The 72,089-nt window shown below is 38.7% G+C and overlaps 3 protein-coding genes across 3 annotated transcripts; 1 reads left to right on the top strand and 2 right to left on the bottom strand.

The window, feature by feature from the left end:
* Positions 1 to 7,490: 7,490 nt before the first annotated feature.
* Positions 7,491 to 14,992, bottom strand: LOC149811538 (GDSL esterase/lipase 1-like). The gene is made up of 5 exons (XM_089992672.1): positions 14,441 to 14,992; positions 12,853 to 12,971; positions 11,181 to 11,411; positions 9,588 to 9,831; positions 7,491 to 8,041 (listed from the first exon to the last, which is right to left on the bottom strand). The coding sequence occupies exons 1-5, from the start codon at positions 14,688 to 14,690 to the stop codon at positions 7,815 to 7,817; spliced, it is 1,071 nt and encodes a 356-aa protein (XP_089848798.1). The 5' UTR covers positions 14,691 to 14,992; the 3' UTR covers positions 7,491 to 7,814.
* A 12,124-nt stretch (positions 14,993 to 27,116) lies between these two features.
* LOC149811539 (V-type proton ATPase subunit e1-like) lies at positions 27,117 to 38,385 on the top strand. The gene is made up of 3 exons (XM_089993608.1): positions 27,117 to 27,278; positions 35,816 to 35,863; positions 38,016 to 38,385. Exons 1-3 carry the CDS (start codon positions 27,181 to 27,183, stop codon positions 38,080 to 38,082), a joined length of 213 nt encoding a protein of 70 aa, XP_089849734.1. The 5' UTR covers positions 27,117 to 27,180; the 3' UTR covers positions 38,083 to 38,385.
* A 17,033-nt stretch (positions 38,386 to 55,418) lies between these two features.
* Positions 55,419 to 59,893, bottom strand: LOC149811540 (uncharacterized). Its single transcript, XM_089993399.1, has 2 exons — positions 59,661 to 59,893; positions 55,419 to 57,039 (listed from the first exon to the last, which is right to left on the bottom strand). Exons 1-2 carry the CDS (start codon positions 59,891 to 59,893, stop codon positions 55,626 to 55,628), a joined length of 1,647 nt encoding a protein of 548 aa, XP_089849525.1. The 3' UTR covers positions 55,419 to 55,625.
* Between the last annotated feature and the right edge of the window lie 12,196 nt (positions 59,894 to 72,089).

The raw sequence follows: 72,089 nt of genomic DNA on the forward strand, positions 1-72,089 counted from the left end.
TTCTACCTTAAGATATAATGTGATCAATTGTTATTCTACAAAAGAAACAGAATTTGTTTGAGGGTGCACTCATCTGTCTATCGATCTTAGGTGTTAATGAGCATTGAGCTCATCTCCACTCCTGCAGCTCAATTCCGTTCACACTGGAGAGATTGCTCACCGAGTAGTTCTCTAGCAGATTGAATTGTTTGCATTTCATGATCTATGAGTATCAGATCCAGAGGTAGATCTTAGATGTAGTGAAGTGAGATGGAGGAATGATCAGATGATCCTGTACTAGTCGATAAACGACTAGCAAGGCCTAATTCCTCTTGATGAGGCCATCTCCATAGCTGGAGCCAAAACAAAAATTTTATTGATCTCAAATCTCAACTTACAAGCTGATTCAATTACAAAATGACTGAATATCTAATTACAAAAGACTCAGCTATTTATAAGCTGAACATGTGAATGATGCCAATTGGAGACAGGTGGCCCAAGTTTCAAACCCTGCTGACGTCAACCTTTAAATCTTTGTTGAAACCACTTAATCCCTGCATTAAGCACATGCTGATTCTTTAACCCAGTTGTTTATGCTGCTACACTTACTTACCCAGCAGAACTGAACTGCCTTGAACTAAGTCTTGCTAAACTTGTCCAACCATTCTTGACCCGTTTGGCTTGATTCAGTTGTTTCTTCATTTGCATTTGCATTGAGGCCCATATTAATCCCTCCGTCTTGAAACTGTTTTAGTCCTTTAGGATGAAAATTAGGATACTTGTTCTTTATGTTATAATCCAATTTCTAAGTGACAGATGCTTCACCTTCATTGTCCCATTCAACTAATTTTTTTTTAATTATCCTTATTTCTCTTTGCACCAATTTGGATTTCAAAATCCTTATGGGTTGTCTTGTGACAGTCTCTTGTATTTCTTCACTTGTGTGGTCCATGATAAGGTTTGAGTCGAGAAATATAAAATTCCGGATGAATGAATACACTTGGAGATAATTTCAACTTATAAGCTACCTCTTCAATTTTTGCCACAACTTGATAATGACCAAAGCATTTAGGTGAAAGCTTAGTTATGGGATTCTTGCTTAATAAAAATTATCCATGGTGAATAAGCTTAAGCCATACCCAATCACCAATTTGAAACTTTATATCTTTTTTTTGCTTATTATGAACTTGTTTCATTCTATTTTGAGCAATCTCATTATTTCTCTTTAGAATTCTATGAATCTCATCTCTTGCCCGCAATTGCTTGTAAACTAGAGGAATGTTTGTTGTTCTCTCTTCGTATAAGAGAGTTTGAGGTGGCGGTTTCTCATACACCGCTTCATAAGGGGTCATACCCGTAGTGGTATAAAATGAAGTGTTGTAAGACCATTCAGCCTAAGGTAGATATTCTACCCAATCCTCTTGTTTCTCACTTGTGAAACACCATAAGTAAGTTTCAAGAGTTTTATTGACCACCTCGGTTTGCCCATTCGTTTAAAAATGACTTGTCGTGCTAAAACACATTTTAGTTCCCATCATTATAAAGTACTCATTCCAAAATCTACTAAGAAAGGTCGGGTCTCTATCATATGTGATAGTCTTAGGCATTTCATATAGCCCAACCATATTTTGCAAAAAGGTTTTTGCCACTATTTGCACTGTATAAGTACTTGATAAAGGTATAAAGTGAGCACTCTTGGAAAATTGATCCACTACCATAATAAGTACCTCTTTTTTTTGTGAAGATGGTAACTTTTCAATAAAATTCATACTTAGGTTGGTCCATATTTGTGAAGGAATAGGGAGGGGTTGAAGAAGACCGGTAGGTCTAATTCTTTCATATTTGCTTGCTTGACATATTTGACATTCCTTCATATATTTTTTTATGTATTTCTTCGTACTGACCCAATATAGTTCATTTCTTACCCTTTTTCAAGTCTTATGAACTCCTTTGTGTCCTCCCACTCTTGAGTCATGAAAATATTCCAATACCTCTTTGTCAGCATTTTAGCAATTATTTTCATTCAAATTTGTCATTTAGATTTTGTTCACATTGTCTTTCATTGTTTAGCATTTCGTTAGTATACTTTGTTTAGTATAGTTTCCATATCTCTCTCTTGTGCTGCTCGTGTTTGTTTGATTAGTGCAGGATCGCACATGAGTGGAGCAAAAGTGATCGAGTAATACGAAAGCACAAGAGTAGAAGAATTTTGCTTTTATTTTTAGAATTAGGAATTTAATCCTGGGTTTGTAAATAATGTCTTTTACGCCCTCTGCGTAGGGTATTCATTCAGTGTAATAGCGAAGTAGTTTACTTTTCTTCGTACTTTTCATTTTCGGCAATAAAGAATAGTTTAGTTGTTTGTTTGAATACAAAATATTTTCGTTCCCTGAGTTCGACTCGGTCTCATCCACTAGTGAGAACCGGTTTTTATCATTTGATGTCTGGTTTTTACATGTTCTTTATTTAAAAATCTTTTCAAAACTACAACAAATTTCAAAATATACATCAGCCTTCACATACAATTTATAATGTGTGATCAATTACATATGTAGGCCTGCATAAAACACCTAACATTAATATGTATAGTTGTGATTATCCTACGCGAGTAATTTTCCTTACCAACTTTCTATTCTCCAAGCACATGAATTGCCCTTGTGAGTGTGAATGCAACAACTTTTAAGGCGGAAAAGGTGGGATATTGATGACTTTGTTATGAAGTCTAAGCTCTTAGAGAACATGGTAGGCCCATGTCAGTCACATTTAGGTGTGCCCCGCAAATTGCTTTTATTGTAAAGATGTTTCTTCATGAGATATATGCGACCTGGTGAGGTACTTGAGATGTTTCAAAGTTTCAGTTTAATAGGAAGAAAGTTCACTCTTATTTTTATGCGAACTTTGTCAAGTATTTGCGATATATAATTTTATGCAAATTTTGTGAAGGCCGCAAAAAAAAGAAACATACATGTCTCATTTTAAGTGGGTGTATGTGGCACCCGAAGAGATGAACAACATATTGAGCAAACTTCATCATTTTAGTGCATGCAAAGGATAAAAAGGACATTATAATGTTGGTTATTTGTGCTTTTTGACATGAAAAGAATATTGCAAATTATAGGGGTTTAAAGAAAACACCTTATTTTTACCGTATAGTCATTTTCTGTTTTCATTTCAATGTCTTTTTTAATTCTCAAAATATAATATTTTTTTAAAATGCCAAATCACGCACAACAGTGAGAATATGAAATTTTATCTACATGATTAGGACGTTAGAGAGAGAAACTTATAAAAGTTAGTAAACCAAAAAGAACTACCTTACAATGTCGGATAAGGGTGAGAATCACTTTCCAACTTGTTTGATGATGGTATTAAGCAAGAAGAATTTTGGGTCAGGCATTGAAGAAGAAGAGGGCTCTCTCTTGTTATATATATATATGAAAGGCTTCATGCTGCGCGTCAAAAAAAATTAGGTTTTGGGGCTTTTGTATCGGTTCATGACTGTCGCTAAAGACCAAAGTTCTGCCCAGATCTTTAGCAGCAGTCAAGACCACTGCTAAAGACCAAAAAACTTGCGCATGCAATCAGCGGCGCAAGTTCATCCCATTAGCATCAAATTCTTTAGGTGTATGACGATACACCCTACTCTCTCTCTCTCTCTCTCTCTCTCTCTCTCTTTTTATATATATATATATATATATTCTTTTAGCAAAATATATAATATCTCTTGAATGAGCTATTAAGTGCAGGATATCACTTATGATGACTGAACAAAAATTCTTTATAGGTGGAATAAGGGAAGATTGTAGGTATTATTTTTTTCTTGAATTTTGTATCCCTTGAATTACATTTTGCGTCAGCTCACAATTTTAATTTGAATTGAGCATTTTTTTATTGCCCCTGAGGACGAGCCATTGATTTAGTGTTGTGTTAAACTTTTGTCACCTGACGCTAAGACATGACTTGAGATAACATCAGCGGGTCAAATTTTATCAGATAACCGAATCTGGCTCCGTTTAGTTGGATTTTTTTTTTTTAAAGGCAAGCTGGGGTTAGTCTGATCCCTACCAGTTTTGAACCTGCAACCACCCAAGGTGACATGCACTAGCTGCTCCCATAGTGACAAATATCGTGAGATTTATGAAAATCTCGCGATAATATCGTGCAATTTATGAAAAATCTCGTGAGAAATTACCTGAAAGTTTAAAACGGCAATTTCTTGTGAGATTTTCAAAATATTGTGGGATTTATAAAAAAACATAAATACCGTGATTTAAATGTGATATTTACGTTTTAAACGGTTATTTATTGTGAAAAAACGTGTATTTTTATTTTTAAATCATTTTTATTAATATTTTCTTATAAAAAATATTTTAAAATTTATTTTTTACTGCCGAGATTTTGCCAAAAAATGCAAGATTTATGAAAATTTTTCAGATTCTCGAGATTTTGAAAAATGTGCCGTTTTTAACGTTTGTCACAATGGCTGTTCCTACCAGACAATGGAGCCCCGTTGGTACTGTTTAGTTGGATTTAGTAAGCTAAAACCATATCCGATTATAATCGGATGCAGATATGGTTTTCACTTTTGCTACAAACTCGATGGATACACAAATTAGATCCGTATCTGAATGTAAATCTGTTCAGCCAACATCCGACATCCGATTTGCCAGATCCGCTATTGGCTGCACCTGACCCAAAATTGAGCCATTTACATTTCGAAACAGTTCAGGTTTGGGTTGGATGTCTGACTGAATACAGGTCTATTTAGTGGGGTTTGGTAAGCAAAACTGGATCCAAATGCTAATCTGACTCAATTCGAATGCAGCATTCTCACATCCCAGTAGCTGACCCTAAAGTCTGACAAGATTCTTCCATATTATGTGCATACTTTAATCGGATCCAGGTATGATACAGGTTTTATACATCCAAGTCCAAATCCGACTGTGAAGAGTTATCTTACTTCCAACCATATTCAACCCGAGTTCGATCCCTTGCATCCTTCCAGGAGTGCAAAAGGATCTGGATATGGGTTGTGACATGTCAAATTTGAATCTGAATATAAGACGCAAGCAATCGATTCAATGTGAGTCTGGATCCAGATGATGTTCCGTTTGGTAGAGTCGGATCCAAAATATATGGCAACGTATGATCTCATAAACAGGCTCTTTTACATGTAAAAAATTTATTATCTGAACAATAATTTGATCAATATGTACGTTGGGATCTTATTTCATGGATTTGTATCAGGAAAGAATGGCTTAGATTTTTTATTCTTGATATTTAACATGATGAAAACTATTTTTCCAATAATTTTTTATCTAAATATTTTATGTACAGCAATATATCTTACCAGAGTTTCGATTAAGACCCACAATTTTTCAATGTAAAAATGATAACAAAATATAATTTTACCAGGTATGGTCCAGGATTGGTTCTTGTAGTTCTTATCGGGTTCGGGTATGGTTTTTCTTATAGAGGATCCAATTAGACTCGAGTCTAGTCCCTATACCATACTCAAAAATTTGATCCAAGTTTGGTTCCACCTACGTCCAAACCAAACCCCGGTTGACACCCCTAGGGTTAGGGGCATGCCTAACATAAAATTCCATTTCTGCTGAGCATCTCTCAACATTTCGTGATATGAACACCCTATAGTTGTATTGGTACTTGATACACCCTAGTGTATGTATTGCATATCAGTAGGGGCAAATGTGTGTGTGTGTGTGTGGTGGGGGGGGCTCTTAAATTAAGTTTCGAAAATTTTTATTTCCTAAAACCAGCTTAAGTTTTGAAATTTTTGCAGCTATAAAGTTGCATTCCTTAAAACCAGTTTAGGTTGCATTCTTATCTGCATCCCTATAATCCAGCAATTAGGTTGCATTAATTCCCTAAAACCAGTTTAAGTTTTGAAATATTTTATTATTTTATTATAAAAATTTATATTATCTTCCTTTATATTTTAGTTTTATATTTTGTTTTATTATAAAAAAAATTTACCTTCCTTTAAGCAAAATCTTTTTATTATTTTATTATAAAATTTTATATTGACCCTTTTTATATTTTATTTTATTTAAATTTTTTTTTTTGCCCCCATTTGAGCAAAATCCTGGATCTGACTTTATCAATACCTGACATCGATGCAAAACTAGTCCAAAAAAAGACAAAAACCATAATCAAAACTATTAAGAAATGCATCCAAGTACCTGACAACATGTGCCATTTTACGTAGAAACATTACAAAAGGAGTATCAAGCTCGTTTCTATTGGCATCTCACAGACTTCATTTTATAAAGGCACTATTATAATTTATAAAAAATTATTATATAATAATTAATTACATATTCATGTTAACTATTTTAATTTGTAAGTATCTTTATGAAAATATATATATTTTATGCAATCTTTTTAGGAACTCGAACCAATATTAATTTCTCCAAGTCATATCAATATGTGTTTCAAATAAGAAAACATTTATGAAAACCTTTTAAATATTCACGTACCAGTATCAATACCTTATACCCGTACCACGATCCATCTATAAAACACCCAACCCATCTTGAGAAATGCCTAGATGGATGGCTGTCAGATAGGCAGCACACCTAAATTACTTTGTTACCCTAAAGACATGGGCACTTGCGTATGTCTATGAAAACAATTAAAGCTCTAGTTGGGAGCCTTGAACAGGAGGTGTTGCTCGGCTACGGGAAAGATCCAATGACATTTGGATTCAGGACCAGGTTCAAAGACTCATTGCTAATAAGGTTACTCTTTAGAACCATACATGAAATTTTCACCTCATAAGGCTCCTCATTCAAATTTTTTTTGAAGGAATTGAATTATTTTCCTCGAATCTCCTCCCTTCTTCCACTCGGCCCCGAAGAGTAACTAAGACCAATTCAATCATGTTTTTATGTTTCAATTAAACACTTTTCATTTTTTATTATGACCATGAAATATGTTTATTCTTTTTACCAAACCTATGCAGATCAAATCACAATCTTATAATCTTATTTTATAATAATAAGAAGAAGAAGAGATCTTTCTCGATCAATCCCCTTGTCCTTCGTTCTTCAAGAATTAGAAAGGACCTTTTCAAGTTTGAATTTGTCCATTTAGAATCTGTTTTTTTTTTCTTTCCTTCTCTTCTTCTTTTATTCCCTTCCATCATTCCTTAAGTTTCATGGGTTTGATCCACCCAAGGATAAGAATGAGAGGCCGCTTCTCGATAGAGTTGCGCTTTGGGGAAGAACCTTAGGACCTATTAAACGAATGTAACTGGTTTTAAATAGTGCTTACCTCAGACACAAAGAATTTTAAGTGAGAGAGATTCTACCTTGGACGTAGGCGATTCTTCACCGAACCACGTTAAACTTAGTGTTTACACATTCTCTAACATGCTTCTCGCTCGCTCTTTTAGCAATGGTGCTGCCAAAACACTGCATTGGGAATGAAGTTGGCAGCCCCAAAATCATATTTCAACACCATTCACAAAAATATGTTTTGGCAACTCCTTTCAAAACCCCTCTTTCAATATTTTGGCAACACATGGAATTGGTGTTTCCATCTCAATGCAGGGCTCTTTTAACATAGCCTGAATCAGATTGGTAAGAATACATGTAAACTCATACACTAACTAATTGAAACCCCCATAATATTTTTTTATTACTAAAAAAAAAAAAAAACTGCACCAAAAACCACATCACTTAATGGGATTGCTCCAATATGAGATAAAACTCTCGGTTGAGGACTCGACCACCCATCCTTACGTGCCCCAACAGTGATAAAGCAATGGCAGACCCTATGCACCAGCAGGATTTGATCTTGATTCAGCCTTGTTAGGAGAAGAGTACTTTGACTGGTTTGGGTCGAACCGTTGGGTCCTTCCCTTCCCACAGAGTCTGTGCTACTTGCTTGTGAACGGCTTCGGGGCCATGGTATGCATCGAAAAATAAATGGGTCCATGGATCCCAACACAAGCTGTACTTGTTGCTTCCCTTGCCACACGTAGCCAACCCTCTAAGTGGTCCACTTCCACAACAAGCATCAATTGGATGTAGGAAGCCTTCAAGGAAAAGAACATGAAATTTAGCTTAGTGATAAAACCCACCTCCCAAACAAGGAGCCAGCCAGTCATCCCTTATTTCATTTCCTACAATCATGTCATCCCTGGGATCTCATTTTTTTATATATATTTACACGGATAAATCACCCCAGGATCAAAGACCTAACCGTGTTGGCTTTGCCTGCCGTATTTATGGTCGCTTTCGTTAAAACTTTGTGGGCTTACCTTTGCCCTTAGAGAGTCACTAGACTTTACCAAATAATATTAAAAAAATTAAGTATTTTTTGCATTTATTAAAAAATAGCTGATTCAAGGGTGCAAAAGTGTATCACTTTTCTGCCGATACTGACAACATTGGGTTCCAGATCCATCCCAACCATTTTCTGACTAATGGGTGGCCGGAATATGGCCAGAAGATAGCCAATTTCGAAGCCTTTTTTTTTTTTTTTCATGTACCAACCATTTCCTGGCAACCCACTGGCTGGAATGCTTCTGCCCTTGCAAGGGGGATCCCTACCATTTTTGGGCTGATGGGTAGCCAGAAGAGGGCCAGCTTACAAAGTTTTTTATTTTCTTCAATATCCGGCCATTTTGCGGCTACCCAGTTCCTCCATGCAAAGGCAAAAACATTCAGACTGTTTAACAGCCAGTAGGTGGTCAGAAAATTGTTGGGTTTTCTTTTGACTTTTGTAAACCAAAAACTTGAAAAACTAGATTTTTAGTTAACCAAACACCTCAAAATCCTGTTTTTTTTTTTTGGCAAAACCAGGTTTGTCAAAAACCTGGTTTTTCTCCTTGTCGTCCAAACAAGCAAGTAGGGATGGCAGTGAACCGGGGCGAAGGTGGAGGACAAGGTCTCCACCCTCACCTCGTCTCAAAATTCCGCCCCCCATGCCCGCCTTCATCCATGCATGGGTTTTGATTTTAACTTCCATCCCAAGTACAAATGAGGCGAGGCATGGCGGGGCTCCATTTCTCCTCAGTCCACTACCATCCTTAAAGGTATTTTAGTTATTTTACTAACGGGAATCGGGAATGGATAAGAGTGGGGCAGGGTGGGGGCTAGAGAAATTGTAAGTCCATCCCCGCCTCCATCCCCGCATGGGTTTTGATTTTAACCTTCATCCCCACCTCCATCCCCGTTTATGTCCTCCATCCCCAGTCAAAACTAGGAGAGGCGGGGCTCCATTTCTCCTCAGTCCACTACCATCCTTAAAGGTATTTTAGTTATTTTACTAACGGGAATCGATCGGGAATGGATAAGAGTGGGGCAGGGTGGGGGCTAGAGAAATTGTAAGTCCATCCCCGCCTCCATCCCCGCATGGGTTTTGATTTTAACCTTCATCCCCACCTCCATCCCCGTTTATGTCCTCCATCCCCAGTCAAAACTAGGAGAGGCGGGGTTCCCCCGGTCCCCTACCATCCCTACAAGCAAGCCCTTGGAGATGATAGAATCCTAATTGCTAATTCCACAGGAAACACAATCCTCACACCCACACCCACCCACCAACACACACACACACGTTCACAAAGTTAGTCTTAGTACCGTATTTTTCAGGGTTGTTCATCCTCATCGCGAGAAACCCTGCTAAATCAAACCACACATAATTGATTTCACTGATGCTAGTGAGATTGATGATGGCTTTCTCTAGGGCCAAGTTGAACCCACGACTAAAATTGGTCCCAATCTCTAGGCACGTGCCATTGGCTAGGATCCTGGTTGCTGGCAAACATCCTAAATCTGCCAATGATGTAATAATGAATTTTCTTGCACCTTGTTTGTACAACACCTGCCACAAACCAAAACAATAAATTAGCAAATTTTGGACATAAAAATAAGCTATGGCCCCTCAATTTCCAAGAAAATCAAAGAACCACCTCCATAGATTGTAACCCTAAATACCCTAAGCTTGTTTATCTTTTGAGAATGTAAGGAACTCTAACACCATTTCACACTCTTTTATGTTCCACTCAAACAAGTGAAAATGTGACTCCCACAAGAAATTTCACTATTGAGGTTTCCCTTGTTAGGATATCCAAATACACCCTTGGGGCATATTGTTTGCAAAAAAATGTAACATGATTTCTCACCTAAGAGATCAGACGATTTTTTTCTCAGGTGAGAAAGTTGTCATAGCCTTGCAAACATGTGATTCATTTTCCCAGGACTAAACGACCAAAAGAGACACTAAAGGTACGTTTGGTTGAAAAGTGAAAATAGTGTTCAAGTTCAAAAAAGATTCACTTTCAAAATCTCATGAAACCTCATAGAAAGTGAATCTCACACAAATGATACACTTTCTAAACCTCACTTTTGTGTTTTGTGCTAAAAAAGATTTATGTTTGATTGCTTTTGGGGTACTGTTCAAATGAGATTTACTTTCTAAAGTGTATTAGTAAGTGAATCTCATAGCACAGAACTTCAAAGCAAAAAAGGGAGTTGACACAACACAAAAATGAGATTTGAGATTTCATAAGATTTTGAAAGTGAATCTCTTTTGAACAATACTTTTTCACTTTTCAAAAACATAGCCAAACGGTTCCCTACTTTTTCACAGGTAAGAGTCTAATTGTGAAAATTTTCTCCAACCTTCATCTTGAGGAAATGTAAAACAGCCAATCTGTTTAGAGGGCATTTGATTGCCTCAGATCTCAAATCCAAGGGTATGATCTGTTGGGTTTGTGCCAGGTTCGCAGTTTTGCAAATGGATGATATCAGATCCTTGAATATGAGATCCGAAAAACCTCCCTAAATACACTCTAGCCTGACTTCTAGGGAGAGGGTCATGCCAAAGATCAGTGTATCTGAGATCCGAAGCAATCAAACACCCTTGAAAGTTTGTATCAAAAAGCGACTCCAATATTTTGTTATAAGGAGTATACCTAACTGAACATGGTTAATCAAAATTTAGGGCCTTTTGAAGTAGGACTTAGGGATGCAAATGGGTTCTATCCAAGATGAAGGTTTTACAATTTTTAGCTGTTCCGGATCCAATTCGGATCCGACTCTTCTCATGTATTTAGCTGTTCCGGATCTGACCCGTTTGTGTCCCTAGTAGGACTGCCCCATGCATCACTATCATGACATCCTTTTTCTTGAAGATCAACTGGCAATGCTTGGGACTAATTAAAGGCTTACTTGTATTGCTGCAGTGAGCTCTCCAACCAAAAGTTGCTGGAACTCTTCAATGGTATACCTCTTTTGGGTCACATTGTCAGACAGGTACCCTGCAAGAAAGTCATTACTCCCAATGCTTATATCATACACAGAGTTTTGGAGCCATCTTTGGGTCTCAAGGAATCCCAATTGTTTGGTCATGTTCTCTTTGAGGCTTGTGAATTGATTCAATTGGCTTTTCAAATCTACCACCTGCATGTCAAGCAAAAAAAATTTTTTTGTATTATAGTTTTGTTTTTGATAGGCAAATTGGGATTAGGCAGACCCCTACCAGTTATACAACTATACCATTGGGTTTTGAACCTGCAACATCCCAACACAAGGTGACGTGCACTAGCTGCTCCTACCAGACAAGCGGAGCCCCGTTGGTATTTTGTATTATAGTTAATGATGTAAATTGTATGGCAGGAAACAAATATAATAAAAGGGTGCATTCTGATCAGTCTAGGGGTGGAAATCAGGTATCCGGCCGACGGGCTGTTAGGTACCCAGCCCAATAATAATCAAGCCCAGCCCGACTAACAATCAAGCCCAACCCGACTAATAATCGGGCCTGACCCAAGTACAATTTCAATGGATCCAGCCTATTTGCATCTCTACTTGGATCTTAGATATGAGGGTTTGATCTCCCATGGGACCTATGCTAGATCCCAATTTTGCAATCACAAAATCTCATATCCTTGATTTTGATATCTTTAGGACCCTCTAAGATACATGGATCATCTGGCCAAAGGACCGTGTATTAGAGATTCTAGGATCTCAAATCTAATATCACATCGGATCTGAGATCTGAGGCCATCAAAGCACCCTCCAAATGGGTCCATTCCTGGGCCTAAACAACAACGGCAAGGGAGCATAATAGGCAGATCCTTTTAGCTCCTTCCACTCTCTTTTGGGAGGGAGGAACAGGTGCAATGTGATTGTACACTTTTAGTATGCTGCTGCACCTTATCACCCACCATATTTGGGATACAACCTGTCAAAGTGTGCAATCAGGTTGCACCTGATCTCAATTCCTATTTTCCTGTAATTTTTCAGTCACACCTTGGCCCATGTGAAACATTCTCGTCCCTTCTCCCAGCTGGTGGCTGTATGTAGGGGTGCACAACGAGCTCGGCTAACTCGAGCTCGGCTCCAGCTTGGCTTGTTTAAGCTTGGCTAAAGCTTGTCTGTGAAGATAAATGAGCCGAGTTTGAACATCAGATCAGGCTCAGCCTGGAGTAATGAGCCAAGCTTGATCGAGGCACTAAGCTCGATTAGGCTCGGTCGGTCTGGTATTATATATTTATTTGTTTGATATAGGATAAAAAAAAAATTGACTTAGTGGGCAGAGGTTATTGCTTTTGATCAAAAAGCGAATGCAGTTTTGCACTTAATATGTATACCATTTTTTTTGTAAAATACAATCAAGCTTGGCTTGGCTCGAGCTTGGACAGCTTGACTCTGAGCTCGAGCCAAGTTCAAGCATATGTATTTATGGCTGAGCCGAGCTTGAACAGCCCAAGCTCGGCTCAAGCTCCGCTCGTGTGCACCCGTAGCTGTATGGGGGCCCAATCATGGGAAAGGTGCATTTTCCTATTCCTACCTGATGGAAATGAAACAAACGGATTGGCAATAAGTGGAAAGAGTTTACCAGGCCTTTGTTGGTACTTTCCAGTATCCCTGCACCTCCAGAAGCAAAGTTTGCTCCAAATGTAAAATCAGCATGAGGTTGTAAGAATGGAGGAATCAGTGGTAGTTTCGCATATTTAGCTGAGAAAATGCATTGATGAGGTTAATTAGGAACTTGGGTTGCATTTTGCATCATAAATGTGATCAAGTTCATGAACTCCAACTTCTCTACCTCTTGTATTACTAATATTGTACAGTAGTCCAGAAAAGCAAAGACCAATTAGAATAACACAAACTCACTCTATGAAAAAGATTTGGAATAAGAATGATTTGAAATCATTCTGATTTTAAATCCCATGGAAACTGATAAGATTTGAAATCCCAGGCAAGCTGCCTGAAATCTCATGTTTGGAAGAACATGAGATTTCAGGCTTTTAGAATCGCTTTCTCAAATTTCCCTGAGAAAGTGATTCCATGGGATCGAACCGTCCCCTTAAGTGTGGAATCACATTGCACCTGATCTCAATTCATACAACCACTGGTTAAAAACTTTTTCATGATTTTTTTATAATAAAAATTTATTTTTGATATTTTAATATTAGAAATTATTTTTATTGAAAAATAATTAAAATATTAAAACAATAGCTGCATGTGTCAGTGTATCAACATGCTGCACGTGTTTGGTCATGTCAAAGTAACCAAAATGGCATGTCTCTCTGAAATATAGATATTGGCATACTAATGATCAGATGTATATAAACATAAAAAAACATAGTTAATATAAAAGATAAAGGTTCTTTTTATTGAGTATTCATTTTTTAAAACGATATGGATATGGATTTGGATCAGGTCTTTGTTTCACAAGAACTGTCATGATAAACCGTGCACATTCAGTTTAGCGTTCTGCCATTGAGATTCACAAGGACCCTCATGGATCTGATTGGATCCAATGCAGGAAATTCTGGATCCACATAACAAATGTGGCCAAGATCTTTAATTTTACCTCAAGCAATTTACAGGCTGAAAGTGCTGATAATATCACAAGCCATTCAAAATCTCAGCTAGTTCTAAGATATTATGAATTTCAATAACTCTTACATTTTCTTTTAGATATTATCTACCAAGAATTTTTCAATATTTTTCAAGAAAACAAAGAATATACATTTATTAAATGAGAAAATATTTGCTACTAACGAAGGTAAGGAACTAATGAGTTAGAAATCATAGGTGCAAGTTATACTGACTCAATCTAACCAGGTAGATGTGTTCAACATGGTTTGTTTGCTAAGGATCAAGCCTTGGATTGTGCTTTTCTAATATAAAAATATGATCCTTTTTGAGTTATGAAATTTTAGCACATTGTGGGCTGTTGATTTTTGAACCCCTTTAAAAACCTAATTACTTGACATAACTAACATTTGATCTACATAAAATTAAAAATCTTTGAAGGAAAAAGTGATTTTTACTCATTAGTTTCTTACCTTCTTTAGTAACCAATATTTACCCTTAAAAATATACGACTTACTAAACATGATATGTAAGACTTGAGGTTAATATACATCAAATGCCAAACGAAATTTTGTAACAATTGATCAATCTCATATACATACCAATAAAATCAGGAGCCACTCTGCCATCGGAGAATCGGCCAGTAGGCCGCTGGAAATAACCATTGTAGCCATAAGGGAAGTAATTGGCCCTATAGGCTTTGATAGTGTTGATGTAGTCGTTAGTCCCACAATCCACAGTGGAGTCACCAAATATGAAGAAGCCAGTTTTTCTATTTGCTTTCACATGGTTCCCACCAAAATTTGTCACGGAAAAAAGAGAAAGGAAAAGAGAGAACCATCTAAAAATCATGGAGAGAGAGAGAGAGAGAGAGATCTGCAGAACTATATCAGAAGGGTTGGTAGTGTTTATGGGAGGGAAAATAGAGCACACCCAGTGTTAGTTCCCTCTCTCATATTTATTATGAGAGTGAGGTTGGTAGGTGAATTTTGTGAAGGAATGGTTGGTGCCTACTCTTGGGGGGAGCCGTTAGGTTTCTGAATGGGCTTGGTGAGATTTGAATCATCTGCCCGCTGTACAATGGGAATGCAGAAAACGAGTGGTTTAACTAAAGAGAAAGTTTCTGCAGTAAGAATTAAGACTCTCTCTCTCTCTCTCTCTCTCTCTCTCTATCTATATATATATATATATATATATATATATATATATATATATATACTAGTAGACCTTATTTTGGTGGACGTCTACGTCATTCTGCGCATCAGCATCCCTGATCTTCAGTGCAATCTGCCTCCATGGCCCCTTCATGATCTAGGGTGATGCTCGTCGTCTAACTGTATCTGTATCTTGTTTTTCTTTCTTTCTTTCTTTTTTTGAACTCTTTGGCATGTCTTGGGCCTTTTTGGTTTTCCGAACATTGAACCTGTTTAGTAATGTTGATGGTTATAGTTGGTGTCTCTCTCTCTCTCAGATTTTGAATCACCTGCCTGCTCTACAATGGAAATGCAGAAAACGAGTGGTTTAACAAAAGAGAAAGTTTCTGCAGTAAGAATTAAGAGTCTCTCTCTCTCTCTCTCTCTCTCTCTCTCTCTCTCTCTCTCTCAGGTAAAAAAACACTAAAGCAGTGTTTTGAAATCATCATCGTGGCTTTCATTACCACCAGTCGTTGTGCCGACAGTGGAGACCACCAGAAAAACACTGATGTCACATAATGATGAGCGGCATCCAAGGCACCTCATCACTACGATCACCATTCATCTGTAAGACCTGATCCTGTCGGTAAGAGCTGCCTTTGATACCATTCATCCTGTGGATGGACGGCCTCCAAATCCAAAACACATTGTGTTCTTATCTTAGATGGGGTCCACAATTTTTTTCAGAGCCATTGATGTTCTAGATGAAGGGCATCTGGAGCATACAAAATGGACGGCTCAAAAAACATCCCAAAACCTTGTGTTTGGGGGGCATCAGCTGCCTCTGATCACCTGATACGCTCTCCTTTTTAATGGTTTTAAGATAATTTTAACTACATCTGAAGGAACATGCATTTTATATATTAAAATATCAAAAATACTTTTGATTAATTAAAAACTAAAAAAACCATATCCTCATTTCTTTTCTTTTTTTTTAAATAATAACAGTGAAGGGGTCTTTTGTCCGAGTCTCACAGGGATATTCTGCAGCTTCCCTATCCCACCTCACCTTAAAAAAAAGAATAAGAAAATTAAGTTAGACCCAATTCAATCAAGTTGGTTTGGTCTTGACCTAAATCTAGGGATGTCAATGGGTCGGATTTGGTTTGGACCCAGGTGGAACCAGAATTGGACCAGATTTTCGGGTATGCTATTGGGTCTGGACCCGAGTCTAGTCAGGTCCACTATAAGAAAAACTATATCCGGACCCGATAAGAACTACATGAACCAAAACCGGACCATACCAAGTAAAACCATATTTTTTTATCATTTTTACATTGAAAAATTGTGGGTCTTAATCATAAGTCGGGTTAGGTCTGCGTCTGGTATAAAATTTCACAAACTATACCCAGGTTCATGTATTAATTGAACATTCGGGTCTAGACCCAGGTCTTCTTATTTATCACCATACCCGGATCCTATAGGGTTTGGTTTAGGTAGGGTCCGGGTAAACCAGGCCCGTTGACACCCCTACCTAAATCCAACTAGAGGTAGCAACATTTTCCTCACCACCAACTTACAATTGCAAAAACACACCTAGATCAATCATATGAGTTGATCATGTTTGGGCTAGAGTTGGAACTCAATGATTTGCATTCTTAGGTGCCGCTCAGCTGGTAGGTGCACCTTGTGAATGTCACCAAGATGACAGGACGTCGCATGTTAAAAATTCATTGAAGGCATCGCTTGTCGCAAGGTCGAAGCTGGGTGTACTCCCTAATAAGGGAGAGGACCCTCAAGAGTTTTCCCAATTGGAGATCAAACAATATGCAGTTTGTGTAAGAGGGTTTTCCCTTGGCTTAGCCAAAAAAAAAAGTGTAAAGAGAATTTTTAAGTATTTAATTATTTTCATATTGAGGGATGGCAGTGGGTCGGGGAAAATGGGGCCCCGATCCGTTTAGACCCGTGATGGAGGACATGAAACGGGGATGGAGGTAGGGATGAAGGTTAAAATCAAAACCCGTGAAGAGATGGAGATGGACTTCGCTCGTGCATTATACTTGCACATTACTAGCAATATTAAAATTATTTGATATAGGAGTTGAGGATTTGAATTTGGATTTGGATTTAGAATTTGGTAAGCTATTATGGTAGTGGTTGTTTGACAGTGGTTTTGGGAAAGGTAGTTTATTCTCCTCATAAAAGAGGTAGTTTATGGAAACGAGAAAAGATGTGAGACATCTTCTCATTTGTATTTTACTCAATACTTGACTTAGCTAGTCTGCCAATTTCAGTAACTGATAACTTCCATTTTCCCAGATCCTGAAATTCTTTCCTACTCTCAGCTTCCATTAGATTCTATTACCTGCCATGTGATAAAGATAGAGAGGTATAAGCCCACTAGGGCTTTGCTCATCTTGTAGGGGAGACATGTGAATGTTACCAAGTTGATTGATAGGACGTCACAAGTTCGAAACCCCTGAATGACATCCTTTGCGGTGAGGTCGAAGCTGGGTGTACCCCAATGAACAGGGGGGATGGCATGAGTTTGAAACCCGAGTTAGTATTTCTTTTTAAAAAAATACTAGATGAACTGCCCGTCCTTATGGACGGGTGGTAGAGTGGAGTTTTGGCTTAATCACATAGCATGGATTTCAAGCCCTTCATTCTGTGAAAGAAAAAAAAATACCATAAGCCAATAAGCAAGTTAGACAAGTAGAAAAATGGTATGCCACCTTGTTGTGGAAAATTATATGAACAACTTGACAAAGAGTAATGTTAGTTGTTGACCACCGAGGTGGTATCACATGTGGTAAGCGGGACCTGTGTCAAGCGGAAGATCAAGGATCGAATTCCTCTGCCACATCACTACAAAATACTTGTGGATTAGCGACGACCTAAATCCGTCGCTAATCCGATGCTAATCCGGCGCTAATCCGATGCTAATCCGTCGCTAAACAGTTTAGCGACGGATTAGCGATGGATTAACGATGGATAACTTTCATCGCGAATTTTTCGACGCTAAGTAGTGACAGAACTTATTCGTCGCTAATTTGCGACAAATTAGTGACGGACATGATCCATCGCGAGTCCTTCGCTATTTTAAATTAGCAATGGATAATATCTGTCACTAATCCGTCGTTAAATTTAAAAAAAAAATAAAAAAAATTGCTCTCTGTCGGCGCATTCTCCGACAGGGAGCAAATATTTTTGCACAGAACCGACGCGTTCCGGCGTCGGGACGCTCTTCCGCAGCGTGCCAATCACGGCGGGTCGGGTTGGGTTATTACTTAGCTCAAAAACATACGGGAAAAGGGTAAGGAAAAGGATTTTTATAGCGTTTTCGTTAAACCCCCAAAACAAAAGAAAAAGAAGAAGAATGAAATCTCATTTTTTTTGTTTTTTTGAGGGAAATGGAGACGGGACAGAGAAGGCGAACCTCAACTTGACGTTGCAGCGACTGTACGTGGTTGATGATCTCCTTTAACACCAAAGCCGTACCGAAAATCTTCCAGAAAAAAAAACGAAAACACCCCAATATCAATTGCCCTTTCCACAGAATGATAACCAGAAATGAGAGGTAAGAAAAAATGAAAGAGCAGGGTAAAAATCGAAGGAAAAGAGAGAGAGAGAGAGAGAGAGAGAAGAAAAACCTTGATGCAGCCGGGGACCAGTTCCTGGAGGAGCTTGATGCGGGCGTTGATCTTCTTCCTCCTCGCCTGCGCAAGAAAACCAAAAGGAAGTTTAGTTTGGAGAAGGAGAGAGGGTCGTGGGCCATCAATGGGGGTGCATTATCTTTACCCTTTCAGCGAGGCTGTGGCTGTCGGTGGCCTGGCCGCGCCTCTTCCCGTACGTTTTTGAATTGAGCATCACTCGGAAGGGTGGTTTAAATCAAACGGGGGGAGGAAAAAATGGAGGGAGGGAAAATTTCGCGCCTCAGGTGGGACGGTTTAAATCGAAAATTAGCAACGGAATTAGCGAGGGATTTTTTTCCTCGCTAATTAGTATTTTTTTGTAGTGTTTTGGTGACAGAAAAAATTTGTCGCTAATCCGTCGCTACTTAGCGACGGATTTAGCGAGGGAAATATTTTCGTCGCTACTATTGCAAATATTTTGAATGTTAGCGACAAATAGTTTTCCGTCGCTAATCCGTTGCAAATTTGCGACGAAAAAAATCTGTCGCAAATATCCGTCGCTAATTAGCATTTTTCTTGTAGTGCATGGGGTGGCTGTTGTTCTTGTAGGGGACAATCTAACCCCAACTTGCCTTTCAAAAAAAATTGTTAGTTTTTGACATTTTCTATCACCCTTAAAAAGGGCAGGAATTTTGATATTTGTAACAACCACTGCATGGTTACATGAATCGTTCTATAAGGGATGTTTGGAAGCGAGAAAGCTCCGATAGGAAAAGAAAGTTGTGTCTATGAGAAGTTTTGATACGATAATTTTTTTAAATGAAAAGTTTTCTCTTGTTTGTGTAGCATGAGAAAAAAAAATCCCGATGGGTGGTTGGTGGTGGTGATTCTGAGATTGATGGTGGTGGTGAGATGGGTGGTGGGGAGTGTAAATCATCATTTTTTCTTAGTAGGAAACATTCTTCCACCTTTATTCTAGAAAAATATTTTCTATCAAAAAGCGTACTTCTTAGAAAAACTCTCTCTGCAAAAAAAGTCGCTCTTGTTTGTAAGGATCAGAAAATTCGTATGAATTTTTTCATTTTGCATCACTGTTTTTACATCTTTCTCGCTTTCTTAGGGCATGATGGTAAGAGAGAAAAAACTCTCATAGAAAAAAAAAATTGCCTATGAGAGCTTTTGATATGTGAAGTTTTTCAAAAGAAACTTTTTAGATTGTTTGTGTAGCATGAGAAAAAGATTAAAAAATGTGAAAAAATGAGAGAGAGAGAGAGAGGAGGGTGGTGGTGAGATGGATGGTGGTGGTGATGGTGAGATGGTTGATGTTGGTGGTGCTGGTGAGGTGTAGTGAGATAGGTGGAGGAATGTAAAAACAAATTTTTTCTTAGTAAGAAACATTTCTCCACCCCCCCTCCTTCAATGGAGGAATGTTTCTTATCAAAAAAATGTACTTTTTTAGAAAAACTCTCTCAACGAAAAGGTTTCTCGTTTGGCAGGGTCGGAAAATCTGAAATGCATACATTTTTCTATGTGTTTATTCATCTTATTTATCATTAAAATTAACTTAGTTTAAATTAATAAAGCCATATAAAAGGGTATTTATTTTCTTTAGTTATTTAGTTGTATATTTTAAAAATAAGTTATAATGTGTTTTAAACATATACATATTTGTTTGTTTTTTTTAGGAAAAACATATACATATTTGTATGTCTTTATTTATTTATTTGCGGTGAAAAGATTAACATAAACATGATGTGTCTAAGCCGGGCTATATGGAGTTATTGGAGGACTGTTAATTATCCAGTACTATTAAAAACATTTTAAAAAATAAAATAATATTAAAACAATGGCCCTACGTATCAATGTTGGTGTCTTGTGTCCACTGTCTGCACATGTCCAGTCGTGTCATCAGGGACATGCTGCCAAAATGGTGCATGCTGTGACAGGTTTGAGGAAATTTTAGGACCTCATTGAAGTAGTGCTGCTCAATGCATCACAAGTCATGAAATTATTTGTGATCCTTTTTCCTTGAAGATCTATCTGACAATGCAAGTGGACTAAGATCTTAATTACTTGAACTGCTGCAGTGAGCTCTCCAACCAAAAGTTGCTGCAACTCTTCAATGGTGTACTTCTGTTGGGTCTCATTGTCAGATAGGTACCCTATAAAAAAGTCATTATTCTCAACACTGAGTTTTGGAACCATGTTTGGGCCTCAAGGAGTCCCAATTGCTTGGCCATATTGTTTTTGAGGCTTATGAACTGATTCAGTTGGGTTTTCAAATCTATCACCTGCATGTCTCAAGCAAAGTTTTCATGCTAGTTGATAATGTAAATTGTATCATAATAAAAAGAGTGCACTTTGATCACACACACAGAGAGTGGGCTACAAGCATAGTGACAAATATGGCGAGATTTATGAAAAATCTCGCGATAATATTGCGAGAAATTGCCTGAAAGTTTAAAATGGCAATTTCTTGCAAGATTTATGAAAAAACATAAATGACACAATTTAAACACGATATTTATGTTTTAAACGGCTATTTATCATGAAAAAACGGTGTGTTTTTATTTTTAAATGTCTTTTTATTAATAATTTATTATAAAAATATTTTTTGTATTTTTTACTTTATTTTTTATTGCCGGGATTTTTCGCAAAAAAACACTAGATTTATGAAAAAAATTTAAATTCTCGCAAGTTTTTGAAAAGCGAGATTTTGCTGTTTTTAACGTTTGTCACTAGCTATGGCTAAAAGTGTATCGGAGCAAATGGGTTCCAGTTCCACTTGTGTCTGATTGCATTGGATCTCAGATCTGAGGGTGTGCTCTATTGTGGGACTAGGGCTGTCAATGGGTTGGGTTTATATATACCAGGTACCCGACCCGACCTGAACCCAAATTCCTGGGTTTGAGCATGAAAAGTGCGGACCTGAATAATATTTGGGTTGACCCGAACCCGATCAGAGCAATATGCGGGCCAGGTTTGGGTTATGATTTTTGCCGGACCCAACCCCAATATTTTATATGTATTTTCAGTAAAAGTAAATTTATGAAATTATGCAGTTCTGGGTTTGGGTTTCCATTTTTGTGACCCGGCAAAACTCGAACCTGGTAATTTGAGTTCGGGTAAACCCTGATGGGTCGGGTACCCGACAAGTTAACAGCCCTATGTTGGGCTCATGCCAAATCCCTGGTTTTGCAAACAAAGGATCGAAGATCCTCGGTTTTGTTATTCTTAAAAGCCCCCTAAACACACAGGTCGCTGGCCTGATGGATGGCCAGGGGCGGTGGTAACTCCAGAGATCGGTGGATTAGAGATCTTAGGATCATCTTGGATCCAGGATTTGAGGCAATCAAATGAACCCTAAATGGGTCCACACCTTGGCCTATGTGTTTAGGATCCTATCAACAGGATCATATCAGATAAGTTAATTGTCCTGATGCTCCCTTGGAAACAAAACTGTCACATGGTGAGTTTCTTTTGATGAAAGAGCCCTTCAACCCGGGTTTGACTCTCGTCGAGTGTGTGGGTGCCTTTAATTGGTGGGCTCTGTAAGGACTTGGGTGCTGGTGACCCCAACCCTCGGGATTTACTTCGCAGGGAGGCAGGCCCATTAAGTGACCCGGTTCTTGGCGAGGGTTCCTTGTCATAAAAAAAAATTGCACAAAGATGAGCAAAAGTGAAAAGAGTATAACAGGCCTTTGTTGGTACTTTTCAATATCCCTGCACCTCCGGAGGCAAAGTTTGCTCCATATGAAAAATCAACATGAGGTTGTAAGAAGGGAGGAATGGCACTTCCTGGAATTAGGCCGAAAAAATGCATTAACGGGCTTAATTAGGAATTTTGGGTCTTAGATTCAATATGCTGGAATGTGGTCAAGATTTTGAATTTATCTTGAGAAATTGAGGCTCTGTTTGGGAGTATCGAATTGGAGGAGAGTTGTGGTTTCTCGAATGCTGTCATGTTTCTGCTGGCGGCATTGGTGTTGCCAAAACACTGCATTGAGAATGGAGTTGCAGCCGCAACACTACGTTTCAACACCATTCACAAGAGAAAGTTTTTGGCAACTCCATCCTCTACACCACATTTTAGCAAAACCATATTTCGGCAACACATGGAAATGGTGTTTTCTTCTCAATGCAAAGCTCTCAAAAAGTGCAGGTAATGTTGGGGATAAAGCAGACGTACTGGGTCTCCCCACAAGTGTGAATCGATGAAACAATACAACGATGACAGTGGAAGAAATAAAATCAAACCAACAACGAAAACAAAAACAACACACAATAATTTACGTGGTTTACTCTCAACTGAGGTACGTCCACGGTGATCGATAGGTCGGCACCTTCCACTATCTTCAAACAAATATTACAAAGTGGTCAAAAGGCATAAGTCTTACAAACACACAAGGTGTGACAAAAAATGAACAAGAGGATATACCTCACTGAAGAACAAATAACAAATGATCTGAAGAACCAGCTTGACGAAGTTGTCCTGAAAGAAGTGTAGCAGCACTTTTTGCTTTGTTCTCTCTGCACTCTTTCGGTGTTCTAAAAGTATTTTTCACACTCTCTCTATAATATTCTGCTTTTTCGCTCACTCTATCTCACTTTTTCCTCTCGTCCAACAACCCTTTAAATAGGAGACGTGACCTACATTAAATGCGGAAGACTGAACGTCTTGCACAACTTATGAAGCACCTGAAGCGCCTTATCACAAATCGCTATCCAGGGAGCATTGCAAATCGCTATCCAGCGATACCCACAAATCACTTTCCAATGATGCCACAAATCGCTATCCAGCGATATCACAAATCGACTTCCAGTTGAAGCCACAAATCGCTATCTCAGCGATACTACAAATTCGACTTACGCAGCTCAAAGCAGTAACCACAAATCGTCATCGACAAATCGTTGATTCTCAAACTCTGAACAGCTAGATCGTCATTCAGTTGAGAGGCCGGACTTCTACAAATCGTTATCCAGCGAATACTCCAAATCGCTATGCAGCAAATACGAAAAACGTTCTCGAGAAGATCAAGCATCGTGCTTGAGAATTCTGCAACGATATTGAATGTGCATTGAACCAATGGATGTTGTCATAAATGATCTGCTATCAGACGATCCATTTCCAACACAGACGAGTCCTATAAGGAGGGAAACCCAACAGGTAATACTATACTATGAGACGTTTAAAATCTCAACTATTTCTAATATATGATTTTTAATAATTCTTTTTCATTATTTATTTATTTTTATTGTGTCTTTTGGAAATTATGTTAGAAAAAATGACCCAATATATTTTCAAAAATAATTAATTTTGTATATACATTTAACAAAGACATCAACTTACTAAACATGACCTGTAAAACTTAAACTTAATAGAGAGTACATGGGACAAACATAGTTCTGTAGCAATTGAATCCCATAGGCATAACAATAAAATCAGGAGCCACTCTGCCATCCGGGAATCGGCCGGGCAGTCACCGGAAAAAGCTGTTGTAGCCATAAGGGAAGTAGTTAGCCTTGTTGAGTTCGTAGTGTTGATGTAGTTGTTAGTTCCACAATCCACATTGGAGTCTCCAAATATGAACCCGTGTTTCCTATAAACTTTTTCATGGTACCCACCAAAATCTGTCTAGGAAAACAGAGAAAGGAAAAGAGAGAACCATCTAGACATGGTTGGTGAGAGAGAGAGAGAGAGAGATAATTCTGCAAAAGCTCTGTGAGCATGGGATTGAAAATATTGTGGAAAACCAGTCTGAGTTCAGATGTAACTGATGATCAGTTGGGCTTTATATTTATTATGAAAGCTAGGTTGGGAGGTAAATTTTGTATAGTTGGTGCCTAACCATGGGAAAGAGGTTAGATTTCTGCATGGAAGAGCATAAGGAAAAGAAAGTTTTGCCTATGAGAGTTTTTATATGAAAAGTTTTCTAAAAGAAAGGTTTTTGCTTGTTTGTGTGGCATGAGAAAAACAAAGTGGAAAAATGTGAAAAAATGAGAGAGCAGAAGAGGATGGTGGTGGGTGGTGGTGATAGTGAGATGGTGGGTGGTGGTGGTGAGTGTTAAGGAAACAGGTAAATCACAAGATTTACCACAGCAACATATAAGAAAGGTGAACAGTTTGGACTCCATCATATGCGGTAATGATAAGGATATATCAGGAAGGCCCACAACCCTAACAGGGGTCGGGTACTTGACCCGTTGGGGCTCACCTGAATGGCTGAACCCACCCAGATAACAACCGGTCAAGGCCCAATCTGGGTTAGAGTTATGTCGGATCAAGAAAATAAAAGCATAATCTGACCATTAAATAGTATTAAAAATATGTTTTTTTTTACGAAGAACCCTCGCCCAAGCCAGAAAACTCTGGGTGGGGCCTCACAACCACCCCACCTTACGTGGCTACCTCTAAAAGCTACGACCATACCATTTGGGGTTCGAACTTGCAACGTCCCAACACAAGGTGACGTGCACTAACTGCTCCTGCCGCACAAGCGTTGCCCCCCTTTGGTAAGACATTACTAATATGGATCCCAAGTATATGTCCTGATATCATATCCTTAAAAAAGTTTCCAAAACATGCCCCTTGCATGTGAAAAATGCAATTGCATCGGAATTTTGATTTGGATCCAAATTAAATCTGGCTTAAAATACTTTACAAAAATTGCATATCGGACCATATCCAATCCATTGCCCCTCTAATTAAGATTAGTATTTTCATTCTGGTATCTGGATATTAGGGTTCGGGTAAGCTTACATGCTAAATTTCAAACTGATCACGCTGACAGCCCTAAGTTATTTATCTCACGGGTGTCGGTGATATATTGAAAAAGTCGTTATTTTTTAAATTGCCATGTAATTTTTTTTCATGAATGTCAAGAAAACCAACCTCGGGATAAGAGAACTAGTTGTGCTGGCTAAATCTGTCATACTTTATGACCGCTTTCCCAATCATGTAAACCTGTCGCGCACGGAAGCAGATCAGGTCATGCTGAACATGAGCGTTTTTAATCATGCCGATATCGTGGCCGTCTGTTTGCATTTTGGATGAATGTCACGTGGTTTTGTTGACTTTTGAGCTTTTTAAAATGCAAATCGGATGGCCACGATGTCGGCATGAGCAAAAACACCCATGCCAAGCCGTACCTGTGTTTTATGGGGCCTAAGGCGGAGGAAAAAAATGAGCCCCTTATTAATAATAGGAGTTTGAGGGCAACACCTCCCAATTTTTTTTAAAGAATCAAAATAACAATAAAATGGGCTCTTAAAATTTTTATGGGCCCAAGGCCCTGAGGCCCAAGCCTCATTGGCTTCTTTACAGGTCCGGCTCTGCACGCATGTTCAGCATGACCTGATATGCTTCTGTCGCGCACTCCTTCTCCTAAGGAATCACCCTATTTATCCCTTACTCTTGTTAATGCAAGGGGTTTGACACTTATGAGAATGGAACCCTGACCACCCGTCTACTGGCCATCACTTCTATATTCTCATATTTCTTACAGTTTTACATGGTGTTGTCAGTGTCGATGCTAATTAGCATTGCAAACAGATCACATTGACCCGGGTCCAACATGTTATTTTTGTACATGAATTCTTTGAGTAAAATCCGAATAAGCATTCGGATTGGATTCAAAATCCAACCAGATTGATCTTTTTTATATGCAAATAGCTTGTTTTTGTTATGTTTTTTTCAGGTCCAGTATTACCACATGTACCGATCTGACCTTAGCTCCCCGGATCTGATTTAGATCTCAATCGGGATACTCTATTGTTTATATTTCAGATTTAGATTTGGTTCTGGCAAAATCCGGCCCGAATCTAACCCGTTTGCACCCTTAAAAAGCTAATCAGCCAATTCGTATTATATGATATCGGCCTAAAATCAATTCGTTGAGTGCCGATTCTAAGCTGGTTTTTTATACTTCAAAATTTTTAAATGTCTTGAATTTTTTCAATATTTTAATATTTTTTAAAATTTTAATGCTTTTTTATTTAAGAATGTACAAACGGCCTGCTCAGATCGATTTGGTGTAGAACCGAATCAGCCGATTCTCTGATTCAGATTTGAAACCAACCTTGACAACATAGGTTTAAATTAGGGCTGTAAATGGGTCGGATACCCAACCCATCACGGTATAACTGAACCCGCCCGAATAATAAATTGGTCACAAAAATGGAATCTCAAACTCAGTCCCACATAATTTTAGAAATTTATTTTTATTAAAAAGTACATATAAAATACTCAAGTAGGGTAGGGTCGGATACTGGGCAAAATGCTCGGGTCAGGTTCCGATCAGCACTTTCCATGCCCATACCCGGGAATTTTGGTTCGGGTCGGTTACCCGATACAAACCAGACCCGTTGGCAGCCGTAATTTTACCTATTTTATTCATGTTTCTTAGTATTTATGCGGCGATATTTTTGAGATTTTTTCGATAAAATAATTTTTTCTTATTTTATCGCGAGATTTTCCTCGCCGAGATCATTGTGACATTGAGAGCGAGAGAGAGAGAGAGAGAGAGAGACGTTCCTCATCTCCTGTTCTTCTTCTTCGTTGGATCAGGTGGGCAAATGGGGTTCTGGTTCACGACCCTCATGTTCGTGACGGCGGGCGCCCTCGCCTCCCTCCTCGTCCGCATCTGCTGCAACAGAGGCCCCTCCACCAACCTGTACGCTCTCCTCCTCCTTTCAATCTACGCTCTTTTGCTTTCATAATCACTGCTCCAATCCTTCACTGATGGAGACATACCCATTTGCTCGTTCATTATTTTGGGTTACTTTTTCCCCCATACTGAATTCATTGGGTTTTTGCCTGTAGCTTTTAGTGATTCGGTGCGACGAATCGTGAATAGCTCTTGTTTTGTTCCCTTGTGATTTCGATTCTTCTGTCGTATTTCTCTTTTCGATATGAAAGGATGGTTTTGATTGTTGGGTGCTTTTATTTGTTCTTAATTGCCTGTTTTTATTGTTGGTCTTGAAACTGTGATAACGATTCCATAGACATGAATTTTTATCGCCAATCGATCGTGTATTGTATTGCCCGCAATCTTTAAGTGTTGTATAGGATCTTGGTCTTCTTGTTGTGGGTTTCGGTCCGAACGTTGTGAAGGTTTCTGATATTTCAGCATCACTGTGTATCCAATCTGTTGAAATATGTATCATTTTCAATCCGTTCTGGTAGGTTTTTAGTGCTTAGTGATCTTGTATTCGCTGATGATAGGAAGTGAGTCATTGATGTTGACAATTTCAATAGATTAGATCTTGTTTTGTATGGGATGGCGTGTAGAGCATTGTTTAGATCGTTTTGTGCGGCAGTCAAAAGAAAATTAGCGTAAAATGTAACATTATTACCATCAATTTTGTTGAGAACTAATGGTTGTGAACGTCGATAGGAAAAGAATAGGTTGTGATCAGAGTTAAGAAGTGCACTTTAGTGGCAAGCTGATATCTCTAGACAATAATCTTTTGCGATGTAAGACACAGATTGAAACTTGTTGGATCAACAGGAAGTGAACTCCGGATTCCTCCTCATAGAGGGGAGAAACAAATTCTTCTTTGGATTGCTTTCATCTATACTTTACATGACCACATTTAAATAATTTTGCCATGCATCCTGAGCTGTCTCCGGGCTACATTTTCTTTTGCATCATTCATGTGTTTTGTCTCTTCATGCTTTCATGTTTCCAGCTTTCAACTATTGATCTGCATATATGCTGTCCGTGGCATGCATGTAACGTCATTAATCTCAAAGATTTCTATACTAATGTATTTGCTTTCTTCATTTCTTTGTATCTTTCGTGCATCGTTGCTGACAGTTTGATGTTGCCACATAAAAGGGCAATGTGAAGATCCTTTTTTCCTCATGCATTATTGCTGTTAACATGTTGATATTATAAATACTAGATATTTAGCAGCCCATCTATATGGCCGAGCCTAGCTAAATTCTGTTTAAATTATTACTTTTATGACAAATAAATAGATGAAGACATACAAATACATGTGTTTAAAGTACATTATACCTTATTTTTAAAATACAGTCTGTCCATGAAACGGGCTTTAATAATGAAAATTAGCTGAAACTCCCAGAGTTTTTGGCAAAAAAAAAAACCTGCACTTATGGTAGGAGGCTGGGATAAAGATTTGGTTACTCTTGTTGGGGTTGCAATTTGCAATTTAAAGTCTTTTTTATCTATTCGACCAGGCATCCTCGATTCCAGCCATCATTTACAAGCAAATTGGTTAATACATCCATAAATTGCTGAAACAGATTGGAGAGGCAAGTATGTTAAGAAAACAATCTAGAAAAGAACCATTAACATCAAAATGATCGTGATCAATGCATTCTTATTGGGCCTAACCAGGAGTTCCTACATCAAAGAAATGATGCCTTTGCACATGCCACTCACAAGAACAAGAATCCTTCTTGACTCATTTGTGGTGATGATCAGAACCTATGTCACATGGGTGCGGGTGCAGGTGCGGGTGCGGGTGCGGGTGCGGGGGTGCGGCAAAAATATAAAAAAGTATATATATTAAATTTTTAAGTTTTAACAGTTAACAACAATAACACTAATGAAATAAAAAACAATTATCGTAATATCATCAAATCAATTCATCATTATGCATGCAATAAATCAAATTAACAATCTACAATTCTATTCTACATCATAAAAACTAACACCACAATTAAATCAACCTAAATATATTATAGAAACAATCAAATAAATAAAGCAGAAAGGAAGTAAATTATACAGTATACTAACAAAAGAAGCAAAAAATGCATCCTACACAATATATATGACGATGAGGTAATAGATCCTAATAATTTTTTGCTTCATCATCAAATGCATCATAAGAAGTAAGATTGGGCTCAGATAAATCCATGTTTGTAATGTTGAAATCATGCTCTCCCTCTAAGTCACACTCTTTTGGGTTTACATCCCAAAATTTGGATGATCCTTGTCTGCGTTATTAAAATTTTAAAACAATTTGAAAATGTTAAATACAAGTATATTTAAATGAAAAAACTAAGAAATAGTCAAATAACTAAGAGAGGAAATTAATACCTGTATTCATCATTGGTTCGCGAAAGTAGTCGAAGATTTGAATGAACATATACTAATTCTTCTGCACGCTTGTTGGTGAGTTTGTTTCTCTTCATGTTGTAGATTTGAGAATATGTGCTCTAATTTCTTTCACAACAGGATAAACTAGCAGACTGAGATAGCAATCTCAATGCAAGACGTTTGAGAAGAGGTGTTTCTGATTCAAATGTTGACCACCATGTAATAGGATCTATATTATCCTCTTCTCTCGCGAGTAATGCTTGTCCATATAATCTTGAAGATGCAAATTTTTCAAACTTTTGTGTGACTTGATTTAGAATATGTGATTCTAGATAAAGTCTTGTCATACACATATTTCTATGCTTTGATAGCTCTGGGTCTAAATTTGGAGGGACATGACCAATGCCACCTTCCTGCCACTTTTTTGCTTAATATTTTAGATTAAGAGAATGTGTCATGTAATGCAAAGGAGTGATGCTCTTATCCCATCTTCTGACTAAAATTGAATGAATATGGTTAAAAAATTCTGAATCACCCAATGCAGGATTTTTTTCTTCATACTTGAAAACTACAACTTTATTTTTTCAATCATATTATCCCTCATTTCATAAACTTTGTAAAGCATGGGCTCATCCTTATCAACTTCTCTCAACATTTCTCAAATAAGTTGCGTAAATTGAAAAAATATACGACTCTGTCTCAAAATTCATCATCAACAATGAATTTCTTAATTTCTTGAGTCTTGACATCATCATCATCATGATAGAATGTCCAATTTTCATCAATCACTATACTAACCAAAACATTCTTCACTTCGTTAATCTTCTTCACCTTCATAATGATGGACGCAAAATGTGTTTCAACCATGGTTGCCAGTTGAGGAAGCGGGAATGGGAAGCGATACGGGAAGCGAGGCACTTTCAAAATTTTAGGAAGCGGGAAGCGTGGGACCACTTAGGATCGAGTCGGGAATCGTCTCGGAAGCGACCTAGGAAGCGAGGGGAAAGCGAAAAAAAATAAAAAATAAAAAATACAAAAAAATTAAAAAAAAATAGGGAAGCATGGGGGAAGCGCGGGGGAAGCATGATGGGAAGCGTGTTTCCCATTTAAAAGTGGTGCTTCCCCGCACACTTCGAAAGTGCGACGTTTCGCGCTTCAGGGAAGCGCGCTTCCCCTTTTACGTAGGCGCTTCCAGTAACTTTGGTTTCAACGACCTTCAATAATTTTATGTTAAAATGCCTATTAAATATAGCATTAGCATGATGATGTTGACAACAAAATTCGTAATGCTTTTGACATTTTTTTCTAATTCATCAATCGATGAACATAAAACATATGTTGGTGAATTTTCTTCTTCTTTGGGATTGCAGATGCTCTTACGGGACAGATTCAAGTTGTGTGCTACACAGGGAGTCCAAAAAATATGAGCATACTCACTCTCCAAACTCAATGCTACACTTTTACAAACTAGAGCGTTGTCTGTGATGATTTATACTATTTTCTGATCACCCACTTCTTTTATTACTCCTATAAATAACCCCTTCAAATACTCAACATTTTTATATTCCCTAGATGCATCAACTGCTTTCAAGAATATTGGGTCACTGAGCGAAGAAGCAATGAAATTCATTAGTAGACGCCTTTGAATATCTATCCACCCATCAGAAACAATGGAAACTCCATTTTGCTCCCATGAATATTTTTTAATCTCTAGCAATCGCTCAACATTTGCTCTCTCTTCTGCAAGATGTGTGGTTCGTAGTTTTTCTGAGCTTGAAGGTACATAGTCACTCAAATTACAATTTGCCAAAGAAGTAACTAAATCCTTCCAATAAGGATTTCTAGCTGCATTAAATGGGAGTGAACTAGAATAAAAATACCTCCTTACTTTTCTATCAATCTCCTCCCTTTCATATGTATTGAATGTTGATCGTATTGTTCCTCTTCCTCTACCTCTTACATCCACTTTTCTTTTCTTTTTTAGCATCTTCGTAGTGGCTTAAAAATTGCACACTAATTGCATAAGAATCACTCATTGTCTTCCTCTTTTTCATATTCTTCTTATATTTTCTTGTATTGTTTTTGTATTGCCTCATCAACTCTTCTGCATCCTGAAATGTCATGTTGTGGTATCTTCAACAAATGAGCCTTAACTCTTATGTAAGACCTAACAAAATCTCTTTCACAGAGCTTGTATCGAAATCTCTTATTTTCACCACCTCTTCCAGTTTTTTCAAGCTTCTCTATTTGTACCCATAGTGGCCCTCCATCATCACTCTCACTACAACTATCAGTAACACTAGCAGCAGAACTCACACGTGTTGATGAGGATAACGCAAGTCCTTTTCCTTTATCCGTCATTTTTGTCTTGAAAATACAAAAAAAAATTATATTAAAATCAATTATGCACACAATCAAGATTTATAATATTGAGTGCAAGGTCAATAACATATACAATAAGTTCTAAAAAATATAGTAGTAGTACGTAAAAATAAATACCGAAAGGTACGAGAAAAATATATAACAATAACATTAATTATTAATGCAAAGTGAACACTCCTAAGCATGGGATTATAAAATATATATACAAGTGTAGAGTTTGCACTTTGCAGACACATTTTTCACTTAACATGCATTAAATTAGGTATCTTTAGTTTTATGTTTAAATGGGTTTCTAAAGAGATCCAATTAAAATTAAGAGTCTATTGTAGCAAAACTTTGTCATAAAAAATCAAATGTTTTGGTTGAATTAATTCAATATCAAAGCATATTTTCTAGCAACAAGCCATGATAAATGCATTTACAATACATGCATGTTCGGATTTAGCCTAAATCCGATACTATGCAACAATCTCTCTCTCTCTCTCTCTCTCTCTCTCTCTCTCTCTCTCTCTCTCTCTCTCTCTCTCTCTTTGTTTGTTTCCTAAATCATTTAGGAAAAACACCAACAACTATGCTTTCTTTTTAAAGGAATCCGAATATATATATATATAAGAACTGCACATATTAGGCCAGATAGAAATTTGAAAATTAACTAAACACTAACCAGACAATAAAAATTGTTTCTGTTAACCAAGATCTATTAAGTTCACCACATAATGCATTGTAACTCTTATTCAAGAAGTAAAACCAGAAAATCTGAATTTTAAATAAATGTGTTTGTTACATTTAAAAAGAACTAATTTGATCAAAACCATAAAAAATCTCAAATCTGAACAAGAAACTGTGAAAGCTCTATCTCAATCTGACCAAAGCTGACAGATTGTGAAGTGAGAGTGAGAGACAGAGCGAGCGAGAGATGGAGAGAGAGGGATTGAAGGAGAAAGTTCAGGAGAGAGCGAGAGTAAGTGAGAGATGGAGAGAGTGAGAGTAAGTAAGAGATGGAGAGAGCGAGTGAGAGAGAGAGATAGAAAAAGCAAGAGAAGAGAGAGAGATAATGAGAGACAGAGAGAAGAGAGACAAAGCGATTGAGAGAGAGGATGTAGTGATACGTACCTGAGGATACCCTTCGCGGCTTCGTCGTCTTCAGGAGGAGAGGTTGTCGCCGGAGTCGGGGTCGGGAGGAGAGGTCGGCGGTGGCGGCGGACTCAGGAGGATTGGTCGGGAGGAGAGGAAGGCAGGATTAGGGCAAAAAAAAATTGCCCTAATCCTCCTCTCCTCAGCTCATTTCATCTGGCATTTTTTTAAGGTCAAAAAGTTGGACATAAATGATCCTGGGTGCATTGACCGCACCCAGGGTTGGGTTGACCGCACTGGGTGCCGTACCCGCGTGCGCACACACATCACGTCGCGTCGACGCGGGTGCAGCACCTGGTTGGCCGAATCCATCAGAACATAGTGCAGGCCACAATATTTATATGTTGTGGGATCCTTCAAGTCAAGACATATGAACTCAATAGGATGCCCAAGACTGGATTACTATCTGCAAACACAATTAATCAAAGTTAAGCAAGCCATAATTAGGATGTTCTTTTGTAGCAAGGATTGTGAGTGTGACTAATATCTTAGGCATAATGCAAGGCTCAGATATGATAAGTGTTAAGCAAGCCATAACTAGGATGCTCTTTGAATGCAGTGCCTTGACACAGGAAAAAAAATTCATTGGAACAAACACTGGTATTACGGTATTACCTCGTTCACAAGCAACAATCCATCCCTTAACTTTGATGGGTGGGACTTCACTGATTAGCTCCATTAGGGATTTTCTACTAGTGTCCTGCATGAGTTACACCATTTAGATATTGTTATGTGAAGGATACACGATAGCAAGAAAATCCAGTTGCTAATCACAGTTTAACTGAATATACACATCCACAAAGTTATGGTTCTTCTCAAGAATGAAAGTTTACAAGAATATATAACAGAAACATGAAAGATTTACAAACAAGAATACAAGACAAAACCTATGTAAATCGTAACATGGCAAGTTTCCATGTGAGAACTTGCACTATCTTTGACAGTGTGTATCATTTGAGGACCTTTCCAAAATATATTCATCATCACCTTTGATATCCTTCCGTTGAGAGAGAGACGTAGAGGGCGGACAGCTATGTCACAGGGATTCGGCTAGCAGGGTGCCGCACCCGCGTTGATGTGACACGACGCGGGTGCGGCACCGGATGCGGTCAACCCGACCCTGGGTGCGGTCAACGCACTCAGGGTCATTTTGGTTCAATTTTTCGGACTTAAAAAAAATTTGCCAAGAAATTTTTTTTTGCCCTATATGTCACAGGGATTCTCCAACTAGGTGCCGCACCCGATGCGGTCAACCTGACCCTGGGTGCAGTCAACGCACCCAGGGTCATTTATGTCCAACTTTTGGACTTTATATATATATATATATATATATATATATATATATATATATATATATATATATATATATAATTTTTTATATTTTTTCCGCACCCCAGCACCCGGGTTTTTTGGAAGTGCCGCATCCCCGCACTCGCACCCGCACCCATGTGACATAGGCGGACAGGGAGAGAGAGATGTGGAGAAGGTTAACTTTATTGTATATACCTACTTAAATGGCACTTCTATTGTTTGGAAAATTACACAAGTGCCCTGTAACACTTGGTTTTTTGTGGGAAAAATACAAATGTCTTGACGAATTTCATAATTACATGTCGAAAGAACATGGCATCAGAGTCATTTAAAAAAATTGTAAAGGATCAAAATTTTGGCATTTAATGCCCCTGCTTCTACTTTTATATATTGTATGAAACATGGGATAAAGCATGAATAAGGGAAAGCTTGGCGATGAATAGCAGTCAAAGTCAGAAAAAGGAAAAAAGAAAAAGATGTGAATCGTATGGCATCTAATATAGCAAAACATAACAGTACAGTATATAGCAAAGATGCTTATTTGTCATTATTTATGACATCTAAAGATTCCAACTGCATGCTGAGGTTGGTAGGTTAGACTGGGACTAAACTTATGGATTTTTGGAATTCAGCTGAACTTTGATAGTATTTTGTTTTCGGTGCAGATTTATGAAATTCTTTGTAGTTAGCATTGAAAGTTACCATCTTTTCTGCTAAGAATTCGACACATGCTCTGTTCAGATTCCTTTCATAAACTATATTTTATATGTGACTGTCATTCCATGATTCTTTGTTGTGAAATGCTTCTAAGCCACCATCTTCACTTGTAGGTCTTATATATTGTTTGCAAATTGGTGTAACATCTTAATGTGGTTTTATGTGAAGTGCACAAGTAGTCATTGTGGGTTTTTGTAAATTTGAAGATTTCATTTGTATGTGTGTGTGTGCACACTCACATGCGCTTGCTTCCATGTATGTGTGTGTGTGTGTGTGCACGCGTGCATGTGCATTGTCTAGATTCAACAATCATGAGTGTCACTGTTAGTTTCCCCTGATTTCTCTGTTGGTGAATGATTTTGTGGTCTCTATCTGTGGCTATTATAATTTATTTGTTCATGTTCTGAGTACCATCTGGAAACAGATTGCCATTTTTCATATGTAAAATCCATCTTCATCAATATTAGGGGTTGTCTTTCCTGGCATCTGTATGAGCTGTTTGTCCTTGCTACATCTCCTCGAACTTCTCATGTGACCCAGAAATAACTTTCTTTAATATTATAAATTGATTTTACATGATTGATTGATGCTTGCAGGTTACACTTTACGATGGTGATTACGACAACAGTTTGTTGTTGGATGATGTGAGTTGCCTTTTTTTTATATGATTGTCAAACACACACACACACACTTATGTACTATGTACATTATATACAAATAAAAACTTTATGCTCATCCTATGTTACCTGTATCTGCTTCAAATGCTTAAGCTTTTTTTCTTTCCCTTTTTCATTTCCATCATAAATTTTTAATTTGTTCTTGAACATTTTGACTATTGGCCATTAATGTAGCATTTTATAGTAGACAGCATACAAGTTTGAAACAATTTATAAACTAAAGAAGTTCCATCCTATCAAAGGTCACTGTGGCTCTACTTAATAACTCTTTTGATCAATTCTATTAACATTGTAGAAGCATGCACACGTTGCGAACCTTGGTTCACAGTATTTGTATTATTTATCTGCAGTCTCCAATATCATGCATGTTAACTTTATAAATCTCAAAAGTTGGTATACTGTTGTACTTGCATCCTTCATCCCTTTGAATCTTCCATGCATTGTCATTGACCAGTTGATGTTGCCAGATAAAAGAAGCAAGTGTGAAGATCTTTTTTGCTTCCTCATGCATTGTTGTCGTTAACAAGTTGGTATTGCCAATAAACTTGGGGTGCAATGCCTGAAAGAAAAAGAAAGCTAGATTCCTATAGCAAATTTCCTTTCTATTATAGGTGTACTGAGTTGCATAATTTTGCAGAATACTCAAGGGGTGTTAAGCTTCTTGAAGGCTATACATTTAATTGTCTTCCTTCTATACCTCTTCCTGGCTTTTGTATTTCCAAGCGAACTATGCTAGGCATAATTTTCTTCTAAAATTAACCAACTGGATGTGGGCTTTTCGCCATGTTTTCTTTTTGCGAAGCCAAATATTAGGGAAAATCTAGATTTAACAAACAATGTTCATAAGCATTGAAACTTCTAAATTGAAAAGAAAGTCTGATCCTATAAACTGGTACATAGGGGTGGCAATCGGGTCGGGTTGGCGGGTCGGGTCGGCGGGTCATCATACCTCAACACGAACCCGACCCGTTTATTAAACGGGTCAGCTGTGGCAAACACGAACCCAACCCATTTATTAAACGGGTAACCCAACACGACACAGTTAACCTGTTTAATAAACGGGTCGGGTCGGGTAAACAGGTTGGTGGGCGGGTTGGCGGGTCGGGTTCAGGTAAACAGGTTGGCGGGTCGGTCGGGTAAATGGGTTGGCTGGCGGGTCGGGTAAACGGGTTGACCCACCCGCCTAACCCGTTTATTAAACGGGTCAGCCGGGTTGGCATACCCCTAACACGAACCCGACCCGTTTAATAAACGGGTTAGGCGGGTCGACCCGTTTGATAAACGGATTAGGCGGGTCGACCCGTTTACGACATGAACCTGTTTAAGCCAAACCCGAACCCGGCTAAGAAGTGGGTTGGCGGGTCGTGTCAGATTTTGCCACCACTACCGGTACATGCCAATACTGGCTGTAGGTCTTTCGATCATACAGGATGATCTTAAATCGCAAGATACTTAAATTAAATATCCAATCCATGTTGAAAATATTTCAAGAAGCAGGTGACCCTTTTCTTTCAATCATATATTAGGATGGTCTTAGAACACAAAAGCAACATACTTGGATCTCTCTATGCATAAGGAGCCTGAGTCTTCTGACAAAGTCATGCTTCAGTAAAGGATACCTCATTTCAGAAGTCTTCTCATGTTTGTACATACATGTCAATGATCCCAACTTGTGAAGTATGAAATTTATAATGTAATAACCCTCTCTTTTATGAATAAATCCCGTGATGGTGTCTCTGAGTGGAGTTGTTCTATGACCTTATTGAGCATTTTTTTCTGGATAATGGTCATGAGAAGCATGCTCCATTATGCTGACAATTGTTCCTTCTAGTAACTTAAATTCTTGGCAACATAACTGAGGCCAAAAACATGATTTCCCATTCTTACAGGTTCTGCATACAATACGTCTAGAGTTTTAGACAAATGAGGCTTGAATGCTTTTGTCCTAACATTTTTATCTATGTCGCATTGTTACGGCTGCCGACACGGGGATATGACCATTTTGCTGAAGCTCTCAATATGACTTGTATACAAGGGGGACGTGGAACAGGACTCAAAAGTGGAGTATCCATGTGATATAGAATTTTTCCCTAACATTTTCATCTTCTCTCTTTGGCAGGTGGGCCATAGTATATCTAGCACAGTTTAAACCGTTAATTGTTCCCATCCTCAATGAAGGAGAGTGAGGTGAGGACATGAGCCCCCACTGTACAATTTCCATTTTATGGAGATGTATTTCTATGCAAGTTCTCACTGCCTGGTATGACTGGGATGTATCATTCTTCTTTTGACAATCTTGCTTCACCATGAACATCATTGCCTGTTGGCAGCACCTTATACGGTTGTGTCCTCACCCTTCCATTTTGATCGATTAGTTAAGCAAATGTTTTTTTATTAGCAAGGTTTGTAACAGAAATAAATCTTAGATAATTTGTGTTGTCTGTTTCTGTGAACCATCACATTCAGAGTATTAGAGCTTTCTTTGCTGATTTCTTGCATTGCACACAAGAAAGCCTAAAATAGGCAGCTGCGGTATTATTTAGTGCAGTCTTGCTGGCATGTCACCTTGTGTTGGGACGTTGCAAGTTCAAATCCCAATGGTATCGTTATATAACTGGTAAGGGTCTGCCTAGCCCCAGCTTGCCTTAAAAAAAAAAATGGTTTTCTTAGACATTTTCCTGTGAAGATCTAAGGTGCCTGTAACAAAAATTCAAGCATTTGCTGAACTCAGGTTGCCCAAGGTTTCATTTGTTTCATTCTCATGTAAAGGAAAGGGGTCCTGTGTCAAGCTGAAGGCCCAGGATCGAATCTCTCTGCTACATGGGGCTGCTGTTGTTTTGGTAGGGTCTGCCTAACCCCAGCTTACCTTTCAAAAAAAAAACAGGCTTTACATGAGAATGGGCACGGATTCGTAGAAAATCCTCTGCCTTCTCGTATGAAAGCTTTCATAAGGGGAGGTATGAAAGGATTTACACATAAAAAGTATCAGCTGATGGGAAAAACTTGAGCCCACTTGTGCCAGCGGGGCACTTTCCCACCATGATGATTTGGTGTTTGTTTCATTCATGGTGGGAAACGATTATATCAGCTCAGCACTTTTTTATGTAAGTTGCATGAAACAAACGAGGCCTAAGTGGATAGGGCAGTACTTGGCAAGACAGTGAAATCTTGTCTTGCCCAGGATCAATTCCTATTGCAATCATATTGGTGGCTTGCCAAGTGGGTGTGGGTTAGGGTACTCTCCAGATTAACTATTTAGGAGGGGGGAGCGATTAAGTAACCCATGTTCCTAAGCTCAGGTTTCTTGTCATTACAAAAAATGATAATAACTCAAGCATTTGGTACCTTCTTGAAGGCCGGATTGAGTACTTAAGATGAAAATAAAGTATTGTTCAACGCTGATATTTCTAAAATCAGGGAAAACGAAATGTGTTCCCGTATTCTGCAAATTGGGACATGCACTAATTAATTGGTTATCAGGCTACTGGTCTCCTTGAATGTGACTATTAGTCAATTTGGTTTTAATTGATTAGTTGGCACACTACTAGTCTCCATGTATGTTAGGGGTGTCAATAGGTCGGGTGGGTTTCACCTTGACTCGACCCGTACCAAAGCCTATAGGGTCCGGGTTTGGTGATAAACAAGGTCTGACTAGAAGCCAGGTTTGGTTTGTCAAATTTCAAACTAGACCCAGGCCCAACCCGAGTTCCAACGAAGATTAGCAATTTTTCAATGTAAATTGATAAATGAATATTATTTTACTGGGTCTGGTTTATGCAATCTGTATAGGATCTGAATTTGGGTTTTTTTATGGTGGGTTCAATTGGATCCGGGTCTGAACCCAGTACTAGCATCTCAAATCAAATCTGGGTTTGGTCCCACTTGAATCAGACCCATTGGCACTCCTAATGTATGGGACCACGAGGCTGGGGCAATTGTCCCTTTGAAAGTGTTGCTGTTTTTCTTTATGACGAGGAACCATTCTAGGGACAAGGGTCACTTAATAAGCCCGCCCTCTTAGAAGTAAACCTTGGATTTATTGAACCCCATGTGGCCATGCCTTCTAGACTAGGAATGGCAGTGAACCGGGGTGGGGGCAGGGAATAAGGTCTCTCCCTGCCCCCCGGCCCGTCTCAAAATCCTGCCCTCCATTCCCGCACGGGTCTTGATTTTAACCTCCATCATGTCCTTCATCCTCGGTCCAAATGGGGTGGGGCTCCGTTTTCCGTCGGACTGCCATCCCTAAAGAAGGATTGGGGACGATGCAGGGTGGGGCAAGGCGGGGATTGGATGCGGGGCGGGGAAAAGCATAAGTTCATCCCCACCTCCATCCCTGCATGGGTTTTGATTTTAACCTCTATCCCTATTTCATATCCTCCATCCCGGTCTAAATGGGGCGAGGCAGGGCGGGGCTCCATTTTCTGCCGGTCCACTGTCATCTCTAAGAGGGACTGACCAAAGAAAGTGGTGGGATACATCATGAAAGCAATGTGATTTGATCTTATCTTGAACATCTTTGCACACCTCCTACTAGCCAGGTGTGCTCAACCCATGGGGGCTGAAAGTGGTCGACTCAAATGGGGGTATGGTGAAATGAATATATATATATATATATATATATTGCCAAATTTGACTTCGCTTAATTGAACCTGATAATTCAATAATCAGATGAAGATATAAATTTGGTGTTTTGCTATTGAATCTTACATATATTCTGATTTGATGGATATTTAAACACAATTATATGCAAAAGATCAGATTTGGTATCACTTTTTACCATTCAAATCTGAATATTAATCCAAATCGGTTCAGCTAACATCTGATTAGCTACATCCCAACCAAGTCCCAACAGTTTACATCCCTCATCTCCTCCATGTCAAGGAGAATATACAAACAAAGCAGCACAATCTCATCATCATTTTCATTAAGCAATTGGGTGCTTGCTTGGGGGAAGGATGGTGGAAAATAGGGATGGCAGTCGACCGGGGGAAAGCGGGGCCCCGCCCTGCCTCGCCCCGTTTGGACCAAGGATGAAGGGTATGACACGGGGATGGACTTACGCTTTTCCCCGCCCCGCCCCATCCCCACCATGATCCCCGCCCCGCCCCACCCCATCCCCAGTCCTTTTAAAGGATGTCAATAGACTACGGGGAAACGGGGGCCCGCCCTGCCTCATCCCCGTTTGAACCGGGAATGGAGGACATAAAACGGGGATGAAGGCGGGGGTGGATGTTAAAATCCATCCCCGTGCAGGGATGGAGGTTCTAATCTTCAGACGGGGCGGGGGTGGAGACCCTGACCCCGGTCCATTGCCATCCCTAGTGGAAAAGGTATAAAGGAGACCCACAAAGCAGTACAAGCCAAAAATGAGTGTGCATAAAGCTAGGAACTTCGGGTTACCCCTCCAAGGGTGCACTTGTAACATAGACTAAGGATAACTGATCCCCTTCAATCTATTAATCAGACCAAACCATACTCTGCAAGAAAACTCTTGGCAACCAACTAGGCCACCACCTATAAAAAACCAAACAGAGCATACACACGTTGCAAAATCAGAAGACAATATAGATTTCCATTAAACAAACTTGAGAAAAGAAGAAGAAAATTTTTGAAGGCTGGTATGGGCTCAAATCAGTCTGCTCCTACACCAAAAACCCTTGAATACCAACCAAAGTCACAGTGGGTTCAAGATGATGAAAATAACATTCTGCAAGTTGAGCTCCCAGGTATTCTAACTGATTTCCCCATCTTTAATCTTATATTCTCATTTAATATGATTGTAATTAATGACTGTGTTCCTCCTGACTGATTTAGTTTTTCTGCCACCTTTTAAATTCATTGCCATGTTAGTGTTTATCCCATCCTTCACATAAAAGCAGCAGGGAAAGTCATGATAAAAAACTACTTATCTTTACAAATGAGGGCTCCGTGTGGTTGGTAGGAGCTGTCATTGAACGTCTCCTTCTGGCGGGATGTTACATGATCAAACCCACAGTGGTACATTCTTCTCCTTGTGGTGTAGGGATGGTAGTGGACTGGGGGCGAAGACAAGGTCTCCACCCTCCGCCCCATCTCAAAATCCTGCCCTCCCTCCTCACACGGGTTTTGATTTTAACCTCCATCCCTGCCTATTTCACTTCTGTACATTGCCATCCCTAAAGAAGGACTGGGGCCGGGCCGGGCCAGGGCAAGGCGGGGATGGGGTGGGGCAGGGAAAAGCGTAAGTTCACCCCGCCTCAATCCCCACACGGGCTTTGATTTTAACCTCCATCCCTGTTTCATGTCCTTCATCCCCAGTCCAAACGGGGCGGGGCCCTGTTTGCTCCCAGTCCACGACATCCCTATTGTGGTGGGATGTTACATGTTCAAAACCCGAGTGGTACATTGAATAATAATAACTGGCGGGTCTGCCTAACCCCAGCTTGCCTTTCAAAAGAAAACTAGTTATCTTTATAATTTTTCTCATTCCTTGCCGCAAGGCCAAGGGCGTAGCTAGGGGGGGGGCAGGACTGGGCTGTAGCCCAGTCCTGCCTCCCGAAACAGTTAATTTTTTTTGTTTTAAAAGCCCAGCCCTGATTCCATATGAAATAGATTTTTATCCATTTTTGTAGCCCAGTTCAGTCCTAGCCCAGCCCTGACTGCAGCAAATAGTTTGATTTGTCCATATGAAATAGATTTTTATTAATAATTGTAGCCATTTTTTATTTTATCTCAAAAAAAAAATTAGGTGGCGCTGCCCCCGAACCCCTGACTATCGCACAAATAAATTTTTTTTCCTACACGCCTGTTTGCCCCCCCCCCCCCCCCCCTCACATGAATCCTAGCTACGCCCCTGAGCAAGGCTAAAGTTGGGGGGGATCCTTAATGGGCGCAAGGGAGACCTAGGGAAGTTGGGTGTAATCCCTAATGGGTGCAAGGGCGACCTAGGGTTTTAGCGAATAAACTCGATGAACAATATAGTATTTGATTAATAAAGGAGCAGTTAGTGGACGTCACCTTGTGTTGGGATGTTGCAAAGTAGTGAGACAAAGACAAGCTTTTTTTTTTTGTCAAGAGTTCGTGAAAAAAAATTTGATATATTGCAAAAACATTTTAAACCGAAATATCTTGCCATATTTTCAAAATATTTCAAGATTTCGTGTAAATATAAATATTGAGTTTTTTATCATGATATATTTTCAAAATATTGCAAGATTTTCATAAAAATGCAAACAATGTGTTTTTATCACGATCTTTACATTTTAATGACTTTTTTCATAAAATTGCTTTCATTTTATATTTTTTATTTTTTTATTCTTCATTTAAAAATCCGTTTTTTTATTTGCTTATTATTTCCAATATTTTACGAATAAAAATGCTAAAAATATAAAATCTCTCTCTCTCTCTCTCTCTCTCTCTCTCTCTCTCTCTCTCTCTCTCTCTCTCTCTCTCGAACGAAAGATACATCCCTACACATCTTTTCAAGATCTACAAGAACTCAATGCAAAGTATTCTTATCATTTTTAAACATCTTTTTTCTCGATTGTTGATAGGTAAATCTCGCTCCAACTTTTCTCATATTATAATTTTTAGTTCATTCTTGTTTGTATTTTTGTTTTTTGAAAATTTATTATTTTAATGAAACGCAGTTTTCTTATAACAGTAAGCCATTCAACTTGTTTCTTTAAGAAACAAAATTTTAATTTATCGTAACATGTTCCCTATGCCCTAAAAAAACACTCACTGATACTTGTTTGAGGCAAAAGCAGTTTCGAGTTTAAGCTTCTGGTACTGGTCCGGGTCCAGTCTAATTACCGGACCAAGCATAGGTAAAACCAGACTTGGATAAAATAACGTAAACCAAACTTGATGACTTTTTTTTAAACTTTTACATTAAAAACAAAGATGGTTTAAATTGAACTAAGGTTGAACCGGAATCTGGTATAAAATATCATAAACCATACCCAGGTTCATATGCATCTCGGACCTTGTGGGCCCGAATGGAATAGCTAATTGGACCTATATTTCACTATACCGGAACTCATGTCGTATGAGATCCTATTGACAGGCCTGTTGGCGTAAATGACCGGCCAGGTCTGAGGGTCCACACCAGTTTTGGAATCCGATCCGACTCTTTTCCTCATTAGGGATGTAACCAGTTCGGATTTAGGTCGGATGTGGCCAACACTAGATCCAACTAACTGGATGTTGGCTAAACGGATTCGGATTCTAATTCAGATGGTTAAAAGCTCACACCAATCCCATTTTTTACATTTAATTGGGTTCGGATATCCATTTGAGAAACCACCCCAAGAGCAGAGACCTAGCCGTGCTGGCTCTGCCAGACATACTTAAGGTCATTGTCCTAGCAGCGTAAAACTCCGTGGGCTTACCCATTGCAACTAGGGAGTCGACAAGATCTCGTACATTAGAATCCATGATTATGAAAAATCCATATATCCATCGGATTCATTAGCAAAAAATCAAAACCACATCTGCATTCAATTATAATCGGATATGGTTTTGGCTTACCAAACCAACAAGCACAGTCAGATTGGAACGGATAAATTCTGATCCATTGACATCCCTATCCCTCACTCATAATCTCATTAAGGGTGTCAACCGGTCGGTTTTACCTGGACCCGATCTAGACCAAACCCTATAGGGTCTGGGTATGGTGACAAATAAGAAGACCTGATTAAGACCCGGGTCTGGATCCAAAGGTCTGATTAATACATGGACCCGGGTATAGTTTGTGAAATTTTATACCAGATCTGGGCTTCACCGGAGTTCCGATTACAACCCGCAATGTTTCAATGTAAAAATGATATAAAATATTATTTTACTGAATATGGTCTAGGTCTGGTTCATGTAGTTCTTATTGGGTTCAGGTATGGTTTCTCTTATAGCGTACCCGATTAGATCCGGGTCTGGACCCGATACCATACCCAAAAATCTGGTCCCACCAAGGTCCTAACCAAACCCGACCCGTTGATACCCCCAAGTCTCATAGCTTCCTCTGCAGAATTCAAGAAGGGAGAACTCAAAGTGCAAGTAGACACCGTGGGCAACCTCAGGATCGCCGGCAAACGCCAGGCGGACGGCACAAAGCCGACCAGTTTCGAGCAATTGTTTCACGTGCCGGAGAGCTCCAAGCTTGTTGGGATCAAAGCCAGATTCCAGGAGGGAGTCCTCTACGTGATCATGCCCCTCAAGGATACCCCGCCGGAGGCGAAGGCGCCGGATACCCAGAAGAAGCCGACGACATTGGAAGCGAAGGCGCCGGATACCCCGCCGGAGCCCAAGCAACACAGAGATAACACACAGGGGGAGAGGGATCAGGAGTTCGGGAGCCAAATCAGTCTCGGCTTGAAGACTAGGACAAGGCAGATCATATTGGTTGCCGTTGGAGTCGCCGTGGTTGCCGTGGCGGTTGGTTTGTTCGTGGCGTATCGTCTCAGGGAATCGGCCGGAGAAGGAAATTAATCGGTTTGCGTGAATAAGGAAAAATCTTAAATAAAAAAAAAAAAAGATCCAAGCCCAAATCTGAAATTTGAGCAATAAGTCCAAATTGGAAATGGAGCCTCTAAACCGAAATTCAGATTGGAATATTTATGGCAATACTGGATCCGGAAAAATAGGTTGAAAACTTGTATGTTACATGTAACAAACATGAATCAATGGATTGCAATATGGATCCAAACAAAGGCCCAATGAAAATACCAACCCAAATCTGAGTTCTAATCCAAAATAGTTTGAACGTATATAACTCGGAATCAAATGTGAGAACACATTCGAATGTTATTATGAGATATGCAAACAATGTGACGTATTTGGAACAAAAGGTCCAACCAAATCTAATCTATTTGCATCCCTATTTATGAACACAGGTTGGGCAAAGGCTGTATAGGGGTTGCGACTCATATTGGATCAAGTTCCAGATTGAATCCAAAATGGGCCTGACCCGTTTCTGTTCTTTGAGGCCCACTTGACCAATCCTGGCAGGAAATTGGATCAGGAACAATTGATGGCTTTGCATCTCTACTCGGACTCCAAGGGACAAGTCTTGGCCTAGGGATCTGGCGGATCTAAATCTCTCAATGGATTGATATTTTTTTTTTTCTAATTCAACAAGCAACATCCTGATTAGCCAACCTGGGGATTGGTGCCTTTAGGATTGGAACCCGAGAAGGTGGTAACCCTTGGCTTAGGATAGGCTAATGGATCCCATCATCTGACATATGATGGAATCCATCCAAAGTACTCAATCCGATATATCCAACTAAGCACTAGGGTTAGGGCACATCTAGGTGAGGATGTGGACTAATCCTAGCTGTAGATGCATCAGTTGGACAGCTAGGATCAACATGAATCCTCCGAGTCTGAATCATATGCGGGAGAATAGGATCCTATATATATATGTTAAGATGGTGTTTTATCAGTTGGTGTAGCCAAAAGAAAATATTATGAGTACTATTTATTTAATGCATTTATTGTAGATGAAGGGTAGACACAAGATCCATAGGCTGAAACCATAAAAGCAACAAAATAAAAAAGAAATGACCACAAACCCACAAAAATAACCAATGCAAAATCATTACTGTTTTACCAAATAATAATAATTATTAAGCTCAAGAGCACTCCGCTTATCTGAACTATTGAACATCACCAAGCTGAAGGAAAATCACAAGCTCGAAACCCATGGGTGTGCTCCCTTGCCACCAGGCCCAAGCTGGGTTGGCTTTCTAGTGGGGCAAGAGAAGCCTAGGGTTGTTACACTAATGAGCTCGCGAGTAGGTGATGCGGTTTTCTCCATTTATTCGAAAAAAAAGGAAAAAAATAAGAGAAAAAGGAGAAGATGAGGGTGGTGGCAGTACTGGGGTCAGTCATGGCGATGACAGTGGTGCCGGCGAAGTCGCCGGAGGAAGGGGAGTTGTCCATCCGCTGGTAGTAGCTGTTCATGGCGTATGTGGCGTGCGCCTGCAGTGTGTTGGGGAGGTAGCAGAGACTGTCGGCCGAGAGCGGCGTGCAGTCGGCACCTGCATTGCAGGCATAGTCGAGTGCTGTCTGCGGGGAGCTATCGTCCGTGCTGCTCCTCGCCACGCACCAACTAGCTCTCTCCACCGCCACTACCCATCTTCCACCACCACTACCAGCAGCAGCAGCAGCCACCAAGAGCAGAAGCAGCATTTGCACCGACGGAAAGGAGGGCATGACGCTGCCGTGACTCATAGAGTAAGTGGAGGACGGAAAGAAAAAGGAGCAAAAGAGAAGAAAAAGAAAAAAGTGAAAATAAAAGAGTGAAGAAAAGCGAGCTGGTGGAAAAAGAGACTCCAACAGAGATTAACAGATAAACATGAATATGAGTGGAGATCTGGTCGCGCTGGCTCAGCCTGTCATACCTACTGTCATTAACCCCTACTCTTGGGCCTATGTTGTGCATTGGCTTGCGCAGATGAGTGATGCACATGGAAATCAAACCTTGAGCGCATGTCTAGCAGCCAAGGCCCCATCCCACTATGCCAAGGGGCTCAGGTTTTGAACGTTTCTTTTTATAAAAACCCACTCGGCACAAAGATCTGGTCGCGCTGGCTTAGCCTACTGTCATCGTGCCAGCAGCGGTCTCTCAAGCTAAACCCCTACTCTTGGGCCTATGTTGGGCATGATTGGCTTGCGCAGATGAGCTATGTGTTAGGTGTAAGATGGAAGGGAGAGAAAATTCAAAGAAGAAACTGGGTTGTTTAGATAAGGTGGTCTTGATGAAGTGGAATAGTCCCACGTTGCTTATGCTTGAGTTTTCTGTGGGCTTTATAAGCCACTTGTAAACTCATACACTTGTTCCTGAGAACAAGAGATTAGGATGACCACCACATGCGCGCCTGCCCACCGTGCCGGGTTTGGGTTCGGGTTCGGGTAATTGGCTCGAGATATAAGATCTTGGTTCTCAATTAAATTCCCAGACAAAATCACATTTTGGAGTTGGAAACGAACATTTCAGGTTATAATTTGTGTAATCTGGAAACTCAGGAACCTTCAGATTTTTAGAGATAAAAGGTTGAATGTCTGTCAGCTGCATAATGAAGGGTTCTCTTTAGTGAAAGAGCATATCCTAAGGGTAACAGGTAAAGATGGAGGGCCCATTCTCACTGGTCCCCTCTGAAGTCCAATTGGATATCATTACAGATATGTGGACTTTTTCATGAAGGATGGCGATATGGCTTCATGATTCGCACCCACACAGGTTTCTTCTTACATAGGCTGCTTTTCTGATGAGAACTCTCCCATGTCAACAAGATAATGAAAGTGTTGGCCGGCTATTTTATCTCTCACACATCCAAGATCAAAGGTAATCATTGAATTAGGCAGATCGGAACTTGTGAGTAGCATTTGTAAATTCTTAGATGAAGATCACAGGGATCAAACATTACTAGAGAAGTAATTTTCTTTTTTCATAGTTGTGATAGAATTTTTTTTTTTAGAAAACTGATAAATACTCTAATCAAACTCCTTACAGTTTAGCCAAATTAGCTAAGGGGGTCCACAAATCTTGGAAGGACCACCCCCCTGATTGGCTTCTTGTAAACATCCGATACTTATACCTAATGGAAACTGGTAGGGGTCTACCTAACCCCAGCTTGCCTTTCAAAAAAAAAAAGAGAAAACCCTATGCATGGATAAGTATCCCGTGTGGTAAATGGGGTCCTGTGCCAAGCTGAAGGCCCAGGTTTGAATCCCTCTACCACACGAGGCTTAAGTCATATCTGGTAGGGGTCTGCCTAACCCCAGCTTGACTATCAAAAAAAGAAAGAAGAGAAAACCCTAATCCTATGACGGATCCAGAATAAATCCAATATCCAAAATATTATCCAAACTTTAATCTAGTGTCAAATATTAAATTAAATCTCATAAACAAATCTAAACAACAAATGGATTTAAACAGATCTTAGAGTCAACATATCTCACTTTCACCCTACATTAGGAACACTCTATGACCTCTTGAACACCTTAAGCCAACCCATTCTTGGCATCAATGGACCCATGCTTGTCTTTTACTGTTATAAAATCAAATAAACAAATATGACTTTACACTTATTTATTATAGTAGCCTATAGTTGGTCAGCACAAAGACTAAGATATTTTTACAACCATGTTTGACAAGTGGGTTGTGTTTTACTTTAATCATTTTATAGATAGAGGCCACCTTTTCTATTATGGAATGCCACTATTTTCTCCCTATGTATGTTCTGCAATACCTTTTTCCAAGTGATTTTATGTCATTCGTTTCTCTAAACCAAGTCTTTCCTTCTTCTTCACCCACACGATAGTTTGAGTGTGGCAGCATGTAGAGTCTTGAGGATCGTCCAGTGTGCCCAAAGAGAGAGTGAGAGAGACAAAGAGCATAAGATAGAGAGGGGGTATTCGAACATGGCATGTTCAGGGGAGATTCCTTTCTTGGATGATCCTGCAGTGCAGGGGTTGGAGCTTAAATAGCCTTCCCCTGGGTTGTTGTTCCCCAAGCTTAGATTGGGATGTAAATCCATGCATTATAGTATCAATAAAAATGAAAACAGTTTTTATTTTCAAAACATTTTTACAATAATTTTGAAGATTTTTTTTATATGACATGAAATGGGCAATGCAAGGTTTTTCCTCCCACTATTGGAGTGCTCTTGCATCAAAAATCTAATATAATAATATATAGACATATCTTAATCTCGGACATTATACATGTTTTGAAAATAATTTTTCAGATATGCCTTTGGTTAAAGGATCATCAATCATATCGTAGTAGGTAAGTAATTGATTGTGATCTTATTCTTCTCAATCATGTCATGAATATAGTAATATTTCACCATTATGTATTTGCTTTCACTCTTTATAAGAGTGATAGCTGCTTGATTGTTAAAGTAAATTAGGGCAGGCCCATTAGTTATATCTTGCTTCAAATCGTTGATAAACTAACTTATCCAAACTATAAAATTGGCCGCAACATTGCATGCAACATACTCAACTTCTTGAGTATGTTGAGCTACACAACTTTGTTTCTTGCATGACAAGAAAACTGCACTTCCTCCAAGAAGAAAAATATATCCAAAAGTGGATTTACTATTATTTTTACTGCGAGCAAAATCAACGTCAGAATATACAATCAGTTCTAAATTATCTACTTGAAAACTCAATTGCAAATCTTTGGTCCCTTTCAAATATCTAAATATTATCTCCATTGCTTGCTAGTGAGACCAACCAGGATTACTCTGGTAGCAACTAATAAGGCCAACAACAAAGTTGATATCATGCCTTGTGCATAACATAGAGTACATCAAGCTTCCAATAGCTTATGCATAAAGAACATTCAATCTTCATGTTCTTAACCCAGACAATCTTTTTTACTTAATTTTACCTCTTTTGCTATGGGGTTTTTACTGACTTGCAATCACTCATTCTAAACTTCTTGAGTATATGATTGATATATCTTTCTTGACTCAAGTTCAAAAGTTTAGATTTTGTCTCGAGTGATTTTATTTTCAAGAACATGGGATGTCTCTCTCATGTCTTTCATCTTGAACTGTGAATTTAACCATGACTTGGTTTTGACAATTATTTCATTGTTATTTTTAGTCAAAAGAATATCATTCACATATAAAGAAAAGATAGAAAATTTGCTCCTACTTTTCTAAACATAAACACATTGGTCAAATCTATTTGTCATGAATCGCAGTGTAGTAATTGCCTTATAAAACTTTAAGTACAACTATCATGGTGATTGTTATCATGGTGATTGTTTATGTTCATATAGAGATTTTTTAACTTATACACTTTGTCCTCTTAGCCTTTAATAATATATCTTTCAAGTTGATCCATAAAAATCATTTCTTTAATATCACCATTTAAGAATGCAATTTTAATATTTATCTGATGTAGATCTAAATCATAATGTATTACAATATCCAAGATTATTCTTATAGAGGCAAATTTAGCAACTGGTGAATATGTATCAACATAATCTAACAATTACCTTGAAGAGAATCCTTTAGCTACTAGTCTAACTTTAAATTTGTCTATACAACTATCAAACTTGAATTTCTTTTTTAACATCTATTTGCATCTAATGACTTTTTTTTCTCAAGTAGATTAGTCAATTCTCAAACTTAGTTTTTCTCAATGACTCAATTTCTTCGCCCATGGCTTTTATTCAGTCTGTTTACTCAAGTGAGTTAATTGCATCATTATATGACAAGTTATCTTTCATGTCATCAAGGTCTATCGAGTAACATAGTTCCTCTGATAGGTAAACATAGTAATCATCCAAATATGAAAAAGGAACATTTGAGCTTTTGTGGTCAACCTATGTCTGATGCGAAGTAGAAGGATCACTAATAGTTGGTTCATCATTACCTAATTGTTCTTCATAATCATCAAAGTTATAGATGAGATCATATAGACCATCTTTATTTATTTCAAGGATGATTAGTTATATATTTTGCTCTTCCAAGAATATAGTGTCTCTACTTTCAATTAAACCCTTATTAGGATGATAAAAGTTGTTACTTTTTGGATCTTTTTGGCTATCCAATAAATGTACATTTTATAGATTTGTTATCAGATTTATCTCTAGATCGATCTATAAATTTTATGTGAGCTAATGAACCCCATCTTTATATATGGTTAAGGTCTAGTTTTCATAAAATCTTATTCAGAACATATGTAGTTGTATAAATAGCTTCATCCCAAAATTCTTTAGGTAATGATGCATAATCCATCATGGATCTTACCATGTAAAGCAAAGTCCTATTATATCTTTTAGTCACACCTTTTTGTTGAGGTGTACCAGGTATTGTGTTTTGAAGTTTGATTTTGTTTTCTTTACAATATTCAATTAATTCATTTGAGGTATATTCTCCTCATCGGTCAGACTTTAAAACCTTAATCCTCCTTTTAAGTTGGTTTTCAGCTTCTTGACGATATTCTTTAAATTTTTCTAATGCCTTTAACTTATATGTTATAAGATATATATATATATAACTATATTTTGAGTAATCGTCAATGAAGGTTGTGAAATATTGCATTCCTTTATGAGTTTGGGTCATGAAAAATTCACAAATGTTTGTATGAATAATTTTTAATAGTTCAGATGCTCTAATTACATCAGTTGAAAATGGTTTTCTTGTCATTTTAACATGTATACATGATTCATATCTATGAAAAGATGTTTCTTAAAATTAAGCATTATATTTAGTTTGACAAGTTTTTTATTTTATTTAGACTAATATGTCCTAGTTTTTGGTGTCATACATTCACATCAATATTAATAACACTATCAATATAAGCAGAAGATGATGAAACTTTATTCAAGTCAAAAATATGAAGCTTAAATAAACTATGATCTTTGTCAAAGTACCCTTCAAACTTGACCCGACCATGCTTTCCCACAATTACTTTTCCTGAGACAAACCTAACTTTGAATCCCTTATTAATCAAAGCAGAAACCGACATCAAATTTTATTGCATGAACGATACAAACAAAACATCAGTTAACAAGACATTATTCTCAAAGACTTTAATATGATATATTCCAACACCCATAACATAAGAGTAGGTGTTGTTTCTCATATACACCTCATGTTCCCCGATTTATATCTCATCATCTCTACTACCCTTCCTTGCTCTTGGAAATGTGATGAGTTTCTCCTAAGTCCACCCACCATCCATAAAGCTCTCGATCTACATACAAACACTCTGATATCACACAAATTATATCATGCTTCTCCTTTTGCTTACAATTCTTGTTGTACCTATTGTTGTTGTTTTGGCGACTCTAGCAATCTCTCTTTAAGTGCCCAAGTTTGCTACACTTGAAGTACTTTACCTGTGAAGCAGCTTTCTATGATTTTTGAAATATTAAACGATTTTTATCAAATTTGCTAAAATATTTAAATGGCTTTTTCTTAAATTGGGGGTGCATAGGAGGTCCATAACTACCACTGAAAGCATCTTTAGCAAAGTATAATTCATTCTTCTTGTTTTGTTGCTCAATTTTCAATTGAACTGACAGCTCATCAAGTATTAGGTACTTAGAGTTCAACCTAAGAGCAATTGTGATCGTCCTCCATGAAAAAGGTAGACTATGCAAGATGGTTAATATTTACATATGATTTGAGATCACATTTCCAACAATGGCTAAGTCTTTTGCCATCACTAGCGTCTTATTTACATCATCGTCACTCTCTTGCATTTTGTAAGAATTATATTGCTCTTAGAGCAACTAAATATGAGTCCCCGAGGTAGTGTCATACTTAGTGGATATTGCCTTAACACGGATTTAGTAGTGGGGTAATCCTCAAAAGGGTATTTGTAACTCCTAACGTCGGTAGAAAAGGGAGCCGACAACAAGGCCCTCATCCTCCCTGTGAAGCAACCTCACACTAGAGGCACAGCCGATATTGGAGGTTCAACGAAGGGGCTTTCCTCCTCTCTTGCTTTTTCCTTCAACGAGAAGATCTGGCAGGTTGTGGGGCCGAGCCGACCAGCAAGGATAGCCTCTGCCCCCTTCTGTAAACCCACACGCAGGCAACAAGAGGGCTGATGGACTCGGATGACCACCGAAACTTGTTCGGTGAGACGTCTCCTTCCTCCTCTTCTCATTGTTTTACTCAGACAGCGTAGCCACCGGCAATGACTGTGGTTTGTTTGGCGAGAAAAAAACTTGTGGTCTTCCCTTTGAGGGTTTTCCCGAAGGTACATAGGTTCTGATTTTTTTTATTTTTTATTTATTTATTTGTTTTTCTTTTGTATCGAGGCAAGGCCGAGTCTTTCAATGACAGAATGGTTGAATTTTCGGCGACTATCTCTAAACAGAAAAATAAACTAACTAAACTCTTTTCGCTCTTTTTTCGGTTTCTGTTTTGTTTTTCCGATGATGGTTCTTGCAATCGATGATCTGCGACGTCGAGCGATGAATGGCGACTTTGAGCAAAGGGTAGTGCACTCTGGTATAGCTATGATACCACTGTAGAGTCTTGAGGACGTAGCGGGATAGTGAGAGAGACAGATAGCGTAAGATAGAGAGGGGGGTATTTGAACACAGCCAGCTTAGGGCGGATTTGTTCCTTGGATGATCCTGCAGTGCAGGGTTGGGATTTAAATAGCCCTCTTCTTAGTAGTCGTTTCTCCAGTTTAGATTGGGATGCAAATCCATGCATCATCGTATCCATAGAAATGAAAACAGTTTTTATTTTCAAAATGTTTTTGCAATAATTTTGAAGATGTTTTTGGATATGACATGAAATGGGCAATTCACGTGTTAATGAGTGAGCCCTACTCTCTCCTTAACGAATGGATCCATGCATGTGAGGGGAGACATGGCCATGGCCACCTCAGTTGCCATATATGGCCAACACAGTAAGCCTGGAGAGAGGGTGCTGACTCCTTCATCCTAGTTTAGACTGTCACCGGATGTGCAGGGTACCTGTAACTGGTGGGCTCCGTAAGAGCTTGAGTGTCGATGACCCCACCTGTCGTTTGACCAAGTTCTGGGGTTGTTCCTCATAAAAAAAATCTTTCCTTCTTGTACCTTCCTCTTGCTCCTGTCGAAAATTAATATGATTTATATCATTCTTTAATCACAATTACCATATCTCATGCTCGGTGAAAGTGATTTGACATCTTCACCGTCCATTGTTTCATGACCTCATGGTCCTGTGTACATTGTGGGCGGTGAGGATGCAGAGTGATTTGGCAGATCACTTGATCTGCTTTCCCACAACTCTCAAATTCAAAAAGCTATGTACAGTAATTATATGACAAAACCAGATGGCATCTTCTCAGTGATAAAAGCATGTATATTGCTCATCAGGGCTTCGCTCATCTGGTAGAGGTGATTTCTGACCGTCACCAAAGTTGAGATATCGCCTGTTCAAACATGGGAGCATTCCGTGCCATATAAGGTCAAAGTTGAGAATACTCCGTGAGCAGAGGAACCCTCAAGGGCTTTATCAACCAGAGACCTGCCAATGTACCATCAGTGATGAGGGATTTTCCCTTAGGCTAAGCAATGTGCCGTCAGTGGTAAATGCACTGATTTTTTCTAACTAAAAAAGAAACATGTTTCTGAATGGAAAAAAACATAATCTAAGGATCGTTTCCGGTAAATCAAGCATGTTGAACACATCTATGAAGTTAGATTGGCCAAACCAGCTTGCATTGTGAGATTTCAACTAGAATGTACCTAGAATTGACTGTATTAAAATCTCTCTCTGAAAATTGAGTGGATGCAATCAGATATACAGATTCCAACAACCACGTGCAGTGTCATTTTCACTTTTAGCTTCATTTCTTTCTTGGTAATAATTCTCAAAGATTATTATTTAGGTGGTATCTTTCAACCCATTGATTATGATATGATTTGTTCTATAGAATTCTCAACCTCCCACTTCCACCCAATCACAGGATTTATATCTGTAGTTCTAATGCAGGAATCATAACCCTTAAGCAATCTTGAAAGTAAATCCAATTCCATAAGAAATAAAGGCACTGTCAATTTTCATCTGCCACAAGCTCATCTCATTAACATATGCATATTGTTCAAATAAATTATTCTCTAAGAAGTGAACATGGTGCACATGCAATCACAAAAATGGTGGTAAACTAATGAAAGTAAACAAATAGGCATAAACATAAACAATTGGGACATTCTCAGGATGTACAGTAAGTATACCAATACTTTGAATGCTGTGCCCTATGAAGTCATAGTTCAAAACATCCATCTTGGAGATAGCTGAACAGCACTCAGCCGTGGTTTGGTTGGCTGCTGCTCGGTACTGTTTCGCTTCTTCATGATTGAAGAAACTGTGGGGCTGAAGTAATCATGGGTCCTGTAAGAAGCTTCCTGTGAACCCATTTTCCTCCCTGTCAACAGGCTCTGCTGCTTCTCCAGGGTTGGCCTGAGGCCTGGCATAGAGTTTCTGCATGCATTGCCCCATCGGCTATAACTAACACAACTCTGGCTCCTGCCAACATGTGGCAACTTCTGTTCTCTAGGGCTGCTGTAGTTTCTGCTCTCCCTTGTCTCAGCTGTGTACATCGTCTCAGCATCACTGCTATATTCAGCTGGAAATCCACCGTCTATGTTCCGTTGCTCTGAAAGTTCTACAGGAGAACTAGATTGGACTTCACTGTGCATATCATCTGCAAAGTCAACATTTGAAACTTCTGCTTCTGCATCTGGTGTAGCCAAAATAGCCTGTGGTAATGAGTTTTCAGCTACTGTTGATCCATTTTCTGATGCAAGTTCCTCCACATTATTGTCATGTTGGCTTGTGATCAACTGTCCATAATTGTTTGCTGGGGTTGTTGTCCCTCTGATCACCAGTGGAAGGACGAGGGCTTTGGAATTTTTCGGCGGAAAGTTGATATCCAAAAGCTGGACCTGAGGATTTTCCTTTTCTCTAAGCGGGCTAGCGGTCAACATTGGGGACTCATAAATTTCTGGAGTTGGGATTCCCTGCTCATAACCCACAGCAGGAGCAGCAGCAGCAGCAGCTGATCCACCAAGTCCAAGCTGACTTACAGGCTTAGAACAGACGTGAAAAGACAAAGTATCTTCGTCTTCATCCTCTGTTGATTTAAAAACTCTGCGAAGGGTGAAAGAAGCGCTTGAAGGCTCACTTTTCTGCCCTGTGGACATCAAACGCATGAGTGGTATTATGGGTTTGCTAAGCTCATCCAAACTACCCTCCCAATGCTGTTTCAACCATTGACATATGATAAGTATAGGAATGCCAAAATGTGTATGATGGTCCTTCTTGGAGGACAAAGAGATGGTTGACGAGGATTTAGTGGTTGGAGATGACGCAAGCTTCATTGGATCACAGACCATGAAGGCTAGATTTCCCTGGACATCAAAACCTGCAGATCCAGGGCTCCATGTTACTCCATCAGTAGATACCTTTATGAGATTATCAGTTGCAATCACCACCTTTCCATCACCAACTGTTAAATCCTTTTTATCTGTCTGACCTAAGATGTAGACCACATTGCCCAAATCAAGGCATGGATTGGAGCATGTTTTCAAGGGATGAGATTGTTGGGCCTGGGGCGTGCTGTCAGACTCCATAATATCAAAACCAACCACAGTCAAATCGAGCACTGAACTGGTAATGAAAAATCTGTGTCATCACAATAAGAACATGAGGGATATTAGAGCAATGCACTCAAACATTTCAGGAAAGCATAGGCAAAGCAAGCTTCAAGATCTAGAAAGAAAAAGAACGAACGAACTTCTGCACAGGAAACATATCCATGTTTGCAAACCTTAAATTAAAAAAAAATGAAATCTAAATATGTGAAAGAGACAAGACCACTTTTGAATTATGATAAATATCATGGTCTTAAACAAAAAAATATTAATAAACTATTTATTGTGAAGCAAACAATATATCAATGTCTCAAGGAAGAATCTTGAGCTTTCATCTAGGCTGCCTAGCAGCATTGCATTATTAGCACAGCCTATGGTTCGAGATGAAAATCTCTCTCTCTCATTGCTTTTTTTTTTAAAGAAGCATTGACACTAGCACTTGGAGTTTATGGAGATAATTCCACCAGACTGGAAACAGCAAGTTAGCCATGAAAATCAGCTTAAGACATCAGAATGGAAGCCAAATAGCCGAATGCAGCTAAAGGCATGATTGTTACATATAGCTGAATGCATTATCTGAATATAAATTTTTTTTCAGTTCCACACAGTAAAATGAGATCAACTTTTGAGCACCTGAAATACAATAATGTAATAAAGATTGGAAGTATACGAATTTTAAATGCACAGAGTCAAAGGCCAGGAGCTCATATGCATGATTTTCATTGCCTTAACAAAATGCTTTACTCTAGTTTAACTGCATAATTTATACATTCTGATGTTATTCACTTCCTAGAAGATAAATTTAATTAATGTTCCTGATATTTTGTCCGTAAAAGAAGAGTACTTCTGTCCATTAATTCTGAACAGATCAACCAGGGCCTCACAGGAAATGAGAAAATCCTCAACTTTTTCCGTTTTCTCCTTACCTTTGCAGAAAACCTAGCAATTTACCCGGATTAACCAACCCCGATTAGGCTCTGTTTGGGAGCTTTGCATTGAGATGGAAACACCATTTCCATGTGTTGCCAAAATATGTTGTTCAAATGTGGTGTTGATGGTGGAGTGGCCAAAAACAGCCTCTTGTGAATGTTGTTCAAATGTGGTGTTGGGGCTGCCAACTCCATTCCCAATGCAGTGTTTTGGCAACACCACTGCTCCCAAACAGCAAAGACCATGAGAGCATACTTGGGAAAACGCAACACGCCTCCAATTCAAGGCTCCAAACAGAGTCTTGACTCAAATGCGCTAGGCGGTTGTTCTGGATACAGATTCCGATTGTCTGAGAAAGTCATATAAGGCATTCTATGCATTAAATTTTGGTATATTCGATGATGCTGTTAAAATGTAATCATTAATCTCGTTGTGTGTATATATATATATATATATATATATATATATATATATATATATATATATATATATATATATATATATATATATATATATATATATATATATATATATTGCTCATAATAACCCAAAAAGGGTATTTCTGTAATTTTTTATTTTACGCATATTCCATTTGGAATATGATTGTATTTTTCTTCTTTTATTTTTTCTTTTCTTATTTTCTTTTTTCTTTTTTTGGGTTTTTGTGGATTGTGCCACGTAGGGAAGGCTCCCCAAAAGAGTCATTGGGGAGTCCCCAACCATCACAAATGTGACCGTTGGGGGCTCCCAACGACTCCTTTGGGAGCCCCCTATGTGGCTCCTCTTGTTGTGCATAAATAGGGGTGTTTCCCCTTGTAAATCATTAAGCTTGTGAGCTCAAGCTCTTCTCACATTTTCAATATATTTTCCTTTTCATGCCTTTGTGCATGATTATTTTTCTTACGCCTTTGTGCGTACTTGTTCAAGTGTTATTTGAGTGCCTTTGTGCACATCTCTTGTGAGGTATTTGTGCTTGTATGCTTATTGTTTCTTTGTAGACACTTTCACAGATGCATGTACCCATTAGTAAACACATCCTTTCAAGGATCTAAAATTAATACATCTCTTCAATGCAGAAAAAAACAACTGCGCCACAGATTTTACAAGGATCAACTATTTAACCTTAGTGGCCCAGACAAGTAACTACACCACCGCATTCCTCAAAGTAAAGGGGAAGCAGTAGAGCATATTCTGTACAAGTGAAACGCTACTTGGTCTATAAACAGGCAATGTCACATGTTTATCCTCTTTGGGAGATGGTTACAGGATGCTCCAGAAATTATCCATATCACAAAGCTAGGTTCCTCTACAAGCAAACAAAGAAGCTTGAAATAAAAAAAGGAGTCTCAAACCTATTCATACATGAATGAAGGTAAAGTTGCGGTATTGCAATAGATTTATGACATTCTACAAAGGAAAAGGGGAAGGAAATTACAATCATTCCTATCCTATCAGATCCTGAGCAACCAAGTCACATAACTAAATCCCTAATTCAAAAATCCATTCAGTTAGACCTAAAAGTAACACAATTTACTAAAACTTATCAGTGACAGAATCCTGCTTACATGTTCAGTACCTCATCACTTCTCCTAAAACCAAAAACCCACTCGACCAACTTAATAAAATCATCAATGATGTAGCAATCACTGATACCAATGAACAAAACCAAACTGGAGAAAGAAGAAAGGAGTACCAAAAATGGAATGAGGGTTTGCAACCAACCTATGGGGCACCAACTTAGCAGCAGTCTGGCAATGCAGCTGGATCTCGACGCCTTCCGCGGCCGAGAAGGAAGGAAGATTGGCGTGGGTGGTTAGCAGCAGAGCTTTGTGGATCAAGAACCCGGTCCCCCCACACACGCTCGCCATGGCCGGGCCCTTACTGCAAAAGATGTTCCCTTTCATCCTCTCCGACTTCCCACCACCGGCACAGAAACACCATCCCTGAACACCCATCGACGAATTCTACCAAATGGGGAGAACCCCACCTCCTCTTTTCTCTACTCCTGGAGTCCAGGTATCTCTCCTAGGCCATGGGCACTCTATCTGTGGCTCATTCAAAGCATACAAAAAGTAAAAAAAACTCTGTTTTGGGTGAATACGGTTGGTATTTGGGGAAGTGCAGTTAGAAAGATCTGATGAGGAATTGAGGGAATGCCCGCAAAGAAATTATGGGAAAATTAATGGCAGAGGTGAGTAGAAGACAACCCTAGAGAGAGAGAGAGAGAGAGAGAGAGAGAGAGAGAAAGAGAGGAAAAAGACCATGCCCTGAGGAAGCAGCTTGGTGTCAATGGAAAGTGGGGGAGATGGGGAGCGGTGGGATGGATCATCAAAGGGATGTGATTGTGGGGTTGGTGTCCCCATGGGCTTAAATTGTAGGGCTCCGACCAAGCAATTTGTATTAAGAGATCCCTGACGCTCTTTTTTGATTGACCCATGTTGAGATTTTGACCGTTATGCAATTGGCAGAGGATGGAAATGGGATGCACGTTTATATGGTTGTGGTGATGGGGGAAATAACTAAGCAAGCTGACTTTAGTAGTATTGCTTCGGGTGGAAGCCGGGTGAACTTACTCTTTTTCTCGCCCCCCTATATGCTCTTCCTTCAATTCTCGTTATTAAAATTATTAATATACTATTAATATTTTAGTTTTGGGATGAAGGCGTAGTTGTTGTTGTTGTATACTATTAATATTTTATAAAATAATATTTAAATCTCTTATATATATTTATTTTATAACCCTAAGTTTCAAGACCCCTTTCTTTCTTCTCTTTTTTTTGGATTTATAACCTGAAGAAACTGCATCTAGCACTAAGACCTGGTCACGCTGGCTCAGCCAAACATACCTACAATCGATGTATCAGCAGAGTAAAACTCCGAGGCTAGGACCCCTGCCCCCTGAACCTATGCTATGTGTTGGCTTGTGCAGAGGGATGACGCCCATGAGAATCGAACCTTGACCGAGCCAAGGCCCCGCCCCACTACGCCAACCCCCTTGGGGCCTCTTTCTCTCTTCTCTCCTTCCTCTAACAAGTCTAACCCAGTGGTTAAATGAGGGATCATGCAGTTGTGGGTTGGGCTGGTTTGGCCCATTAGTTGGGTAAAGCAGGGAGCACTAAATGTTGGTTTTGTATCCTTACAAACATGTAGATAAGCTGATCTTTAGACGGGTGTCTTCAAGTATATATTTTTTGAGCCACCAGAATATGTTGGATAAAAGATTAATGCGCTGGTGCTGCTCCTTTTCTCGTTCAGCAACTTTAGGCCCATTCAAAAATCATAGCTTTTTGTATTTTTTTTTTGCATCTAACACCAAAGTTGTGATCTATAGGTTTTGTTTAGTGAGATCAGGTTTTTGGATCACCATTCCTCTGATCCAAAATCAATAGCTATGAAGGCATCAATTTTTTCTGGCTCATAAAAATACATTTTTCGTTCAAAAACATGATCCAAGAGTTGATTACCTCTAAATCGAGCATGCTAAACACATCTAACAGTTCAGATCTATCATAAAACACTTCAAACTGAGTGGCCTAATGAGGCAGAATGAAAAAAGGAGGCCGAATATGTCCGGTTCTCTTGCTTAAAATATATATATTTATCAAGTATAAATCGAGATTTTGAGGAGTTTTTTTTTTATCACATGAGGCAGAAGTGAGCTGTATGCTCAGTTTTATGGAGACCAGCTCTTGGATCGGCTGATTATGATGCTTAAGCAGGATCTTTTAAAGGTTGAAAATCAATGCTTTTAGCATTCTGATAAATATTCGAGTATCCAAAAATCATATTTTTTAGTTAAAAATACATTATCATCTTTGTTAGGGATCACATCTTTTTTTTTTAAAGGCAAGCTGGGGTTAGGCAGACCCCTACCAGCTATACAACAATACCATTAGGTTTTGAACCTGCAATGTCCCAACACAACTTGACGTGCACTAGCTGCTCTTACCAGACAAGAGGAGCCCCCCCCCATTGGTTAGGGGTCGTATCTTTGATTGTATCATTTGGACATGAAATCATGTTTTTCTAAGTCATGAAATTTTACTACATTATGAGCTGTTGGTTTTTAACTACTTAAAAAAGTTGTTCATGATTCAAAACATTGTTTCTCACTAAACAAACCACAAACCATGTAGATCATATCTGTAAAGTTAGATTTAAAAAAAAAAAGTGAAAAACTTGGTGCTTTTACTACATTATACATACCATTGACAATGGAAAATAAAATGTTTAAATTTTAATAAAAACTGAGGGGAAATGGTTGTGACACAAAATAAATGCAGAGTTTTATTTGTTTTTCTTCAACTCGTAAGAACAAAAATGAAATGAAAACTAACCTGTGAGAGATTGCGAGAAATCTGGATGAACATGATTGTGCCGACACTTTCTGGATTTTCTTTGTTATAAATGAACTCGTAAGAGTAAAAAATGAAACGAAATGCACCAAGTGCTTTCACGTTAGAAACCACCATTGACATCCGATTTACGCGGGATTTTCCTTTTTCCCTTTTTCATGTATTTGATACGATAGTTTCTTGAGTGGAGAGTAAAAGGAAAATGAGTGTGTTATTCATTGTATTTCAGGGTGTCTTAAGGACCTTCAATTATTAAAAAGAAAGAAAAAAAGTCGGCAACTCTCTCTCTCTCTCTGTGTGTATATATATATATATATATATATATATATATATATATATATATATATATATGAGTAATGTGTTCCATAGGTCTCTTTTTTCATTAGGTCTCATTAGGCCCCATCAAAAATAGTAGTTTTAAGTATTTTTTTCTCAAGTCTAACACTTTAGATGTGATCTATAGGTTTTGTTTAGTGAGAACCGATTTTTGGATTGTCAAAATCTGACCTATTTTTTTTGGTGATCCAAAATCTATGGCTATGAAGGTATCAGTTTTCTCGACTCAAAAAAACATATTTTTCGTTGAAAAAACATGATCCAAGAGTCAATTATCACTCAAATCGAGCTTGCTAAACACAGTTTAACGTTTCAGATCTATCATAAAACACTTAAAACCTATGGGGCAGAATGAGAAATGGGGCATGTTTTGTTTAGTTCTCTATATATATATAAAGAGAGACATAAGGGTACGTTTGATGCGCCGCTCCCAGCGTGATTTAGCTGAAAATCATGCTGGGAACAACGATTTTCAACAAATGTTGGATGCGGCAGACGACATTCCGCGCGTTCGCCACATCCATTTTGATGTGTAATTTTTGCTCCACCCCTCCCCCCATTACAAAAAGAACCAGAACTGAAAGAACATAAAAAAAGGCATTGCCGGGCGCATTGCGCCCCTCGATGCTTCTCTTTGTTGATTGAGCAAGGCAGAGGGGCACCAACACTCTCTCTATCTCTTTCGATCCACCTCCACAGGTCGACCACAGCGGCAAGGCCGGCAAGGTCTCTCTGCACCCCCCCCCCCCTCTTGTCGGAGCCGAAGCAGCCCCCTCTTATCGGAGCCAGAGGGAGGGTGCTGAGCACCCCCCTCTTTCCCTCTCTTTGTCCTCTCTTTCGACAAGGGAGGGGTGCATCCCCTCCCTATCTCCCTGCGCCTCCCCCTCTTGCCAGAGCCAGAGGGAGGGTGCTGAGCACCCCCTCTTTCCCTCTCTTTCAACAGGGGAGGGGTGCAACCCCTCCTTGTCTCCCTGTGCCTCTCCCTCTTGTTGGAGCCAGAGCAGCCCCTCTTGCCAGAGCCGGAGGGAGGGTGCCGAGCACCCCCCCCCCCCTTTCCCTCTCTCCATCCTCTCTTTCGACAGGGGCAGCCCCTCCCTGTCTCCCTATTGTGGCAGGGGAGGGTGATGCCCTCTCTGTCCTCTCTTTTTGACTGGGGAGGGGCACCCTGTCTCTCTGTTTCGGCAGGAGAGGGAAAGGCCCTCCCTGCTCCTCGCTCTCTCTCTCTCTCTCTGTCTTGATGGATTGCTCGAAAGGGAATCCCTGCCATCGAAGATGAAGGATTGCTCGATGAAGAGGAAGAATTGAAGGGAATCATGCATGGCTGCTACTTCCCCATCTTCATCCTCAACTTCGCCCTTCTTTTCTCTTTCAGTGTTCAAGTTGTCTCCACATCGTCATTAAACAACGGACATTTGGAACATAGCATTTGAGTATGGTCCAAACAAACGTTGGACTTGGAACAATTGTTACGGAACAAACAAAACCAATGTTCTGTTCTGTTCTTTTTGTTCATTTCATCCAACCCTGGATAAGCCATCAAACATACCCTAAAGTCACTAGAATATGAGAACTAATGTGTGAACTAGGATTTTTATGGAATTTTTGTTCTTTTCTTTTGAATCTAACCTTATGGATGTGATCTACATGCTTGGTTTTATAAGAACCTATTCTTGAATCATCTGATTTTGATGCATAAGCAAGATTTTTTTTAAGGCTTCAAAATCAATGGCTTATAATCTTCATAAATATTCAAGCATTCAAAAATCATAGTTTTTCATCAAAAATACATGATCCAATGGTTGATTCCTAGCAAATTCACCATGCCAAGCACATCCACATGGTTGGATTTGCAAAAAAAGTATTGAAAATGTCCATATTTCTAGTTTTCATATTCTATTGCTTATATATATAGGAACACTAGAATATGTTTACTGGTATGAACTAAGATTTTTATAGTTTTTTTTTCTTTTGCAAATCTAGTCATGCAAATGCATTCAGCCTGGTCCATTTGCTAGGAATCGATTGTTGGATCATCGTAATCAGATCAATAAATGTGATTTTTTATGCTTGAATTTTATAAAAATTCTAAGTCATTGATTTTCAACCCTTAAAAGACCCTTCTATATTCCAAGAGTCCATCTCTATAAAACCAAAAGTTTAGATCACATCGTTATAGTGAAATTTAAAAAAAAAAAGTAAAAAAAAAACTAGGATGCATATATATATATATATATATATATATATATATATATATATATATATATATATATATATATATATATATAAGAATGAAGGGTAACAGAAATATGTTTACTTGTATGAATCAATATTTTCATAGGTTTTTTCAAAAATTTCACTGTATGGATGTGATCTAGATGCTTGGTTTCATAGAAACAGATAGTCGATTCCTAGCAAATGGATCATGTCGAATGTATCTACAGGGTTAGATTTGTAAAAAAAAAACTATGAAAATCTTGATCCATAACAGCAAACATATTTGGTTGGTAAACATATTCTAGTTTCTCTAAGAATGAAAACATGCCCACTAAAAAAAGATGTCAAAAGTACCGACTAAAACCTGGATCATCCGATCAAATAGCCTCTCCCTCCTTTTCCTTTGTCTTTCCCTGTCTCTCCCATCCATCTCTCTCTCTCTCTCTCTCTCTCTCTCTCTCTCTCTCTCTTCCCTATGTCGTAGGGAGGGGGTAAGGGTGTTGCTCCAATGGTGGCACCAAGACTTAGGCAGTGGGTGTCAACCATAGCAAGGCGGCCAAATACCCTCTTGCATTTGGCGAGTGCATCCTCTTTCCCACTACCTCCTCGCCTTTGGTTTCCCTCAAAACTGAAACCTGCAGAAAACAAGGGTCAACCTCTTGATTCCATTATCATCATTATCACCACCATTGACGGCAGCTTTGTTTGATCTTCAAGCCTACTAGACCTTCCTCATCACGGAGATCGACCACCAACTGTAAAACGGCTAGAGCTCTACCTCAAGGTGGTAGGCTCGGGTGAGGGAGGAGCCGGCTCGTAAGGGAAGGTCGTCTGACGGCAAGGCAAAGGAATAGGCAGTGGTGGTAGTGGGAGGGGAAAGAGGCAAGAAGAAAAAGAGAAAGAGACAAGGAAAGATATAATGAGGCTAGAACGTCTGATCACTGATCGGATGGTCCAGGTTTTAGTGAGTAGGTTTGGCATATTTTTTTAGTCAATAGGTTTTCATTCATATATATATATATATATATATATATATATATATATATATATATATATATATATATATATATATATATATATATATATATATATATATATATATATATATATATATATATATATGTGAATGATTAATCTAACATTAAACTAGTTGTGTTTAATATTAGATGAATTCAACTTTATAAAAATAACCAAAATACCCTTAAAAGAGTAGCATTTTTTAAAATGCATGGTTACTTTTTAAAGTAAAAAAAGTAAATTTAATGGATTCATAAAGTTATTTTTTTGGAAAAGGTTTTGACCTTTCATTTCCCTTTAAGTTCAAAAGACTTGTAATGCTCAAAAAGTAGTCATGTGTTTCTAAAAGTATCATTTTTTAAGCGTATTTTAGTCATTTTCATAATGTTGAATCTATATGATGCTAAACACAATTATTTTAATGTTAGATGATACTATATATATATAAGTTGCCACATAGTTAGTGGGTTCACTTTACTGAGGGAGCAACATGCTTCCCCTCTTCCCCATGCCATGGAGGGAAACTCTATTTTCCGTTTGTGCCAAGTGTGCTTCCCACCTGCTTCTCAAATCACTTTTCTCTCACATCCCTTTCATTTTCACTCACTTGTTCCTCGTTTCTCTCTTGTTTTTTTTGTTTTTCATGGTAATATTTTTTTCCCCTCGCTTCCTGTTTGTTTCCTTCACATTTTCTTTTTCGCTTCTCACGTGCTTCAGCAATCGCTTCCAATATGAATTTTGTACTTTTTAATATTCCTGCTTTCCATTTCGCTTCTTGTGATTGTGTTGCCCACTCTTTTCTTCTTTAATTATTTCACTCTTATTTTTAAAGTCATGGTCCTTAAAAGACTCTGAAATGCATATATATATATATAGAGAGAGAGAGAGAGAGAGAATTTTAAAAACCCCAATGAAAATGATCCCAAACCTACCCAATGAAATGTTTTTTGGATTTTTGTTATTTTTTTCAAAATTCTAACTATAGGGATGTGTTCAGCATGATTGATTTACTAGAAACCAATACTTGAATCATGAATTTTGGATAGAAAATTAGTAGTTAGAGCCTTAAAATTTTATAAAAAGTGTATGTCGTTGATTTTTTTAACCTTATAAAAACCTATCCATGCATCATAATCAAATGCTTGAAGAATTTATTCCTATAAAAACATGCATATACATCACATCTGTATGGTCAGAATTTTGATAAAAATAACAAAATTCTAATAAAAATTTTCATTGAGTAGGTTTAGAATCATTTTCATTGGGGAGGTTTTCATTGCCATATATGTGTGTGTGTGGACTAAATGACAAAAATTAGTTATTTGACATGATAGCTTTTTTTTTATAGGCAAGTTGGGGTTAGGCAGACCCCTACCAGATATCTCTTAAGCAACATGTAGCAGAGGGATTCAAACCTGAGCCTTCAGCTTGGCACAGGACCCCGCTTACCACATGGGATACCACCTCGGTACATGTTTATACAAGGAAATCACTTTTGTTTACAAGATCGTGATCATCCACTCATTGCTCCCATTCCTTTTTTCAACGGAGAAAGTTGGGGTTAAGCAGACTCCTACCAGTTATACAACCATATATCATTGAGATTCAAACTTACAACGTCCCAACACAAGGTGGCGTTCACTTAACTGCTCCCGCCCGACAAGTGAAGTCCCTCGTTGGTGTCATGGCTCCCATTCTTGTCAAACCATACCCATGGTTGGGCTCAAGATGACCGAGATGACTACTTTCTGAAGGGATTCTGTAGCAATAAATTTGAGTCCATGATGCAAGGATTGTTGGTAAAGATGAAATAAAAGGAGAAGGGATGAACGGCCATGACATCCACAAACTTGTTTATGCCTGAGCACTGACCAATGGTAAAGATCTTCCGCCATTTTAGAGAACCATAAGCCAAGAACATGGCCACATAAAGAGGCATCAATGCAGCAAAGACATTGTAGATGTCCCCCAAGCACAGTGACAAAAAGTTAAAAACTGTAAAATATCGGCAGCCAAAAACTCACAAAAATTTGAATTTTGTTTTAGAATCTCGCATTTTTTCTACAAAATCTTGGCAATAAAAAATAAATTTTTATAAGGAAATATACATAAAATATTTAAAAATAAAAATCACATGTTTTTTTAATGAAAATTAGCTGATAAAAACATAAATATCGCATTTAAAATGCAATATTTATGTTTTTGAGTAAAGAGAAATTTAAAATAATGAGAAATTACCGTTTTTAACTTTCAAGAAATCTTGCAAGATTTGTCACTATGCCCCCAAGCAATCATGTTTGCTTCTCAGTCTGAGAGAGAGAGAGAGAGGGAGACTAAACACATCAGGTAACTTAATTTTTTTAAGAAACAAGTTTTAACCTTTTAGAAAATGAAGAAAGCACATGGACAAGGCAAGAAGAAGGTAAACCAGTAGGTAAGTTATTTTTTTAGAAAACTAATTTTAACCCTTTAAGAAATGAAAAGGTAAATGAAATAGGCAACTTAATGGTTGTTCCTATTTTTTAAAAGGAGACATGATTGTTGACGTTCTTCAAAACATAACCAAAATGTGAAACAAGAATACATACCAGTAGATACCATGGTGAAACGATGTGCGAGTGCTCAGCCTATCGACACCCACAATGAGCTCAAGCCATCGCGTCGATGGTGAGTAGGACCCTGAACCCAAAAAGAGGAAGAAAAAGACACCCCTATGGTTGTTCTCATCATGCAACCAGGCCCCTTCTTATAGGCTTCTAAGAGAGGCATGTAGTGGGAGGAGTGGGTGGATACCACTACTGGTGGTTACTCTGCATAGGCAGTTGCAATTATTGCCCTGTAACTACCACTCTACCCCATGATATACTCATGTCAAACCGAGTCACATCAGGTTGAATTTGATCCATATTTCAACATTCTTCCACTTAACCCATCTACATGAAAAAATACAACATCAAGGTTTTATTGTTATCTTGGTTCAATTTTCATGAGGGTTCACATGATATCCTTTATCACAAGAATGAATCATATGAATCATGAAGATGAACACTTCTTTATTAAATTTCATATTTCTATGTACTACAATATAATTTATTTTTTGTGCTTTAGCATGTTAAGATTATCTTTATAAATAGGTTGGTCTCTAACCCATTCTATTGGTCTTTTAATATTGTTATTTTGCTACTCTCTAACCAAATGAGAGATCTTTTATACAGAATCAACAATATATAAAGTCATAGAGAATTAATTTAGCTTCACAAATGTGATAACATATAACTATAATGTATTGTCATACATCAGAAGGAATCAAACATACCCATCCCCTTTACACGTTAGAAATATAATCATGATGTTAGCCTTTTAGTAAGAAAAACCGTAATCATTTTATTCATATTGATTGTATCAATACATACTAAACGATTCTCAAAACTTTTTTTAACAACAAAGTACTTTAACTCTAAGTGTCACAAGGTTGAGATTTTGTTGTTATTCATGAAGGACATGATAGGTTCATTATCACATAAGATTTTTAGTGACCTCCCAATAGAGTCCACTATACTAAGATCCATAATGAAACTTATAATCCATATGGCCTGAGATAAAATCTTGTATAAAATCAATAATTTCTACCCCAATGGATTTCAAAAAAAAAACCACTATCCTGCAGTGAGAGATAACACCTCAAATATTTTTAGCCACTCACGATTGCAAAAGCAATAGGCTAAGATTATTCGAATACTCTCACTTCTCATAGACATCCTTTTAAGTGCTCTCACTTCTCATAGACAACCTTCAGAACGGCTATTTTATTTTGCATATGGGTGAAAGATTAATTGCTCTATACGAGATTTATACTGAAAAGGTAAATGTGAGACTGCTTATTATTCACCTTTTTTGAGGCAAGCATAATTGGGCCATTATCGTTTCACTTTGGTGGAAATGATAATACTCATAATTGCTTCGTCTTCTCAATTCACAAGGAATTGACTTCAATTGGTGAAACTAGTAGATCATGTAACCAGAGGCAATTCAGCATTGTACCTATGGGTACAAACATGCTTCATGGGCTAGTATACACATATATTATTACACCATGTGTGAATTTGAAACACAATGACCTACATTTGGGTATAATCATTGTTTCATAAAGTCACACACAATCATAATATTGAATCTTAACACGGTCCAAAGAATCCTCAATCAACACAACTTAGATCATTTTGGTGATTGCATGAGTTAATTAATGAAGATCTTTTACCAAAAAAATATTCGTATTATAGAGCATGCCCATGCACATAAAATAATGTATATATATTTATGACGAAACATGTATTAAATCTTCAAAACATATAATTCATGCTTCAACTTATATGCATAAATAAATTTTGATGAAAACATATCACAAATGTCATGAATTTAGTGCTAATTTATGCTTAAATATCATGCATAACTTAAATATCATCAAATGTATGTAAAAGGTCATGATTCCATGCTAATAAACACTTATAAAGCATGAAAATCAACAAAAAACATGCTCTTTTGGGTAAACCCTAGGGTCCTCAAGATGAAACTGGTCTTATAATACTCTGAAACGGCCCTGAACTGATTATCTAAGGGTCTAAACCAGTCTCAGAACTTATGAACTAGTTCAAAACATAAACAAAAGCTCATAAAACCCTATAACCGAATGAAAAAATCTTTGTTCTTTCATTGCTTCATGAAAATTGGGTCTCTACATCCCAGATGCGGTGAAAAACTGATCGTATCGATTACAGAATCGGTTCAAGTGTAAATAGTACCTGGACCCCTTTTGAATCTGATCTGATTTGATTCAATTTGGATCCAAATCTAGATCCAATTCTAATGGATCTCGGGTTGGATCCTCCCGTCTAGATCTAATCTAGATCCAGACCTATAATGACTGGATCTCAGGTTGGATCCCATGATCCAAAACTGATTTGGATCTAGATCCATAATAAATTTGGGTCATATATGGATCCTTAAACTACAAAGATCCAGACCTAGTCAAATATGGGTCTCAATTCGATACTGATACGGATCCAATCCATGCAGGACCCGAGTCAGTTCCAGTAACCCGACCTGATCCAAACCCGAATCTGGTCAAAACAGGACCCGAGTCAGATCCAAGAATCTGACACGGTTCAAAACTGGACCCAGTCCGTCTTGGTTTGACCCAGACATGATATCTTAAACAGGTCTGGGTCGGATCCTGATCTTGGATCTGGCAAAATTGGATCAAACCCAGACCCGTAACCCAAATGGGTCTAGGACCCTAGGTCTGATCCAGACAGTAGGTATAAACTTGATCCACCTGATTCGTAACAAATCTGAATCTGGATCGGGTCTGCACCAGGATAGGTGGAGACCCGATCCATAACTTATCTCGCTTTTGATTGAGTCGCCCCTGTCTCATATCCAATACCTGATCCACACGGATCAGGTTTGGATCGGGGCATTGTTCTAGATCGAATTTGGGTCTAGACTCGACCCACCTGAACAGTTACCACGATAAAACATGGGTTCATTTAGTTTCTCAAAAACCCCAATGGCTGAGACGACCCACGATGCGCTAGACGATGACCTGCAGTCACCGACACCGATGGTAGACTGGCGAGGGTCACCTCCCCCCAGCCAGACGACACCTGTGATGAGTCCTCTCCACTGTTTCTCAGGTGAAACGGTAGAAGGGAAAACTAAATAGGGGCATGTTGCCTTAAAAGCCACATGTCATCGGATTGGCGATGACACCCTGGCACTGGTCATCCCCCCTCCCTTCCGGTGATGACCCATGACGAAAACCCCCTTCCAACGAAGGGGCTCCTGCTTACGGCCATTTGCTCCATAGGCCGACCAAAACACCACCAACGACGGCGATATTCCAACGATTGTCCACCTCTACCAATCGTCGACCAAGGTAGCCAGCCTTGACGGTCGGTCAATGGCGATGATGACCGTTGTCAGCCATCACCGACTTCCCAACGAAAGCAAAATGGGGAGAAATCCCTTTCAATGTAGTAAAAACAGAGTCGTCGCCCTCCTTGTTCTAGAGGATGGCTCCGGCAAAGGTAGACGATGACGGTGGCGACGATTGTCTCCTCGGCGAAAGCCATTTCTGTGAAGGGGACCAGTGAGGCCGCACTCCCCCCCCCCCCCTGCAATTCAGAAATCAACCTGTGTAGCAAGAAGGATAGTGGCACTGATAATCGTC

The sequence above is a fragment of the Nuphar pumila genome, chromosome 17, assembly GCF_984573655.1.
Source record: "Nuphar pumila chromosome 17, dmNupPumi1.hap1.1, whole genome shotgun sequence".
Classification (NCBI taxonomy): Eukaryota; Viridiplantae; Streptophyta; class Magnoliopsida; order Nymphaeales; family Nymphaeaceae; genus Nuphar; species Nuphar pumila.

Coding starts and splice junctions, on each gene's coding strand:
- LOC149811539 (XM_089993608.1), top strand. CDS start 27,181: ATGGGGTTCTGGTTCACGACCCTCATGTTCGTGACGGCGGGCGCCCTC. Junction 27,279..35,815: donor AGAGGCCCCTCCACCAACCT/GTACGCTCTCCT, acceptor TGATGCTTGCAG/GTTACACTTTACGATGGTGA. Junction 35,864..38,015: donor ACAGTTTGTTGTTGGATGAT/GTGAGTTGCCTT, acceptor TCTCTTTGGCAG/GTGGGCCATAGTATATCTAG.
- LOC149811538 (XM_089992672.1), bottom strand. CDS start 14,690: ATGATTTTTAGATGGTTCTCTCTTTTCCTTTCTCTTTTTTCCGTGACA. Junction 12,972..14,440: donor AGTGGCTCCTGATTTTATTG/GTATGTATATGA, acceptor GCATTTTCTCAG/CTAAATATGCGAAACTACCA. Junction 9,832..11,180: donor AGCTCACTGCAGCAATACAA/GTAAGCCTTTAA, acceptor GGTTTGTGGCAG/GTGTTGTACAAACAAGGTGC.
- LOC149811540 (XM_089993399.1), bottom strand. CDS start 59,893: ATGGGTGTTCAGGGATGGTGTTTCTGTGCCGGTGGTGGGAAGTCGGAG. Junction 57,040..59,660: donor GCTAAGTTGGTGCCCCATAG/GTTGGTTGCAAA, acceptor GTGATGACACAG/ATTTTTCATTACCAGTTCAG.